This window comes from Peromyscus maniculatus, chromosome 20 (assembly GCF_049852395.1).
Source record: "Peromyscus maniculatus bairdii isolate BWxNUB_F1_BW_parent chromosome 20, HU_Pman_BW_mat_3.1, whole genome shotgun sequence".
NCBI lineage: Eukaryota > Metazoa > Chordata > Mammalia > Rodentia > Cricetidae > Peromyscus > Peromyscus maniculatus.
The window spans coordinates 71,101,831-71,161,820 of NC_134871.1; the positions used below are offsets into that span (position 1 = coordinate 71,101,831).

At 53.9% G+C, this 59,990-nt stretch overlaps 2 protein-coding genes and 1 long non-coding RNA gene across 5 annotated transcripts; 2 read left to right on the top strand and 1 right to left on the bottom strand.

Moving 5' to 3' along the window:
• The first annotated feature begins 3,563 nt into the window (after window positions 1–3,563).
• On the top strand, window positions 3,564–11,516 carry Atg101 (autophagy related 101). Its single transcript, XM_006981893.3, has 3 exons — window positions 3,564–3,719; window positions 6,510–6,823; window positions 10,834–11,516. Exons 2-3 carry the CDS (start codon window positions 6,572–6,574, stop codon window positions 11,236–11,238), a joined length of 657 nt encoding a protein of 218 aa, XP_006981955.1. The 5' UTR covers window positions 3,564–3,719; window positions 6,510–6,571; the 3' UTR covers window positions 11,239–11,516.
• A 2,592-nt stretch (window positions 11,517–14,108) lies between these two features.
• On the top strand, window positions 14,109–27,818 carry Smim41 (small integral membrane protein 41). Of its 3 annotated transcripts, none has more exons than XM_076556882.1 (2): window positions 14,109–14,625; window positions 27,695–27,818. In XM_076556882.1, exon 1 carries the CDS (start codon window positions 14,245–14,247, stop codon window positions 14,515–14,517), a length of 273 nt encoding a protein of 90 aa, XP_076412997.1. In that variant the 5' UTR covers window positions 14,109–14,244; the 3' UTR covers window positions 14,518–14,625; window positions 27,695–27,818. The 3 variants fall into 3 exon arrangements, with proteins under 3 accessions (XP_076412997.1, XP_042120796.2, XP_042120795.2); XM_042264862.2 differs by lacking the exon at window positions 27,695–27,818 and adding an exon at window positions 16,865–17,373 and having other exon boundaries at window positions 14,110–14,625; XM_042264861.2 differs by lacking the exon at window positions 27,695–27,818 and adding an exon at window positions 16,935–17,373 and having other exon boundaries at window positions 14,119–14,625.
• Window positions 27,819–30,404: 2,586 nt separating this feature from the next.
• LOC143269700 (uncharacterized) lies at window positions 30,405–31,765 on the bottom strand. Its single transcript, XR_013046275.1, has 3 exons — window positions 31,379–31,765; window positions 31,200–31,279; window positions 30,405–30,548 (listed from the first exon to the last, which is right to left on the bottom strand). It is a non-coding gene; the product is annotated as an uncharacterized LOC143269700 (long non-coding RNA).
• Window positions 31,766–59,990: the final 28,225 nt, after the last annotated feature.

Here is a 59,990-nt window from a genome sequence, read left to right on the forward strand (position 1 = left end):
TCTTGGCCAGGCTTGTGTCTCCTGGCTCGTCTTTGTTCTAAGCCTTGGAACTCCCATAGAGTTAGAATGGTCAGTTTGTTCTGTATGGTATTACATGGGTCTGATGCTGGGCAAATGCTCTACCACCGAGCTATATTTCCAGAACTCTTTTTTACCCCTTTAAATTTATTTGTTTTTTATTTTCTGTATATAATTGTTTTTGCCTGTTTGTATGTATGTGCACCATGTGCATGCCTGGTACCTAGTGCCCTGGGAGGCCGGGAGAGAGAGAGCACTGGATCCCTGGACCCGAACTTCCATGTGGGTGCTGGGAGTTGAACCCAGGTCCTCTGAAAGAGCAGCAAGTGCTCTTAACCACAGAGCCATCTCTCCAGCCTTTATTATACAACTGGTTTTGAGACAAGCCTCTCTAGTTGCCCAGTCTGTTCCTGAACTCACTTTATATCCCAGGTTGGCTTTGACAGCTGGGATCACAGTCACGGGCCACCAGGCCTGACCAAACAGTTGTGTCTTGATCACAGGGTCAAGGCGTAGGATCGGAGAACTCATGCCACACACACACACACACACACACACACACACACACACACACACACACAACCATTCTTTTTGGCTAAGACTGGAATATTCAGACAACGCTGGGACTCAAGGCCTGGGTCCCCTGGAAGAAGTCAGGAAGGTCTGAGGAGGCGAGGCTTGGCCAGCTTGTGAAACCAGAGAAATGTCATTGACTCGGCGTGAATGACAGGCAGTAAAGGCTCAACAGGGAGGATAGACCGGGGCAGGGAGAAGAGTGATGTAAAGAAGACAGGCACACGCTGGGCGGTGGTGGCCACGCCTTTAATCCCAGCACTCGGGAGGCAGAGGCAGGAGGATCTCTGTGAGTTTGAGGCTAGCTTGTTTTACAGAGTGAGATCCAGGACAGCCAGAGCTACACAGAGAAACCCTGTCTCAAGAAGAAGGAGGAGGAGGAGGAGGAGGAGGAGGAGGAAGAGGAGGAGGAGGAGGAGGAGGAGGAGAGGACAGGCACGCTACAGGCCTGTCATTTCAGTACTGAGTGTGTGTGTGTGTGTGTGTGCGCGTGTGCGCGCGCACATGTGCATGTGCAGAATCAAACCAGCCTTGGAAAGAGGCTCTCTCAAAATCACGAATGCAACAGCAACAATAAAAACAACGGAGTAATAACAGCAACAAAGTGAGCAAAAACATCGGTTGAAAGAGGAAAGAGCAGCTGTGGGCCCTGGCAAGTGTCTTAAAGTTTGCAGGGACACAGAACTCATAAGACACAAGGACACAGTCACACACACACAGGGAGAGAGGTGACGGATGTGAGGGATGGATGTCTATTACAGGGAACAGTTTACATTACAGAGAGGGTCCAGTGATGGCAGACGGCTTAGTTTGAGTCTGAGTGCTGCAGTCTGGAGACTCTGAGGCTCAAGGAAGGGCTGATGTCCCAGCCCTAAAGCAGTCAAGAATGCTTCCTGCAGGAGAGCGAGGCTTTGTGTTCTGTCAGACCCACACCTGACCTGATGATGCCCACCGCACTAGGGAGGACCATCTACTTCATTCAGTCTACCTCTATCAAGTGTTACTCCCAGCAGATACCTTCACTGCCTATCTGACAAGGGTCTGGATGTGTTCCAGTCAGGTTGAAGTTGACACATACAATTAACCATTGCAGCAAACCACTGCACGCCACTGAGCCCCGGTTTCGTTATCTGTAAACTGGGGCTGGTGAGCAGAGTCTTATCTCGATTGAAAGGCACAGTTGTAGGTAAGCCCGCACACTGCAGTGCCTCTGAAGTGCTGGCGTGATGGTTACCAAGGTTGAATGGTGTCCTCAGGAGGGTGCCGGCAAAGAGCTTGAGACAGAGTGCAGGACAGGGTTGTGGTTTAGTGGTAGAGAGATGTACAAGGCCCTGTGTTCGACTTCCAACACACACACACACACACACACACACAGACACACAGACACACACACAGACACACACACACAGACACACACACACACAGACACACACACACACAGACACACACACACACACAGACAGACACACACACACACACAGACACACACACACACAGACACACACACACACACAGACAGACACACACACAGACACACACACACACACACACACACACACACAGACACACACACACACACACACACACACACACACACACACACCCCTAGTTCTAATCCCCAGGAGCCTTACTGCATTCCTCCTGGTCGATCAATAAATAGAGTAATCCTTTATGCATTTTAGACTCCAAATTCATCCATGTCCTGTGGCTTAACACTGACATGGAGGAAAGCTGGCAAAGATACTGTAAATCAAGGCAGTTCCCCGCTAGACAGTAGGTGCTGTACATGTGACACATTCCTCCCTAGTTGGTGAAATGTATTAGCAAGCAGCGGTGTCGGTGGAGGGTTCTGCGGAAGGCAGACAGGTGAGCTTCCGTGTTGGTAAAATGCACGGGTTTGAACTCCAGGGTCTGCTACTTACTGAGTGATCTAAGCAAGTGACTTAACTTCCTATCCACCTTGTAGGAGTGCTAGATACAAAAGTCACTGCTTTGGGAGATGAAATGTGTTTGGAAACCGATCATCTTCAGCCTCACGTTTAAACAACTCAGGAGTGCCCTCTGTTGGAAGTTGGGGGACAGGCACGCTCTCTAGGCGCTCCCAGCAACTGACCAAACCCCGCGGGCTCTGGCTTGCCAACCACAGAGACAACTAAACACGCCCCGAGAAATTGCACAGCGGGAACACTTAATCTGTATTCATAGAACACCTTATGGATCACCAAGGTCTCTCTCGTGTGACCCCTCACAGAAGCTCCCCGTTTCTAAGGGAACTCGGAAAGGATGGGTGGTGTCAGAGAAGCAACCGCGTCATCGTTAAAGGGAAGACCTGCTGGGTCACGGCAGAACACCGGGCGTTGCTTCTGTACGAAGACACCTCTGGGAACTTGAGCTCCTTTTCCCAAATCTTCCTGTGGGTCTAAGCTCGGTGAGCCTGGCTGTCGCGCACTTGGGGGCAGCACCAGTGCGGGCCCCCACTGGGCGTCGCGCAGCTCACCGGCGTGCGCTCGACTCCAGGGAACCCCTGGGAGGTGGGGGCCTGGACCCCGGGCTCCCCGCCTCGGTCGCGGGGACCCCGCCTCTCCGCCGGTGGCTCAGCCCGGCCACCAGAGGCAGCGCAGAGCCACCCGTCCCTTCTTCCCCTCCCGTCTCGATGGCGGAAGTGAGTTGTCCCGGCCCAAACAACAACCTCGCTGGTCCGAGTGAATGGCCTCGTCCAAAGGGGGGCGTGGTTGACTCGCACCGCGTCCCAGGGCCCGAAGGACAAGCGAGGGAAACACGCGCACTTGAGTCACCGAGCATCACGAGCGCGCCGGTGGCTCGTGAGAGCCTCGCGACGCCGCCGCCGCAGCGCGCGCGTAGGGGCCCGGGGCGCGCCGAGCCCGGCCGGCACCCACCGTGGGCGCGGGTGGTTCCTTCCGGCCCCGCCCTCCGGCCGCGCAGGACTTCCGGTGTGCGCGCCGCTCTGGGGAGCGCAGGGGGCGCCGGCCAGGAGGGACCCGAGCTGGTGTCCTGCTCCGGACAGGTGTCCGAGCCCCGTCCTCCTCGTCGTCGTCGTCGTCTGCGCTGCTGCCCCGGGACGGCGCGAGTTCGCGGGCAGCGACCCTGACGTCCGGTCCGGATTCTCGGTACGGGTCCACGCAGCCGCCTGTTTTTGCTTCTAGTCCGTCCTCGAACCCGAGGCTGAGCGACTCCTGCTCCAGTCTCTACACGCAGGGAGGGGGGGGGGTATTGGTGTGTCCCGGGTCAGCCTGATCTTTAGGGGGACCAGAGGGAAATGTAGCCCCCCGTGTAAACAGGCCGGGGCTGGAAGGGAGGGTGGGTCCTGGAATAATGCTGAAAAGGAGGGACCTTGCTGGTTCGAGGGAGAAATGGAAGAAGGCGCTGGCCCAGAGCCGGGAATCTCTAGGTGGGGAATTGCAGGATGGAGTTAAAGAAGGTAATGATAATGAGTAAGAGAGCCGTGGCATCCTTGGTCCAGGAGAAACGAAACTCCTGGAAGAGCCTGGAATTCTGGGTCGGGATGCATCGAGCGGTTAAGAGGAGCCAGTTTGTAGTGACGAATGGGATGTAGTCCCGTTCCTGTAGGAAGTGTCGAGTGGGAGAGAGGAAAACACCCGATGGCACAGGTATGCCCGACCTGCGGCCAGGTGAGAGGGGGAGCCAGCCTGATGCCTTGTGTCTAGAGTAGAGTACTACTATTTAAGAGCAGGAGATAAAGACCAGCACTTGGGAAGTTGAGGCAGAAGGTTGCCAGGAGTTGGAGGCAAGCCTGGATTAGAGGAAGGCCTGTCTAAAAAACAAAAAACAAAAACAAAACAAAAAACCCCAAAACCCCTGCTGAAACACACTGTCAGAGCAGATAGCAAACCGAAGCCAGTGAATCGAAACACCACCAGGCGTAGATCCCTACAGTTAGAAATAGTCTAACTGTTGCTCTCTAGAGGACAGTAAAGATGGGATGGTCTGTGTGCGAGGTGGTGAGAAGTCACCAAGACACTGGCAAACAGAATACCAAACTTAGAAATGTAACTGCTTACATTCCCTCAGTGGGCTCAGTATGTTTATGTTCTAAGTTATTTTTCCCAAGTATTTATTATTATTATTTTTCGAGACAGTGTTTCTCTGTGTAGTTTTGGCGCTTTTTCTGGAACTCACTCTCCCAAGCCTGTGTGTGTGTGTGTGTGTGTGTGTGTGTGTGTGTGTGTATTGGTGTTTTAGACACAGTATCACAGCTTCACAGAGTTAAACAAATGCAACATAAACAAAAGTAACACACCTTAAAATAATAATATTCTACAACAGAGAAAAAAACAAAAAAAAAAAAATCCTGCATTGTTACAGGGTTTTACCCAATGTTGAATGCTTTCTATATTCTTGGAAGAGGTCTGGCTGGCTGGCATGAATTCTCCCTTGAAGTCTGGTTACTGTGTTGTAACTTGGCTTTTTTTTTTTTTTTAATGTCGAATGCCATTTATTGAAGGAGGGAAGAGGTCTTTAAATACAGGCTTACAGCACAATGGGAGAACCCTGGAGGGCAGAAATTCGCTACCGATGTTTTTCAATCTTGCATTTAAGCTGTTAACGCCCAATATGCAGCATACACAGACAAGGAACTTCCCTTAAGCATTCAGGAGGGTGAAACCCGGGAAGGAATTAGCGTAGGGAGGATATCAAGGTCAAGGTCATCGAGCAAGGCAACTAGTCACACGCTTTTAATCCCCGCGTTGAGAGGGAGGCAGAGGCAGGCAGATCTCTGAGTTCCAGGATAGCCTGGGCTACAAGAGAAAACCTGTCTCAAAAAAAAAAAAAAAAAAAAAAAAACCAACCAACCAGACAGATCCAAACCATTGCGCACAGGAAGGCATAGGAGAGCCAGCCTCACCCTGTGGTTCTACCTACCCGGGAGGTGGAGGCTGGAAGGCCATTGGAGTCCAGGAGTTACAGGCCAGTTTGGGAAACAGGCCTTGTCTGTCTGTCTGTGTGTCTGTGTGTGTGTGGTGTGCTTTTAAAGACAGGGTCTCTCTGTTTTGTCCTGGAATCCATTGTGTACTCTAGGCTGCTCTTGAACTCACAGAGATCCACCTGCCTCTGCCTCCTGAGTGCTGGGTTAGAGGTGTGCGCCACTGCTCCCAGCCCAGGCCTTGTCTCTTCAAATGTAAAGACAGAGTAACGTTCTGCCCTTTGGAACTCACGCCGGGACTATGGGACATGAGTTCTCACACTCCATGTCTCACTGCCCCGTTTCTAGCCCCCCTTTTAACTGGTCTTGCTGCCCAACCTTTCTGTATTGAATACATTTTACACAGGGGTCTAGATGGCTCTGGAGATGTGTAGATTTGGAGTGTGTGTATTGTCTGGGTTTTAAAGCCCAACCTTTACCGCTTTCCAGTGACTTGTCAGAGTGGTTTGTGACCCCAAGGGAGTAAAGAGCTGTCAAATGCTCTGCAGCCAGAGCTGACTTTCTGATGTAGGGATCTGGTGTTGACACAAGGGTTCGGGTGACTTTGTCGCCCTGGGGACAGAGTCCAGATGCTTTAACCCGGCCATTAAGGTCCCAGAAGATCGACTTGGCTTTTTCTCTGTGCTACCAACTCTGTGCTCTTGCCACTGTGGGGCCGTCTTCCTTCCGGCCTCTCTGCACATGCAGCTTCCGAGGGCAGAGCTCGCCGCGCTCACGCTGGCTCTGCCTGCCCGAGGCGGCACTGTTGGACTGAATGCCACAAATGGAGTCAAGTCTTGCCCCACCTGGTAGTTGGACTGGGCATCTTGAGGCTCTGCCCCTTCCTGTTCCCAAGGGTCTGTGGGTTGCTCAAAATGTGCTGCCAGAACGCAGAAGGGCCAGTAGAGGCAGGGGCTGAGCCCAGTGGAGCAGGAGGTGGGCAGGGCCTTCCGGATGACCTGACCCGTTCTTACAGGCGGCGCCCACGGTGGGGCGAAGCTTCCTGTCTCCGGCCTCTGCTCCGGGGCTGGCGGCAGGATGAACTGCCGGTCGGAAGTGCTGGAGGTGTCAGTGGAGGGCCGCCAGGTGGAGGAGGCCATGCTGGCGGTACTGCACACCCTGCTCCTGCACCGCAGCACCGGCAAGTTCCACTACAAGAAGGAGGGCACCTACTCCATCGGCACCGTGGGCATCCAGGACGTGGACTGCGACTTCATCGACTTCACGTACGTGCGCGTCTCCTCGGAGGAGCTGGACCGCGCCTTGCGCAAGGTTGTTGGGGAGTTCAAGGTAGGTGAGTGAGTGGCCCAGCCGATGCAGGTGGACCTGGAGTGTGTGCCCCTCCACCCTGGCTGTGCGGTGGACCAGCCTGCCCTCCAGAGAGCAGGAGTCAGTTCTGCAAGGCTTGAAAGAACAGATGTGCTGAGAGCTCCTCTGGGGGAGGTGAGCTCTGTGTCTGAGAGGGTGCTCCTGCTTTCTCAGCAGGAAGGGCGAGCTGAACTACCTCAGCCCCGCTCCCCAGCTTAAACAGTTAGGCCCCTGGAAGGTGGTCATGGCTCCAGTGGTCCTGACCACCCTGGCTCCACAGCCGTCTGTGACAGCTCTCGTCAGTTTCTTCCTCACACAGTTTGGGCCTTTCCCATCTGGTCTGAAGCTCTAAGAGGGAGGGGGAAGTGCTTGGCCGAGTGACTTCTCTCCAGATGTGCAGGCCCTTCGGGCCTTGTGACCTGTGCTGGGGTACACTTGTGTTGGCAGGGAGAGAGGGGTAAGGGACACACCAGGCGGCCCAGGTTGGTCACCCCACTCCCGTGGTGAAATGGCACTGTCGATGTTTTAATATTTTTTTAGATAGTGTAAAACGGCTGGTTTCATCATGATGTCTTCATACATGTACGTCATTATACAGTGCTCTCGATGGTCGCTTTTGCATCACACATGCGTGTGTGTGTGTGTGTGTGTGTGTGTGTGTGTGTGTGTTTAATCTAGATTTTGCATGAGAGACAATTTGTGATATGTTGTCTCTTATTTCTCCCGAAGTGCCCACTCCCCTCCTCAATGACGGTGTGATTTTTGTCTTTGTCTTCATGGAGAAGTCTAGTTTAGAGCATCGAAGGGAATCCTTCCTCTTCTTGCCTTTCTCCTCCCTTCATTCCTTCGTTCCCGGAGCCTGTCCGTTCTCGGGCTGTGTACTTACGCAGGGTTTGCACAGTCAGGTGGATGCTCTCCGAGGCAACAGCGCTCACTCCATCACTTTCCTTGTAAGGCAGGTGAGGCTGTGAGGTTTCCCAGACACCCTTTTAGACGTGAAGTCTTCGTCACTCTGATCTCTTGGTGACCAAGAGGCACAGAGAAGGGACCATCTGCACAATGGTGACCCATGCCTTTCATCCTAGGCAGAGACAGGCAGATCTCTTGAGAGTTCGAGGCCAGCCTGGTCTACATAGTGAGTTCTGGGACAGCCAGGGACACATAGTGAGTGAGAACTAGGACTAGAGCTGTCCCTCCCCCTCAACAAGCCAAGCCTGACGCCACAGACAATGAGCTTGAGTGACAGTGGTCCCTGCCGTGTGGGTTTCTGTACCACAAGGAGTTAATGTTTACCACGTGCCTGGTGTTTGCCTAGAGTCTGGTGCTATTACAGAATTGTTAGCTTGTCGCTACCAATCAGGGTTGTCTGACTGTCTTTGGTGGGTGACTGTGCCCTCTGCAGAGGTATCTTAGCTTTCTGTTGCTCAGGGGCCCAGCTTGGAGCAGGAGCCCACGGGACAGCGTAGGTAGACCTGTTGGATGTTTGGTTCCATGTGCTGCTGGGGAGAGAGGAAATGCCGCTGCCGGATCTCTTGTCCTTCGCTTTCCTGACTCCATCCCTTGACGTCCTCTTTTCTAACCCGGTCCCTAAGGCTTTACCGTTCCTCCTGCTTTTTAAAAAGGGACTGAGTTTGGCTTGTCATGAAGGAGAAAAGCAAGTAGGGTTTATCTGGGGAGGAGAGATTGGTGAGTTTCCAGAAGAGATGGTATTTTGTTTGTGTGTATGTCTGTGTAAGTATGTGCCACACGTGTGTCTGTGTCTGTGCACACGTGTGTGGGTGCCTGTGGGAGCCAGAGGAGGTGTAAGCATCCACACCTTGCCCAACATCTCTTATCTATAAATCCCTATAAAACCAAGAAGCAGATCACATACTTCCAACATACAATGGCACAGAATATACATTACTATTCCAAAAGGAAGGAATAGGAGCACAGTGAGGAAATACTGGACCAAAGCAAGACCGAAAACCCAGCAGGGCCAACTCCAAATCCTGTAACCCCACGTCTGACGTCAGAGGGCTTGGATGGCTGCGCCCTTCCAGCTTTGATGACTGCAGCACACCAGCACACTTCTGTCTCTTGGGTGTCTCATGGCTCTGGCATCTCTGACCTCTTGGGGTCTCCAATATAATCCAGACTTCACTTTCACAGCTTTGCACAGTGGCCCCTCAGGGCCTCCATGCAGGGACCCCTCTGCCACACACTTGGCCTCAGTGGCCCCCCTTAGCCGTGGAGGAAGATTCCACAACCTCGTTACTCGTGTATCCTAAAGCCAGAACCACGTGAGCAGTACTGCCAGTTTGGGAAGAACCTTGGCCTCTGCGAATCACATTCATAGCAGCTTTGTTTTATTACTTTTTAGGAGAGGAAATCCCTCCAGCCTTTCCCTTTTACAGCTTGGGAGCTTAGCTGGGCAGGGTCCTCCCTGAGGCCCTCCCTTCATTCCATTTTGGGTTAGGCCTTTTAAACATCTCATCTCCTTCAGTACAAGGTCAGGCTCCAACATGAAACTTCCTGGTGCTGTTTTCTCCTCAAACTGCACATTTTTTCTTTTGCACCAACTCACTCATTTTCATTGTAGACCTGTGTAAGTGTGGTTACTAACAACCACGTGATGGAGTCGTCTGTTGGGCTGTCTTGAACTCTCCTCTGCTGACAAGATAGTTCGTTACTTTTAAATTTAGCCTCAGGTAGATTCTTAGGACAAGGATAGAAGGCAGCCACATTCCTTTGGTAAATATCACAAGCATGGCCTCTAGCTCAGTTACTAACATTGTTCCCCTCTGAATCGCTTTCAGCACCCACCACTGTCTTCCACACTTCTGCTGGAGAGTCCATAAGCCCTGCTTATGGTATTCAATCACTTCCCTAGGTCAGAGTCCCAGAGTCTTCCACATTCTTCTCCAAAACTGTGGTTAAACCTGTCCCGGCATTACCCCACTCCTGGTACCAACTTCTCTCTTACTTTTTTCCTTCTGTGATAAGACGCTGTGACGTGTTTGGGTTTACAGTTTTAGACCATCATCAGTTTACAGTTTGTGACCATCGGGACGGAGAGCATGGCAGCAGGCAGGCATGGTACTGGAGGAGGAGTTGAGAGCTCACAGGTTGAGACACAACCCTGAGGCAGAGAGAACACAAGTCTCTTGAAACCTCAAAGTCCACCCGCAGTGACACACTTCCAACAGAGCCACACCCCGTAATCTATTTCTACAGTTCTTGTGAGAGGTTGATGAATGCAGAAGAACTGAAACAGGAAACCAGGGTCTTGAGCACAAGTGTGCAAATGCATCCCAAGGCTCGTTTTTATCATTACGGCTCTTGATGACATTTACGAGTTTACCGTTCAGCAGAGAAGCCTGATCCTCAGACCAGCATCTTCAGGGTTATATAAATGTCTGAGTCATGGGAGCAGCTTTTGCCCTATTTTCTAGAAACCGAGGAAGGCCACAAGGCATTCCCATGTTCTTTCTCACATCTGTTGGCATTCCAAGTTCCCTTCTTGAGAAATACAGCATTGGATGTTCCCATATTCATGTCACAAATCCCTTCTTATCCTCACATAACCTTAGTTCAAACCCCGACAGTTCTACCAACCAGGGACCGAGTATTCAGATATGCAAACAATAGCCTGTGGGGGCCGTTCTTGGTCAACCCACAACATGGCCCCTGGTTATAACAGTAATTCATTATGTGTGAGGGTGTACACACGTGTGCATGTGCGTCTGCACGTCAGCTCACGTTTGATACAGGCCACTTCTTAAAGTGGAGCTGGGCAAGGAGAAGGGTGTTAGTTTGCCTGAACCAGCTCTAGGCTTGCAGTTTTATGTCCCTCACACAAGTCCTCGACCTTCTATAGGCTTCACCCCTGCAGCGCTTAGTGGGTAGGGTGAGTAGGAGTGGGAATGGACTCCCCCCGGCGTGGGAATCGGGCCGCACAGGATAAGAACCTTCCACGGCCATGGCCTGCTCACCTGTTGTGTCTTCTCCAGGATGCACTTCGAAACTCCGGTGGTGACGGGCTAGGCCAGATGTCCTTGGAATTCTACCAGAAGAAGAAGTCACGCTGGCCCTTTTCGGACGAGTGTATCCCTTGGGAGGTGTGGACGGTCAAGGTGCACGTGGTCGCCCTGGCCACAGAGCAGGAGCGGCAGATCTGCCGGGAGAAGGTGGGGGAGAAGCTCTGTGAGAAGATCATCAACATCGTGGAGGTGATGAGCCGGCATGAGTACCTGCCCAAGATGCCCACGCAGTCCGAGGTGGACAACGTGTTTGACACGGGCCTGCGGGACGTGCAGCCCTACCTCCACAAGATCTCCTTTCAGATCACCGATGCCCTGGGCACCTCCGTCACCACCACCATGCGCAGGCTCATCAAAGACACCCTTGCCCTGTAGGCCTCTCTGCAGTCTTGGCAACTAACTCCTTCCTTGATGGCCCTGGGAGTCTGTGGTGCTGACGTTTTGGGCTCTGGAACCTGCTCTAGGTCCTTGGTGAGACTTGAAGAGAAGCTCTTGACGTCCTTGTTGTGTGGTTTCCAGCCTCGGTGGCCCTTGTCACCTTTGCAGTGTCCTGTCCTGGATGCAGCCTTTCCACACCCCCCGGTGGGTTCTCTTCCTACACTGTAGAACTACCGTGAGGGTGGCGAATAAAGTTGAGATGTGAGTTTGGCTCAGCTGTCTTGGCCTGTGTCCTGCCCTGAAACGTGAACACTTCCTCATGAGGACTCATGATTGTTGGGGGCATTATTCCAAGCTGGGACGAGTGGGTTGATGCAGTTAAACACAGGTTAAAACTGGGGGAGCACTGGGCGGCGGTGGGCACACCTTTAGTCCCGGCATTCGAGAGGCAGAGTCAGGCGGATCTCTGTGAGTTCGAGGCCAGCCTGGTCTACAGAACAAGATTCAGGACAGGCACCAAAGCTACACAGAGAAACCCTGTCTTGAAAAACCAAAAACAACCAAAAAAAACCCCGTGGCGCTTGTGCTGTTAGACACATACGAAGGTGTCACCCAGCCAGATGTGACCATGGCTGTCATGAATGAGGGCAATGGGGTGTTTTGTCTTTATAGAGTATACACAAAATTATTTAATCCGGGCTATCTAAGGAAGGCGGGTCTTGGGGTTAAGGCTGCCCAGGTTGGCCTGGCTCACTGTTCGGGCAGTACTTGGGGACACATTTTTACACAGGGTTCTCATCTGCACTGCTGCACCTGTTCACTTACTCTGTATTCTGCAATGCTGTTGGCTCCACCCTGGGAGATCTAAGCACAGCGGAGTGAGCTGCCCATAGGGAGGAGCGTTGGAGCTGCCTGGGGTCCTGGTCCTGGGAGGGAGCTAGGACGACTAGAGAACTGTGAGGATTTTCCCAGGCCATGTGTGCACTTTCCCGGCAGGTTGTGGTATTTTAGTCAGTCTCACCCTGGGAGATCTAAGCACAGCGGAGTGAGCTGCCCATAGGGAGGAGCCCCGGAGCTGCTTAGGGTCCTGGTCCTGGTCCTGGGAGGGAGCTAGGACGACCAGAGAACTGTGAGGATTTTCCCAGGCCGTGTGTGCACTTTCCCGGCAGGTTGTGGTATTTTAGTCAGTCTCGGGACACTGGAGGATGGATGTCCGAGGGGGTTGGAGCTAGAGAAGGTGTATTCCCAAGCTTCCCTGGCATGCTGCACTCGGGGTGTTCCCTGTTTGCTTCTGAGGCGTTGACTGGAAGTGACCTTTGGGGATGTTTGAGATAGGGTCTCTACATAGCTGAACATGCCTGACTCATTTTACAGTCCTGCCTGTCCTGGAACTCGCTCTATAGACCAGGCTGGCCTCGAACTCAGAGATCTATCTCCCGAGTGCTGGGATTAAAGGCATGTGCCACCACCGTCCAGTTTCCTGACTCATTCTACATTCCTGGCTGTCCTGGAAATATTTAAGCTCAACCTGGCCTTAGGCTCAGATCCTCCAGCCTCTGCCTGGGATTAAAGTCATAACTCGGCTTTTGCTTTGTTTTGTTTTTGGAGACAAGGTTTCTCTGTGTAGCCCCGGAACTTGCTCTGTAGACCAGGCTGGCCTTGAACTGCCTGCCTCTGCCTCTCAATGCTGGGGTTAAAGGTGTGCACCACTACCGCCCAGCTCTAGTTCTTTTTGAGACAAAGGTAGTCCTAGCTGGCCTGGAACTCATGATGCAATATGACCTTGCATTTCTTCTGTTCCTTGTACAAGAGCTGGGCTTGCAGGTGGGTGCTGTCCCGCCCTCTTTTATACCCTGCTGGGGTTTAAAACCCAAAACCTTCCATTGGGCTCGGCAAGCGCTCTGCCAACCGGTCTGTACCCCAAGGCTCTCCACAGCGACTCTGTCTTTGAAAAGGGAACTTAAGGGGTCGGAGAAATGGCCCAGCCGATAAGAGCACAGGCTGCTCTTCGAGAGGTGCTGAGTTCAATTCCCAGCAACTGCAGGTGTCTCACAACCGTCTGTAATGGGATCTGATGCCCTCTTCTGGCCTTCAGGCGTACATGCAGACAGCATTCATCCAAAAAAAAAGGAAAAGGGAATTTAAAATTCGCTAAAGGATTTCCAGGAGACCTGGGCAGGCTTCTCCACATCCAGATTGTACTGGACTCCCCTACCCTGGCCATATCATGGATATCTACCTGGCAGGGGTCTGTCTTCCAAGACAGTATTGTCCCTATCCTTCTGGAGCATTATGATTCTGGGATGGGGACAGTGGGCTAGATCTATGCTCTTTTTAATTTTTTAAAAAATCATAATTACATCACCCCCCACCCCTTCTCCTTCCGAACCTTCCACATACCCCCTTTGCTCTCTCGGTAAGTAGGACAGGAGAGAAAGTGGAGGTAGGCCTTGTCCTCTGGGTACCGTGCTCCACCCATTCTCTCTGCCCCGGTGTCTGGAGGACTCCTGTGTTCTGCTTGCCTGTCCCAGGGGAAGGGTTTCCACATCTGGATCCATTGGGCTGCCCATTTGACTGTGTCCCTGGGGCCTAGAAGGGCTGAACTTTTAGTTCGTAACAGAAAGCTCAGTGGTCAGCACCTCAGCCAGCACCTGGGAGGGGGGTCTGAGGGTCTCAAAAGCGGAAAAGCCCTGAGAACGCTGAATCTTGGCCTTTTCCAAGGGAGGGAAGCCTTGGGGACAGCTCCTGGGTTTACCTGGAAATTTCAAATTGCAGGCATGGGATGAGAGAACAGACAGGCTCTCCGGCCTGAGAATCCAGCCTGTCGGAGAAGGACCTATAGGCTACCCTGGAGGAGCCTGCCTAGGAGGGGCCTGAGCACTCACTCTTGCACGGAGTTGGGGAGAGCGGGGCGGTCGAGCCCCGGGAGGCCCGCCCCTTGAATACATCGCTCAGGGCCTCCGCTCCCAGGGCAGTGTGCACATCTGGGCAGCTGGCGGGAGCATGAACAGCTCACAGGTGGGGGCTGCGGCCAAGGCTGCCTGGCTGGGCTGCTGTAACCAGTCCGGGTTGCCACTGCAGCCGCCGCCGCCGCAGGGGCCGCGGATGGTTCAGGCGGTGGTGCTGGGTGTGCTGTCCATTCTGGTGCTGTGCGGGATCCTGTTCCTGGGTGGTGGACTCCTCCTCCGAGCCCAGGGCCTGATAGCACCACTGGCTCGGGAGAGGCGTGCATCCCACGAGGCCGAGCCCGGTGCCTGTGGAGGGGATGACTCCTAGGTGTCAGGCTGTTCTTGAGAGAGGGTCAGCCCCTTCTGGGCCTTCCAGAGCCCGTGTCTGTGGAGCACAGTGGAAGGTCCATCCCACAAGCTCTTGTCTCCTGCACAGGTGAGAGCCTTGAGGCACGGGGGGGTGGGGTGGGGTGGGGTGGGGGTGGGGGGGGTGGGCGGGGTGGGCAACAGTGATGGCCGCTGCTCTCACCAAGCTGGACAGCTAGCTGCAAGTCCAGGGTGGGGCTGGAGTTCCCTGTGCCTCTGACTGTCCCTCTCTCCCTGGCTGTCCTCTAGGCACAGGCGGCCTTTGTGCTCCCATGTGGATAAAGGAGGGAGCTGGAGGGGGCCTCCGAATGGGAGTCCGTTTCTGGTACCTATGTGTTTCCACGCCTCTACATCCGCCCAGTCCACCTTGTGGTGTGCCGAGCTCCACAGGGCCCTTTGTACCGGAGCCGACACAGCCAGACCTCGGCTTTCAGCTTGCGGCTCTCTCCTGCGTGAAGCCTTTGTCCGTGCATGCGAGTGGGCAGGCTGGGGCCGGCCGAGGTGGAGGAGGGGGGTGGAAGAGTCTTCACTCCCACTCGAGGTACCCCTGGTTGTTTGGGGTAACCTTACGGGTAGAGAGTTGTGCCGAGTCCCCGTCCCCTGACCCCTGCTCGAGGTAGCTCAGGGCCAGGAGCTTTGTGTGCTGTGTTGGGGGTGGTGATGGCAAGGAGCAGAAGCTGCCGGAAGTAGACATGGGATTGAGGATTCCCAGCTGTGTCTGCCTCTCCTGTATCCATCTCTGTGAGGACAGGCACCATCTGGAGAGAAGGGCCTGGGTGGCCCAAAGGACAGAGCAACCCCAGTCCAAGGCCACCTCAGACTGAGCCGTGAAACGGGGGTGGGTGGTGGGTGCTTCATCGGCATTCAGCTGTGTGTGGGGTCTTCTGGAGGCTTCTGTTTCTGGGCGACTCTCAGTCCTCCTGCTTTCAAGTGACCTCCAAGAAGGCAGTGGTGCAGGATGCCTGTGGAGATGGCCTGGTGAGGGGTGAGGGTGTGGGCAGGTGCAGCTAAGCAGCTGTGAAGCCGACGATGTGTGATCCTTGCTTAGCGGCTAAGGGTTTGGCACCGGTCCTGGACAGCCGTGCCACACCAGCCTTGAGAGCGGCGGATTTCTCACGTCAAAGATGCCTCCCCCACTGCCGTGGAGAGAGGACAGTCCAGGGCAGGGCAGTGCAGTGTGTGTGTGTGTGTGTGTGTGTGTGTGTGTGTGTGTGTGTGTGTGTGTGTATGTGTGTGTGTGTGTGTGTGTGTATGTGTGTGTGTGTGTGTGTGTGTGTGTGTGTGTGTGTGGTAGTGGGCAGGGCCCAGGGAACTGTTGGCACTCACTTTCCTGGTCTTGGGCACCGGGTGTCTTCTCTTGCACCAGGTTCCTCCGAGCTTGCCTCCTGTCTTCCACCATGCACTTTCCTGCTCTCTCCTCCATGGAATGGAGGGTCTCTAAATTCCTGCAGACCCTTCACTGACAGACGGGAAGCTCAGAGAGAGAAACATGTGACCTACTCAGGAGAGTGGCAGAGGCGGAACTGGACCGCAGGCTCCAGGTTCCATGCTCGGTCTCCCGGTCTCCCGGTCTCCCAGGTCTGGTCTCCCTCCTGCATCTCCACTGCTCTGTGAGATGCTGGTCGAAGACATGGCTTCCCTTCCCACCATAAGGCACATTATAGGCAGCGTTCAGCTTGAGTCAAGGACGTGGCCCCTCTTGTCCCTACTTCCTCAGTGGCCTTGTTGGATCCTCTTTTACTCCTAGAACAGTCTTCAGATGCCAGGAGACAGACAGCTCCTCAGCAGCTGGGCCCAGCTTTCCGGCCTTGAACCTGAGGAATGGGGGAGGGGCTCAGAGGCTTGCTGGAGTAAACATGGATGGGAAAGATCCAAGCCATCCGCCCAAAGTCCCTGTGGTGTTAGGGATGCGTGGCGGTTGGATGGCAGGAAAGGCTGTGTCTCCAGCATCATCTTGTCTGCTCACACCCAGGACGGAGACAGAGCTGGGAGAGGGGTGGGCAAAGGCTCTCTTCATCCGACTTCCTGCTTTTGATGTCCCTTGGGCTCAGTGTTTGGAATGGGTATGGCCTGTTCAGAAGTTCGCTACAGATCTCTGGTCAAGGCTGTTGGGCTGGCTGGCTGGGGGAGGGATTGCCGCAGTCACCTCCTTTCAGGGTAGAAATGGTGGAGGCTGGGGGCAGGCCTGAGGGACAGAGAGGTGGCACCGTGGCTCCCAGGGCACTCTGCTAGCCTGAGCCTGTGCCACGCAGGCAACAGATAGACTGGTATCTTGCCCTACATTATCAGTCCGCGTTCATCGTGTACAGGGCCCTGCCTGATCTCCTCAAGTGACTGCCGAGCTCCCTCCAGTCAAGATGGTGGCACCATGTCTTACAGATGCTGGAGCCAGCTGTTCCTCCCGGAGAGCTCTCCCTCTACCCCGTTCATTTGTGCTGCCGAGGAGGACGGACTGAAGATACCTGGACTGTGGTGACGCCTCCCTCACTCTGAGCTGCTCCCTGACACCTGGGGTGGGTCCAGGAGAGCCATGCTCCAGGAACATGTGCATCTGCTTGGTGACTGCTGTGTGCTCTGGGCCCTGAAGCGGCTTCACACCCCAACTGCTAGTGTGTCCTCTGCACACCAGGCCCCCGTGGACACACGTGCAGCTCCTGTCCTGCCTGGTGCTGGACAGTAGTGTCCTACAGCCCAGCAACCTGTTGTAACCTGTTGTTGCTGAGAACCATAGGGTAGTGCCTCCCGCCTGGAGAGCGTCGGCCATCCAGCAATGCGCCACCACTGTCCAGGGCTCGCTATTAAACAGGCCAGCAACGCAGTTCTGGGTGTGTGGTCTGTTTCCATCCTTGACCCCCGGGATTCCTGGTTTGTTTCCTCACTCCCCTTCCATGTGGTCCGCTTCTAGCAGATGATTTATTTATTTATTTTTTAAGATAGGGTTTTACTACGATAGTCCAAGCTGACCTGAGACTCGCTGTGTGGTCTAGGATGGACTTGAACTCACAGTGATCCTCCTACCTTAGCCTCTCAGGAATTACAGATGGGGGCTGCCACAGCTGGTTTAGAACACAGACTTTTTGAGGGTGAGTGTGATGTGGGCTGGGAGTGACTCTAGTGCCCACTCGTGGCTGCCCCCTGACCCCCAGTGGTCAGTGTAGTCAAGAATCTGGCTTTATTCAACCTCTGACAAGAGCTGGGGCGGGGAGCCTCTTCCCTGAGAGTGGATTTTGTAAATGTGTGCTCTGAGTTCCAGTCAGCAAACCTTCCTGGATCACGGCCCCTCATCTATGAAACAGATGTGGCAGTGTGAGGACCTAACGGCACTGTGCTTGTTTTGTGTACCACGCATTATCCATAGAGGGTTTTGTATTCTACCGTTACCAAGGGACACTGTTTCCCCCAGTCTGCCTCTATTAATTATTTCTCTATTGCTGTGATAAAACACCATGGCCAAGTCAACTTATGGAAGGAAGAGTTTATTCTGGACTGAGGGTTCCAGAGGGTGAGATGGCTGGAACGGGTAGGTAGTGGCATGGTGGCTGGAGCCAGAAGCTCAGAAGCTCACATCTTACACCATGAACGGGAGGCCCACCGGAAATGGTGTTTTAAAGGCTTCTAAATGCTCAGAGCCTGACCCTGACATGCTTCCTCCAACAAGGTCACACCTCTTAAATCCCCCAAACTGTGCCACCAACCAGGAACCAACTATTCAAATGTCCAAGACTACGGGGAACTTCCCATTCAAACCACAGCACTCTGACCATTTCCAGAGGAGGAGGAGGAGAGAGAAGAGGAGAGAGTGTTGGTTTGAATGAGAATGTTTGGCTACTTGGTCCCCAGTTGGTGGAACTCTTTGGGAAGGAATAGGAGGCGTGGCCTTGGAGGAGGTGTGTCACTGGGCGTGGGTTTTGAGGTTCACAAGACTTGAGCATTTCCCAGTTAGCTTTCTCTGCCTCATGGTTGTGCCTCAGGATGAAAGCTCTCGGCTACGGCTCCAGCACCGTGCCTGCCTGCCTGCTGCTGTGCTCTGTGTCCTAATGGCCATGGGCTCACCCTCTGAGCTGACGGCCCCAGTAAATGCTTTCCTTTAGTGGTTTCCTTGGTCATGGTGTCCAGTTATAGAAACGGGGACGTAACTAAGACAGAGAGGAAAGAAGGGGAGGGTGGGAAGGGAGAGGAGGGAAGAGAAGGGGAATGATCAACCGGGCTCCTAGGGATGCAGTTGATTTCCTTGTTCCTTCCATAAGGACCTCCTGAGTGCTCTGTGCTGACAGTCAGTGTGCTCTGGAACGGGGCACAAGGAGACAAAGAAGACAGTTCTCACGGAGCTCTCAGTTGCCAGAGGGTGGGGTCCAAAGACTGGAGTTAAAATAGATCACAGAGCATGCCCAGGTGGCAAGAACTGAGAGCAGGCGTCCTCAGCTAGGGAGCTGGTGAAGGCCACCTCAGAGCAGGTGGGGCTTACCCAGCATCCTTCACCTACTGGAGGGAGAAGAGCAGCCTGTGGGGGCAGGGCACAGTCTCCCAGGGGTGAGACCAGGGCAGGGAAGTTGAGTGGCTGGAGCCTTTCACCGCAGATCTGGACCTTAGCGGGCGGGAGCACATTTGAGAGTGGAACCAACGGAAATGCAAAGGCCTGAAGGATGCGATGGTCAAAACCCAGCCAACACGGCCGTCGCTGGAGCCTGGCATGCAGGCAGGCTTTGTCAGTAGCTGCATGTGAGGGGTGAGGGAGAGACGGGAGGTGGATGATGGTTGTGGCCTGATGTCCCTCCCTGAGGCGATGGGTTATTCAGTCAGGGCTTTTCAGGGCCGAATTCATAGAAAACAAACTGCTTGGTTTAGAGAAGAGAATCCACTGACCCGCTTAAGAGACCAGTCTGTGCACTGGTCAGCACTCAGCCCCGAGAGCAAATCCTTCTTTTCCTCTCCTAGCCTCCCTGTCCCTCGGCTTGCTTCGGTCAGCCTCCAGGCCCGCGTTGGGCAGGGTCATCTCGCGGCTGACCCATGCTGCCTGGCGTGCGCTCTGGGTGTGCGTGCGCTGGCTGCAGCCTGAGAAGGTGCCTGACTTCTGCAGTGCATTCCCCTCATCTCAGACCAAGGAAAACAGGACGTGGCTCAGGCTTTTTTTTTTTTGGTTAGGACAAAAGGAAGTTCATAGATAAGATACGAACGCACAGTGTGTGCTGCCTTCACGTGGGGCCGCTTGACTTCAAATCTATCAGGACAAAGGAAATCATCGCCAAGTGATACCATCCAAGTCCTGGGTCTGTTGTGAACGAACCCGGATCACTGTTATCCTGACAGTATAGAATGTTCCAGACCTTGGTCACATGAGCTACCACCAACCACAGGATCCAAAGCTGGGGTATGTCTCCTCACCAAGCCTGGGCCTGTTTAATTCTGGGGTAAACAGAGGCTCTTGGCTGCTGCCGAGGGCACAGGTGGAGAGGTCTGCTCCCAGCTCAGCTCCGAGACACCTCAGGGACAGTTAGCTCCTGGGTCGGAGCTCAGCCGAGAGTTCTGGGCCACGGTGATGCTAGAGCCACACATGAAGCTTGGATGGACCAGGCCGGGGCAAAAGGGCAGGAGAGCCCGGTGTGCCGTCACTTAAACGAAGGCAGGAGAGGAGGCCAGAGAGTTGGGGAAGTCGGGGATGGGCCAGGCTGTGTGCTGGAGAGGAGTGACTGGGGGCTTGGCCTGGAGTATCCGTATCCCCAGATCTGCTGGAGGAGCCCGCACCTTTGGAGGCAGGGAGCGCAGAAGGCTCCAGCCCACCTCAGCTGTTACCTCACAGTCACAGATAAAGGAGCCTGACCTCGGGAGGGGTGGTTATTATTATTTTTTTTTTTTAAATTTTTTTTTGTTTTCAAACAAGCTCTCACTTTATGGCTTGCTGGTTTGTTTGCTGTATAGACCAGACTGGTTGGGACTCTACCTGTCCCCAGTGCTGGAATAAGGTACACATCACCATGCCTGGGCAGCTTGCTTGCTTCCTCTTTCTTTCTTTCTTTCTTTCTTTCTTTCTTTCTTTCTTTCTTTCTTTCTTTCTTTCTTTCTTTCTTTCTTTCTTTCTTTCTTTCTTTCTTTCTCTCTCTCTCTCTCTCTCTCTCTCTCTCTCTCTCTCTCTCTCTCCTTCCTTCCTTCCTTCCTTCCTTCCTTCCTTCCTCCCTTCCTTCCTTCCTTCCTCCTCCTCCCTCCCTCCCTCCCTCCCTCTCTTTCTCTCTCTCTCTCTCTTTCTTTTTTGAGACAAGGTTTCTCTGTGTAGCCCTGGCTGTCTGGATTTCACTCTGTAGACCCGGCTGGCCTTGAACTCAGAGATCTTCCTCCTGAGTGCTGTGATTAAAGATGTGTGCCATTGGGGGGTTGGGGATTTAGCTCAGTGGAAGAGCACTTGCCTTGGGTTCGGTCCTCAGCTCCGGTGGGCGGAGGGAGGGGGAAGACAAAATAAGATGTGTGCCATCATGCCCAGCAAAGTTTTTCAAGAATTACATCTTGATTTTTAATGTGTGCATGCGTGAGTATGTGTGTGTGCATGCATGCGTGTGTGTGTGTGTGTGTGTGTGTGTGTGTGTGTGTGCATGCCACAACACATATGTGGAGGTCTGTCAGAGGACAAGTTTGAGGAGTCAGTTCACTTTTCCACAGTCCTGGGTATTGAGCTCAGGCCATCAGTCTTGGTGGCAGGTGCCCTCACATGGCAAGCTCCCTTGTTGGCCCCATGCCCAGACTTTTTTTGTGGGTTGTGGGGATGTGAACTCTGGTCTTGATGCCTGCACAGTGAGTAGTTTACCCACTGAACCATCTACCCAGCCCCCTGAAGGACATCTCTTTGTGTTATGTGATTGCTCGGCCATGCACCTGCCCCTCCTAGGCTAAACCAAACCTGAAACCAATTCCTCCCATGCTGTGGGCCTCTCACGCAGCTGCAGTCCAAGGGCCCCGTGGGATAGCCGACCTGTGGGTCACATTCCGTGTCTGCCCCTCTTCTGTCCGACAGATATGTCCCCATTCAGAACTCCTCCCTCTGAGCCCATGGTCAGTCACCTTGTCCTTTCAGGGGCTCACATAAAGCATTTTACTTTATTTTATTACATTTAGTGTGTGTGTGTGTGTGTGTGTGTGCAGGCCATGGCACAAACATAGAAGTCAGAAGACAACTAACAGGAGTTGGGTCTCTCTTTGCACCATTAGGTCCCAGGGATTGAACTCAGGTCGTTAGGCTTGGTGGCAGGCGTCTTTACCCACTGAGCCGTCTCGCTGGCCCATCACACAGCCATTTTCATGAGGGTCTCCTGACGTCTGCTCTGTCCCTTAGTCCCTTCCAGTTTAGATGTGATGATCCACTGCCTCGGTCACTCTTGCCGAGTCCTAACTTCCTTCCCTCCACAGAACTATTCCAGAAAATCCCCATCCCCAGGTGACTGCGGCAGTCCATCCTTGGCCTTGAGTGGATGCCGGGTGACCTCTGGCTGCTTCCTGGGTCCTCTGAGTCCTCCTCTCTGCTCCACTGTTCCAGAAGGTTCCCCCCGTCACACCGCCCTCTGAGCCCCCCTCCCGCTCTCCCTCCTTCACCCCTCTCTTCAGTTGCTCCTCATTGGCTCTTGGGTCCCAACACTCAGGTTTCTTCCGCCTTAAAATAGCCCTTGCTCACCCCCACTGCCTCCTCCAGTTACTCTCCTGCGGCCAAGCTTCTCGGAGGACCGACCCCACTCATCACCCCACTCTCTGGGCTTCCCGCTGGTCCTCGGACTTTCCCAGGAGGCCTCACCCTCTCCTCCCGCGGCCACTTCCTCTGTCGCGTACCCCTCCCTCCTCGGGTACCCACCCTCTCTTGCTAACATTTTTGAGGTGACTGGAGACCGTGGGTTTTAGGGTATTGCTGGGGCCCAGCCCATGTCTGCTCCTTAGCCTGTCTCCTGAGTTCTCCACCTTTTTAGAACGCAGGGTGATGGCAGCCGACACTCAGGGACTGTCTTAGTCACTGTTCTATTACTGTGAAGAGACACCGTGATAAAAGAAAGCCTTTAATGAAGAGCTTGCTTACAGTTTCAGAGAGTGCGTCCATGACTGTCGTTGTCGCAGAGAGCATGGCTGCAGACAGACAGGCAGGCGTGGCGCGGGAGCAGTAGCTGAGAGCTTACCTCTGACCCACAAGCAGGAGGCAGAGAAACTGGGTCTGGTGTGGGGGTGCTCTTTGGAACCTCAAAGCACACCCCCAGTGACACACCTCCTCCCACGAAGTCACACCTCCTAATCCTTCTAAAACAGTTCCACCAGCTGCGGGCCGAGCGTCCAGACATAAGAACCTGCGGGAGCCGTCCTCATTACATCACCGCAGCGGCACCGGGGAGGGAGCTGTCCACCGCTGGGGTTGGCACCTGTGGTCTCACGCACCTGTCTGGGCTTCTGACTCTTTCCTTGTGCCCTGGGCATCTTGTGTACCCCCTGCCTGCCTTTCCCTCTTTGAAATGGGCATCTGTTCCTCTCTCATCTTTCTGTCTCTCCGTCTTGCTGTGCTTCCTGCCCAGCTCCTCAGCGTGCGTGAGCCTCCTCCTCCTCGCTCACTCCTTCCCATGCTCCCCTCTCCTGGTGCTGGACTGGCTCACATGATGACCATGACAGTCCAGGGCCATCTGAATCCTGAACCTTTGCACAGCCTTATGGACAGTTGCCTGGGGACCTACCACTCCAGTACTAGAGAACAGAGCTCCCTGCCCAAAGGGCCCCAGGTTTTGGTGTAAGGGACACCCTGTGGACCTATAAAAAGAGGCGTGAGGTATTTGCAGGTGGTGACCGCACCGTGATAGGGGTGACATCGGTGGAGGTGGTCAGGGAAAGCCTCTGTGGGAGGTGATATTTTAGTTGAGACCTGACCCATGGGGAGACCCAGCCAGGGAAGAGCCAGGACATGATGTTCCTGTGAGAGGGACAGCGGGTGAAAAGGTCCATGCTGGGCATGAATCTGAGAGGCCAGTGTGGCAGAGATTTACTGAACAAGAGGGGCAGGAGAGGACATGGGCTCCCGCTGACAGGAGGGTGGTTCCGAGTACAGCCTCTCCCGGAAGCATTGCCCTGGCACGCTTTTGCTGCCTGTGAGTGGTGCCGCCTTGCTCCTCAGCTTCTGTCCCCGGCCTTCCTCCCTCAGCCAGACCATCTCCACAGCCGTCCTTCCTACCTCTTGGAGAATTTTGCTCCATCTCCTGTTACCGGCATTCCGGGAGTCCACCATTCTCCACTGATGTCATGGTGTCTTTTATCTTTCCAAAGATATGTTTCGTGTGTATGAGTGTTTTGTATGGATGTTATGTGTACCGTGTGCGTGCAGTGCCTGTGGAAGCCAGAGCAGGCGTTCGATCCCCTGGAACTGTGGTTATAGACGGCGATGAGCTGCCTGGTGTGGGTGATGCACACTGAACCCAGGTTTTCTGCAAGAGCAGCGAGAACCGTTAACCACCGGGAACCGTTAACCACCGAGAACCGTTAACCAGCGAGAACCGTTAACCAGCGAGAACCGTTAACCACTGAGCCATGTCCCCACCCCACATCATGGTTGCTTCCCTGCAGAACCTGGCCCCGACCCCAGGGAAGCCACTCCTACCAAATGGCTAAAATCTCCAGACCTTCCTGCAGTCCCCGAGCTGTGGCCCTCCTGGGCGCCTGCTCCTCCTGCGTTTTCATTCCTGGGCCTCTAACTTGTTGTGTCCCATGGGCCTTTGAAAATGCTGTTCCCGCCCCAACTGCCCTTTCGTGACAGGCTCAGGTCTCGTCTCAGGCCTGGGGCGTCCCTTCCTTTCTGATGACCTCCCAGACAGCTGGGGTCTCTGTCAGACATTCCTTGCGGGGCCCTTGAGCCCCTTCACATGTTAAGTTGCACACTGTGTCTCCTTTAACGTTATGTAAACCCGGGAAGAACTTGGATTGTGCGCGCTCACAGCTGCGCCTGGCGCCTGTGCCTGGTGTTCATGGTTGTGTGTGGTACCCGATGTTCACAGTCATGCGGTACATCGTAGGTGCTCAGTAAACATGTGCTGGGTGAATGAATGATGTCTGCAGAGAACTCTGGGAGGAGAAGCAGATGGAGACGTGTCCTTAACCTGCCCACGCACTACAGACGGTTTACTCACCTTATTCCCCAACCCTCACCTTTCAAGACGGGGCCCCCCGTTGCCTTTTGTCTTCCTGGCCTCTGCCCTGATCCCACTTCAGCTCAGGGGCCCGTCTCCTACCCAGCTTCCACACCTCAGCCTGGGTGAGGGATTCAGCTCCAGGGCATTAGTCCTGGGTTTTTCCAGACAAATTGAATGCTTGTCTGAAGGCATCTGTGCCCAAGATAACCAGGTCCTAGGTCTAGCCCCAAAACCAACCTCAGTGGGCCAGCTCTAGGCGGTACCAAACAGGGAGTTATGTGGAATTTAGTGGGCACAGTGGTCAAAACAGAGAATGAGGCTAAAAATGAGGTGGCATCGGACCTCTCTTTGTGTCCCGTGAGAGAGGAAGGACGGGGTAGTCAGCCTTCTGAGTTCTGTGCTGGGGTGTATGTCTGTTGGCTGAGGGCCTTTTGTCCAAGAAGACACTTCCAATGGTGGCCCTTTCTCCTCTTTTCTCATTTTTTAAAAAGCAGAACCTTGTTACGGAGCCGTGGCTGGCACTGAACTCAGGTTCCTTGCTCGGTCTCCCGAGAGCTGAGATTACAGGTGTGTGTCGCCATGGCCAGTAAAGCTTCTCCTTGAACACTGATCCCATCCTGCTGCCAGCTGCTCCTTGCTCAGTACACACTGAGCACACCAATGCCCAGGGTGTGTTTCAGGGAAGGATCCAGCAAGGCTTCCAGAACCCCTGGGGTGACCTCACTTAGCGACTTGTTCCCTCTCACCAGCTAAGTTTCCCTGCTGTTCCTGCGCCATGGCTCTGCTCCGTCGCCATGCTCACGGATCATGCTGCCTCTGGGCCCTGAGCCTGGGCCTGGGCCGTTTCCACATGGGACGCTCTGACCCTGGCTCTGTGCCCTCCCCCCCCCACCATACTGTCTCCTACGTCCAGGTCCACTGGTCTTTGAGAGCCACCCACGTAGAGGCTGATGGTCCATGTGGACCCGCACATCTTCACGATTTAAACCCATCCCTTACATAGCAATTAGTCTCAAGTTGTGTGCCTCCTTCTTGGACTGGATTTATGGTAAGAGTCATCTTATTAACTAGAAACTTCTCTGCCTGAGCCATCTGCTCAATGCCAGCTCTATTAGGAAAGGGGCTTTTGCTGTTTTAAAAGATTATTAAAATAGTGTGTGTGTGTGTGTTTTGCCTGCGTGTGTATATGTGTACTATGTGTGTGACTGGCGCCCACGGAGGTCTGAAGAGAAGGTCGGATGTCCTGGAACTGGAGTGGTGAGCCACCATGTGGGTACTGGGAGTGAACCTGGGTCCTCTGCTAAAGCAGCAGGTGCTCTCAGTGCTCTCCACCACTGAGCCAGCTCTCCAGCCCCACGTGTAGGTGTTTTGTTCGCTGCACGTAGACAGCCGTGAGGAGGCAGGTTTCTAAGCAATGGCACTGCCTCCCTAATCCCTCCATCCATCACAGGGCGGTGAGGAGGGAGACTGTGAATGCATCACACTTTCTTAACTTTCTCAAGCAAGCAAGCAAACAAAGCATTACCTCCCAGAATGTGCCAGAACCTACCAGAGGCACACTGGAGTGGATCACATGCTACCTTGCTATCAAGGCTGGAAGACTCATGGCAGAGTTTAGGAGGACATCAGTCAACTTGCGTACTTCACACTCTGTCTTTTGGATTTGGCAATAAGGACGTTTTGTGGGAAAAAAAAATCAAGTTCAGAATGTTTCTAGCACCGTAAGTTCCCAGACTGACAACTCTCAGTGGAGTTTAAAAAAACAAAAAACCAAGCAGCATTTTTTTCCCGTGTGTACACTCTGGGTGCCCCTGTACCTGGGAGAACATCCCAGAGGTTACAGGACCTCGACATGAACTCAGAAGCCTCAAAGGCACAGGTGGGCACAGAACAGTTTGCTGCTTGCTGGTTCCCGAATTTGAATGTATCTTTTTGTTTAAAACGCCTTTATCACTTACCAAATGTTACAGGGATTGTAGGGGAAACGAACTAAATGTAGAAGCATTATTTCATCATTTGTTATTTGAGAGAATTGATGAATATTTCAAAACCATTTGGCAGGAAGCAGAGGATTATGGCCCAACTTCCTCCCCCAGGGCCTAAGGCAGCCTTCCTTCAAATGGGTTCCAAACTCCAGGAGCCCTGAAGGACTCTAGTGAGGATCACACAGGAATAAAAAGGTCCCATTGTCTAATATTTTGGGGACCGTTGGTCTAAGCAGAGTCAAGTCCTGCCACCCACCATGCCTAGCTGCTGTGCCAACAGAGTGGTAAATCTAAGAGCAAGGTTGGGGGGCCAAGGCGGGAGGATCTTTGGAGCCTAGGAGTTGAAGACCAGCCCGGAGAACACAGCCAGACCCCTGTCTTTAAAATACAAGTGGGTGTAGTGTCGTGTGCCTGCAGCCCTGGACCTGGCAAGTGAACACAGGAGAATAATGAGTAACTTGGCCCCACAGTGAGTCCGAGGCCAGCCTGGGCTACACGGGCATTTATGTCATGAAACCACACCAGGGACTGGCGAGGTGGCTCAGTGGTTAAGAGCAGGTGCTGCTCTCAAAGAAGACCTAAGTTTGGTTCCCAGTACCCATGTTGGGCAGCTCAGAACCGCCTGTAACTCCAGCTTGTTATGTAGTTCATTCTGATGGGCCTTGAACTTGCTCTGTAGCTGAGACTGGCCTTGAACTTGCTCTGTAGCTGAGACTGGCCTTGAACCCCTGATCATCTTGCTTACACTTCCCAAGTGCTGGGCAGCATCACCACGCTCGGCTTGAAGGATGGTTTTCCAGGAGCGTCTTCTGAGGTGTCATCTGATGAATATGTTTTGGGAAACATTGTACTAGAACCTTCCTTCTGGAAGAGAAGAAAAACTTCATTAAGAAAAAAAAAAAAACCAGCTCACTCTGCTCCGGAGCGCACGCTCCCCTACTTCTGTCAGAACAGCGGCGAAGACTCACTTTATTTCCGAAGTCTGTAATGTCAAGTTACTAAATTTAAGTCCTCTCCCCCCCAGAGCAATTTAAGAACATATTTCCGAGCTGTGACTTCGACGAGACAGCTTCTGCCGGAGCGATGGCCGATGTGTTCACCGGTTTTATGTGGGATGCACATGTCCTGGAATTAGGTTTCTGCTGCAATGATCTTCCAAGTTCTGTGTGCTCTGTGGTTCCGGTTCTGTTCTGGAAGCTCAGTAGAAGTTGGCTGCTGTTCCTCCACACGGTTGTCACGAACATAGTCCTTCCTCCTGCAGCCACAGCAGCCGGAGAGACACTGTTGGCTCCAGTGAACTGACCCGGACCCTGAGGGCCGGTGCCTGCCTCTTCCCCAGGGCTCGGGCCCAAAGGAGGGAGGAGGAAGGCCCGACCTGCCTGTCTGTGGGGAAGCTGGCTGCATCAGCTGGGGACAGATAATTGTTTGCTGGTCTGGGTTTGCCTTGTTGGAATTACCACGCCTGTTTCTGACTTGTGATGCGGTCCTCTGTGTTAGGGTTGGGCCTGTCCTGCTGGATGCACAGCTGCCTACATGGGGCAGGATCTCATGTAGCCCAGGCTAACCTCAAATTCACTAGGTAGCTAAGGATGACATTGAGCTGAGAATGCAGGTGTGTGCCATGGGGATGGCTGATCTTAGCTGTCACCTTGACTGCGTCTGGAATCAACTAAAATTCAAGCCACTGGTGCTACGGTGAGGGGCTTTTCTTTTCTTTTCTTTATTTTCATTTCTCTTTGTAGCCCTGGCTGTCCTGGAACTCACTCTGTAGACCAGGCTGGCCTTGAACTCAGGGATCTGCCTGCTTCTGCCTCCTGAGTGCTGAGATCACAGGTGTGCATGCGCCACTGCTGCCACCGTCCAACAAGGGTTTTTTCTTGATCAGATTATTTGAAGCTGAAAGATCAACCTGTCCTCATTAGGGTTTCTATTTGTGCTGCTAAAACTCCATGGACAAAAGCAATGTGGGGAGGAAAGGGTTTATTTCACTTATACTTCCGGGTAACAGTGCGTCACTTAGGGACATCAGGGCAGGAACTCCAGCAGGGCTGGAACCTGTAGCACAGGAACTGATGCAGAGGCCATGGAGGATGCTGCTTACTGACTTGCTTCTCATGGCTTGCTCAGCCTGCTTACTTAAAGCTCCCTGGGCCACCAGCCCAGGGGTGGCACCACCCACAGTGAGCTGGGTCCTTCCAGATTAATCACCCTGCAAGAAACTGTACCATGGGCTTGCCCACAGGTCACTCTGGAGGGACCATTTTTCTCAGGTGAGGGTCTCGATTCCAGAATGACTTGGACTTGAATCAAGTTGATGGCAGATCCCGAGTCTGGGTGGTACCTTTCCAGTGGCTGCCACACAAAAGGAAGAAAGAAACTTTGCCTGCCTGCCTCTACTCTGGAGAGCAAATCCTGCTGATCCTTCACCACTATCAGAAGTTGGTTCTCTGGGCTTCCAATGTAGACTGAAGACCAGCAGCTCTCCAGGAATCCCCCAGGACTCTAGCACCAGATTCAGACTACAGAGACATCCAGGTTTATGGACTGAGTAAATATTAGATTCACTTCTATCCTCTCCAGTGTGAGATGGCCACTGTTGGACTACCTGGACCACAGCTTGTGAGCCAATCTAATAAATCCCATAAATACATCTTTATTCTCTCAGTTCCATTCCTGTAGAAAACCCTGCCTAATACAGCCACCAGGCCTGGCTTGACCTCCTTTAGCTGCCTGTTAGTGTGGGTGGTCTCTAGCTTCAGGGTGTGGTCACCTCCCTAGAGCCGGGACAAGGGAGAAGCAAGGAAACCAGTTTCCCTGAACATAAGAATACTTTCATGTCATATTTGAAAAAAAAAAAATGATGTAAAAATGCCCCGTTGTGGATGCCTACCAATAGATGTCGATGCGGACTTGAAGCCCTGTGTTTGGACCACCTGCCTCCCTGGGCAGGCCCTGCATGGGCGTTACTGTCTTCTTCCTTGAAGATCCGGTCCATCTGTGACCCTGGCTCCTGTTGCTGTTCCCACAATTGCACTAACAGATCACCACTGCACGGTTGATTAACTCCCAGTTCTTCACTATGCTGCCGGGCAGGGCCCTGAGACCCATGGGCAGCACCCTGGGGCTGGAGGAGCGTGGAGACTTAGCTGTGTGGTGTCCGAGGCATGGCAGAATTTAAAGTGTCTCAGTGATGTCGCTGGACAACAGGACTTGGAAGAGGTCGCGGGGACTCCACCCTCAGGAGTGGATTATGGCTGTAGTTGTCTCAGGAGTGGCTTTGTTCCAAGGCCAGCTCTCTGCCTCGTGCACCTCTGACTTACTGCAGGGTGAGGCTCCTGGCAGGTCTGTGCTGGGCTCTCAGGTGACCCAGCCTCCAGAGAAGAGAGAAATCAGTTTCTTTATAAGTATCCAGTTTGTGGTGTTCTGTTACAGCAGCAGAGACTAGACCAAGGGTTTGGTGCTGAGCGGTACCTAAGCCGTCTGCACCAGGGTCCTGGGAGGAGATTCAGCAACGCCGCCAGACCTTCCTCACGAGGAGATGAAAACCCAGAGCTTTACATGCATTCTACTAGCTCTGTTTGCATTTAATTTTCCTACTAATAAAACAAAAGTGATTCCAATAGGAGAAAAAGAAAGAAAGAAAAGATGTGAGCCCCTCTACAATTCCATCTGACTTTAAGCTGCACTGCTCCCCCCCCCCCCCCCCCCCCCCCCCCCCGCCCCAGTTCAGGCGAGTGACCTCTGGTGTCTGGCAGGCCAGTCTTCAGGTTTCATTCCTTCCCGCACGTTAATGCCAGGGACAGAGCGGCCTTCCAGAGCTGTCTCAGTTTCCACTCAGCATCTCCTCCACACCTGCTGCTCCTTCCTGCTCCTGTTCTCTGTGATGAGACCGTAAGCTATTCCAGAGACCAGATCTGTGGTCCTTCAGACCCCCAGTACATCAGCCATCACAGCCACCCGCAGCTATTCAAATCCGAATATGTAAAATAGAATAGCAATGATAGTTCTTCAGTCTTTTTATTCTATGAGTATGGGCGGGTGACCTGTATGGACATCTGTGCCTGGTGCTCTCGGAAGCCAGAAGAGGGTGTTGGATCCCCTAGAACTGGAGTTACAGATGGTTGTGAGCTGCCGTGTGGGGGCTGGGAATGGAACCCTGGTAGGTCCATCTGGAAGAGCAGCCAGTGCTCTTAACCACTGAGCCATCTCTCCAGTTCTGTCTCTTTATTCTTTTTTTGGAGTCACATTCTGAGCCTCAAAAGTTCCACATCACCAAGAGCCTCCATACTGGACATGAGGCTGCTTCCCCGCGGCAGAGACCTGCCTTTGTGGTGTCCCCAGAACCCCCCCTCTTCATCTCTGCTGCCTCCTCCTGTCAGGTCCCCACACCATTCTCCTTTCAGACAACAGCTGTAGAGGCATCCTGGCAGCTCCCCATCTCTGCCTCAGCAGTCGGTCACCAGCTGGTTGGTGGCCGGGCATTGCCTTACCCCAGGCACACACACTGCTGTCCTCACCCCGCACAGTACCTGGGCAGACCTGTGGTGGGTCATTTGCCTCTCTGGCAGGTCCAGTGGTGTCCCCTTCCATCTGTATCTCCAGATCTAGCCTGCAAGTGCCCCCAGGATAGGAGTGTGGGGAGACATCAGGGACACATCTTGAAAAATGGCCCAGGGTTAGGAGCAGGAAAGGGTTTATTTCATCTCACACTTCCATACTGCAGTCCATCACTGAGGGAAGTCAGGGCAGGAACTCAAACAAGGCCGGAACCTGGAGGCCGGAGCTGGTGCTGAGGCCACAGAGGAACACTGCTTACTGGCTTGCTGCCCATGGCTTGCTCAAGATTCCCAGGCCCACTAGCCCAGGGGTGGCACTGTCCAAGTGAGCTGGGCCCTTCCATTCACTTGCAAAGAAAAGCATTTCTCACACTGGGTTAAACAGTCGCCTGGTGGCAGGGTGGTAGCTCACGACTTTAATTCCGACACTTGGGAGGCAGAAGCAGGCAGATCTCTGTGAGTTTAAAGGGAGCCTGGTCTACAAAGCAAGTTTCAGGACAGCCAAGACTACACAGAGAAGCCCTGTCCCCCAAAACTAAAACCAAACCAAACCAAATCAAACCAAACCAACCAACCAACCAAACAAACAAACAAAACCAGTCTCCTGGTGTACCGGCTGGTTTGTGTGTCCACTTGACACAATCTGGAGTCATCAGAGAGGAAGGTGTCTCAGCTGAGGAAATGCCTCCGTGAGCTCCTGCTGTAAGGCATTTTCTCAATTAGTGATTAATGGGGGAGGGCCAGCCCATGTGGGCGGGGCCGTCCTTGGGCTGCTGGTCCTGGGTTCTATAAGGAAGCAGGCTGAGCAAGCCATGAAGAGCAAGCCAGTAAGCAGCACCCCTCCATGGCCTCTGCATCAGCTCCTGCCTCCAGGATCCTGCCCTGTTTGAGCTCCTGTCCTGACTTCCTCCACTGATGGACTATAATCTGGAAGTGAAAGTCGTATTAACCCTTCCCTCCCCAGCTTGCTTTTTGGTCCCAGTGTTTGGTCGCAGCAATAGAAACCCTAACTAAGACCCCATGTTACATCAGTTTAGCTGTCTGGTCAGTGTGGTGGAGAGGCCCCAGGGTTGGTTGGACTCTACTTAGGAGTCTGTGGTCCCTGTCCCACCCCACCGCCATCGGCATACACCCGAGACTGGTGCCCCCATTGGTATAAATGGTACAGTGCCTCCCAGGGCTACTGCTTCCTGGTGTCTAGAGGATGGGAGGGGGCTTCTGGAGGCTTCTCTAGGAGAGCCTTGAAGTGGCTAAGAAACCCACAGCAAAACTCTAGGACCCAGATGGAATCTGCTCACCCACAGCGGCATAGCTGAAGCAGGATAAAATAGGGATAATCTTGCCTGTACAGCCAAGAATAGGCAAAGTCCTCAGCAAAACACACAGGCTGCAAGTGTGTGTGTGCGTGTTTGCATGTGTGCGTGCCTGCAATGAAACATGTTACATCCCCCTCAAGGAGGAACCCCTAGGGAACAGTTGCTGGGGAGGCATCTGAGGGCTAGTGCTGCCCTCTAGTGGGCACCCTGGCTGTCTGGCTGGGACAATCTCTGCCCAGGTGTTGCCTAGGAGACAGATCAAAGACACAGCCCTGTCCCTTTCTCCAGACACACTGACCTGAGTCCTTGCCAGCTGCAGGCTTTGTGAGGGAGCTGGCCAGCCATCAGTGGGCCTGGAGGCCATCGAGGAAGCCCGCCTCCTCAATTAGCTCTGGACCTTCTTGTGCTCCTGGTAACAAACTAACATTTAATGAAGAGACAACATGATAATTGCCATTAAACTACTACGTGAGAGGGAGGAGCCGGAGAGAGGAGGGTTTTGTTAGGGGCTGTTAAAGGAAAACCGTTTCCTCCATTGTTGTTTTATAGATTTATCTATTTTTAAAAATTTTTCTTTAATGCCTTCTTTAAAATTGCAGTGCGTGCGCGCTCGCTTGTGATCCATGGTCCATGTGTCAGAAGATCATCGGAGGCAGTAGGTTCTCTCCTTCTACCATATAGTTTCTCAGGTTGTCAAGCTTGGCAGCTGGCATACCTTTTGTTTGTTTTGTTTTGTTTTTTTTCGAGACAGGGTTTCTCTGTGTAGCTTTGCGCCTCTCCTGAATCTCACTCTGTAGACCAGGCTGGCCTCAAACTTACAGAGATCCTCCTGCCTCTGCCTCCCAAGTGCTGGGATTAAAGGCGTACACCACCGCCCGGTGCTGTCATACCTTTTATCTACTGAGCTAGGGCAGCACAGGGTCTCATTATGTAGACCAGGCTGTCCTTGAACTCAGAGGTCCATCTGCCTCTTGCTCTGGTGGGCCGGGATTAAAGCCATGTTCTGTCACGCCCACCTGCAGGATCTATACTTACAGACCCCAGAGCCCTTCCCTTGACACAGCTCCTGACATCCCCACTCAGTCCCCCCACTTTCTGAGTGAAGTGCTGTGGAATAATCTTTTTGTACCCTGTGAAGATGTGTCTTTTGCCAAGGCGCCTTCTGATTGGTTTAATAAAAAGCTAAATGGCCATTAGCAAGGCAGGAGAGATAGATGAGAGAGCCAGACAAAGAGAACTCTGGGAGGGAGCAGGGTGGGGTCACAGGGAGATGCAGGAGAAGCCAGACAGACTCGGAAGGAGATGGACGCACAGAATGGGATGGAGGTAAAAGCCACATCGTAGAACATAGGTCAGTAAGAATATGGGTTAACGTAAGTTATACGAGCTAGTTAGTAACAAGCTTAAGCTATCGCAACTGAGATTTCATAATTAGTAATGAGTCTCCATGTCGTGATTTGGGAGCTGGCAGGTGGGACAGAAAAATCCACCTATAGTAATGTTTTTTCTCTTCTCACTAGCTCCCTGGCCCTTACCTGTAGCTAGAGTTTTCCTGTCTTGCCCACAGTCAGGACAAATCTCTGTCACCCGCCAGTCCCACAGCCGCTCAGACCCAACCAAGTAAACACAGAGACTTATATTGCTTACAAACTGTATGGCCATGGCAGGCTTCTTGCTAACTGTTCTTATAGCTTAAATTAATCCATTTCCATAAATCTATACCTTGCCACATGGCTCGTGGCTTACCGGTATCTTCACATTCTGCTTGTCCTGGCGGTGGCTGGCAGTGACTCCTTCTGCCTTCCTGTTCTTTCTTTTCTCCTCTCTGTTAGTCCCGCCTATACTTCCTGCCTAGCCACTGGCCAATCAGTGTTTTATTTATTGACCAATCAGAACAACACAGTTGACATACAGAGCATCCCACAGCACTTACCCTCTGTACAATACTGCCATGTCGTCTTAGGGTTTCTATTGCTGTGAAAAGACACCATGACCACAGTAATTCTTACAAAGAAAACCTTAAATTGAGGTGGCTCACTTACAGTTCAGAGGTTCAGACCGTCATCACCGTGGTGGGACATGGTGGCCTGCAGACAGACATGGTGCTGGAGAAGGAGCTGAGTGTCCTGTACCTTGCAGGCAACAGGAAGTGGTCTTTCTGTCTGGGCGGTATCTTGAGCACATATGAGACCTCAAAGCCCACCTCCACAGTGACACACTTCCTCCAAAAGGCCACACCTCCTAATAGTGCCACTTCCTCTGGGGGCCATTTTCTTTCAAACCACCTTGCATGTGCTGGCAGGCCGTGGTGGAGATAAGGCCTCTTCAGAGCCACAAAAACCCATGTATGTCAGGTGAGCTCTGCCACCAGATAGCCAGCACTGACGGCCCTGGCGACATAGCGGGTCCAGCCTTGTACTGGGTGTGCCAGCTCCACAGGCTGCCGGGGCTCCGGCACAGGGCACAGAGTCTTCACCTGATCCCACAATAACAACGCAAGGCCTGTCTTAGGGATCTATGGTTGTGAAGAGACACCGTGACCAAGGCAACTTATAGAAGAAAGCGTTGAATTAGGGGCTGGCTTATGGTTTCAGAGGGTGGGTCCATGACTGCTGCGGCAGAGAACATGGCAGCAGGCAGGCAAGCATGGCTCTGGAGAAGTAGCTGAGGGCTTACATCGTGGTCCTTGGGCAGGAGACAGAGAGATGTGGCTGGGCCTGGTGTGAACTTTTGGAAACTTCAGCGCCCACCCCCAGGGACACACCTCCTCCAGCAAAGGCCACACCTCCTAACCTTCCCTGAACAGTTCCAGCAACTGGGAACCAAATATTCGAATATATGAACCTATGCAGGCCGTTCTCATTCAAACCGTCACAAGGATTCCCGTGTGCTAGGGTCCGGGGAAGAACTTGCTGAATGGTAGCAACACCACTGCTCTCGGTTGCCCAAGATCCCTTCCATCTCTGTTCCCTCCCACCCCCAGGGTCGCCCCACCATCAGGCTGATGAGGTGGGGTGGGCTCAGGTCAGTCACACTCTGGGCCTCAGTTTCCCCACCTGTGAAATCCTTGGCAGGGGCGCTGTCCTCCTTATTAGGCAGAAGGTCAGGAACAACCTCAGAAGTCTGTTTAGTGCATGCAGAACCCAGTGCCCAGGTGGATCCTGGGAGGGAGGGCGATGACATTCCCCAGGTGGTTCCTAAGGGAGACACTGGTCCGTGGGTTTTCCTGCTGCGTTACCTCACAAGAACAACGGCTTAGACACGACGGAGCCTAGTTTTCCTTCCCTGGCAGGAAGGGGCTGTGCCAGCCAGGATCTTTGACGGCAGCTCTCTCACCCCACAGGCGGATGGTTGAGTTTGAGCCAAGCTGGCCGGCTACCTTCACCTCCATGTCCTATTCAGAGAGGGACAAGACCCCTGACCCCTGTTCTCACCTCTGTTCTGTCTGTTAGCATCCTAATGTCCAGCGCTCAGCCAGGTGACTGCCCCTGATGCAAGGGTTGCCGGGAAACATCATACATGCCCCCTCTACCTTAAGACAAAGTCTAACGTAGCCAGGGAAGGCCTCAAATTCCTGGTTCTCCTGCATCCACCTACCTCCCAAGTCCAGGTGTGTGCCGCCTGGCCTGGCGAGGGCTCGTTACTTCTACAGAAGCGAAGAACAAGTTAGGCTTGGCGGTTCACATTTGTAATCCTAGCACCTGGGAGACAGAAACAGGAAGATCATAGTCCAAGGTCATCCTTAGCTACCTAGTGAATTTGAGGCTAGCCTAGGCTACATATGACCCTGTCTCAACAAACAAACAAACAAACAAAAAAAAAAAAAAAGAAAAGAAAAGAGAGGAGGAGGAGACAGAGAAGAGGGAGAGGAGAACAGAAGGGTAAGAAGAAGAGAGCTGGCTACACCAGGCAGGATGTGAGGCCCCTTGGGCAGGCGAGGCATTAGGGAGCCGGGAGAGGAGGCAGAGAACTTTCAATGTAAGCGGTCCTCAAGCCACTTGTTCCTGCTCGGTTAAAGATAAACCAGAAGCAGGCTAGGAGCACAGCTCAGTGGTAGGGAGCTCGCCTAGCAAGGCCCCGGGTTCAATTCCTAGTGCTGCAAAAACAAAACAAAAATCCTGACGCATTCAAGAGCAACGGCATGCTCAAATGCTCACTTTCGGCCCTCACCTGGGCACAGAGCTAAAGGGGGAGCTGAGGACAGTGGCCTGTGACTTCCTGGTTTAAAGCTAAGGCTGACGGGGTAAACCCATAGCCATAGATCGGGTTGGCAGCCCTCTCTCCAACACCTATCCATGCTCTTGGGACACACATACCAGCCTCCAGCTGCAAAGGCAAGCCAGCAGCAATGGGATGTGGTTAGGTGTTGTTTCCTCAGTTGGCCTAGGAAGGCAGTTTTCATGTCTGAGGTTCATGCCATCCCAGGCAGACTGAGGTTCCCATGCCTACTTAAAAAAAAAAAAAAAAGCCTTAGGTGACAAAGACTGCATGGGACAGGTTGTTCTTTCCCAATCATCCCTCCTGGAGCGTTCCTGAGAGAGGCTGCCATCCTTTCCCTGAACAACTTCATTAAAAACTCCTTTTAAAGGCCTGCCCTTTAAAGACGCTTCCTCCTTCTCCTGTTCACTTTGGTTCTCGGTCTGATAAGAGGCTGTAGGAGAGATCCGCACCAGAGGACCCATGTGGTTCTCCGGGTCTCTGATAACAGGGCTTTGTTCCAGCATCCTAGCTGTCCAGGTGCAGAACAGGGGCCAGAGTCAGAGAGCTGGAGAGCTGGCCCTCTCTCAAGGGCCGGTGGTGTGTCAGCAGCCTAGTGTCCCAGCGTGCGTTGTCTGGCTGAGTTACCCAGCCAGTCTCTGGGCACTCTGAGTCCCGACCCTGACCTCACCACCCTGCCCCGAGAGTCTGTTTTGAACAACGTGGTCGTCTCTCCGTACTCAGTGTCCTTGGGCGTTGCTAGCGCTGTGTCCTCAGCATTGGTCAACATTCCCATAAAACATGGTTTCCTTTAGCTCAAAAATGTTTTTCTTAGGGCACAGCCAATCCAATCCACCCACCCCTAGCATTCCTCCAAGCAAGGACCTTGTAAGCAATTTTTATTACAATGAGATAAAGACTCTGTGGCCGCAGAGCAAACAGCCTGCTTCCTGCAGATAGTCAGGGGTCAGATTTCTTCTTCCCACCCAGCTGCCTTGAGACTTAATCACACAGCATCTTGCCACCTCTGTTTCCGGGGGCCAAGCACTTCAGTTCTGTGTGATGGTTGGGACCTTGGAACAATGGCTTCCCACTTTGACTTTGGAAAGGAGCAAGCTATCATTAATAATAAATTAAGGATGAGACCCCCCCCTAATTGGAATGAAAACAAAACCACCTGTGACCGTGTGGGAGGGGGCACCTCTGCTGTGCTTGAACATCAGCTGGCCAGAGTTTCCTAGAGGTGGGACAGAGGAGCTAGGAAAGTATCTTAGGAGGCAGGAGATGGCAACATTGCAAGAGATGCAAAGCTTCGAGGTCCAAGCTGGCCAGAGGGGCCCTGCAGCAGTTCACTCGCAGGCTGATGGGAAACAGGGCCCTGACTCCATTTCTATCACTCAGGAGCTGTGTGACCCTGGGTGAGTCACTTAGCCTTTCTCGTAACCGTAACTGCAACATGGGAGGACTAGATGTTTAAATTACTATATGTGAAGGGTGAGAATATAGCCTGGCATTTTAATGGCGACAGGAGCGTGTGCTGTGGCTGAATGTATAGAGGGAGGACGGAGGAGGGCTGGCTGTGAGCACTGGGAGCTGTGGCTGAATGGATGGAGGGAGGACGGAGGAGGGCTGGCAGTGAGCACTGATACAGCTGTGGTCCAGAGCACAGGTGGGTAAGCCCTGGTGTAAAGCTTCATGAGGGCTCTGGAAGGACTGAAGTGGGGGCCACCAAGATAATAGCTTTTCTGTACCCCGATAATAGGTTTCTCCGCAGACCCAGTAAGCCAGATCAATCCAAATTAAAAAAGTAAAAGGCCAGGTTTATTTTGGACAAAGCAACTCTGGGGTGAGTCCTCCAGCCCTCTGAGATCGAGGCAGGAGAACATCACATGGCCGATCTAAGGCAGGTGCTTTGTGTGGGTTGTTTAGGGCCTGTGATGATATACTGTATATCCTAATAAACTTGCCCGAGGATCAAAGGACAGAGCCAGCCACTAGATTAGACATAGAAGTCAGGCATGGTGGCACACACCTTTAATCCCAGCACTTGAGATCTCATGCCTTTGCTTGGGAAGCACACACACCTTTAACCCCAGGAAGTAAGACAGCAGGGCAGAGAAAGGTATATAAGGCGTGAGGAAACAGGAACTCACTCTCTTTAGGCTGAGGGTTTTGTAGAGGTAAGAACTAGTGGCTGGCTGCTCTGCTTCTCTGATCTTTCAGCTTTCACCTGATATCTGGCTCTGTTTTTTTTTTTTAATTTTATTATAAGACCATTCTAGATTTGAACAACAAGGGCCAGCTTCTTTGTGGGCTTGTGTGTGTCCTAGCCTCCTTTTGGTGCCTGAGAGGCCTTAATTTGGGTTGTTGGTATGAGGCATGAAGCTGGTTAGGGAATCGATGGAGGAGGGCATGAAGAGAAAGGAATGATTCTGATCTCCTTCTCTCTTTAGCTGGCACCCAGGAAATTCAACACAACCAGGCCACCTGTAAAAGACCAGGGCTGCCCTGTTTAGGAAACATCACTAGTGAGGCTGTTAGCAATGGCTCCTGAACACACCGTACATCCAACCTCCCTGTGACACAAGCTTGTTATCTCAAGCTCAGGGTGGCGGCAAAGAGGATCCGATAACTTGTAGAGATCTGAAGATGGTCGAGACTGCCATGTCTCCAAGTAAGCGGATGAGCAGCAGGTGCAGGAACTCCTCTGTGTGTATCGTTGGGGAGACCAAGAATGATGCCCAAAAGTCCAGGCAGTTTCACCAGGTTCCAAACTGAATGGAGAATGAGTGGAGGGGTGGTGGTGGTCAGTGAGAGTCACCTGACACATGGCAGCACCCACGGTCACACTCCACAAACGTCTGCCGTCAAAGAGACATCTGCCACCCGGGGGACGGGAGCACCCAGACACTCTAGTCCTGTTGGACATGAAGTGACACTGACCCTGGGGACCTGAGGCATCACCTGCACCCAGCCTGCTGGTATGTGCGGTTCTCTGAAACAGCTCAGGAAGGGGAGCTGCAGCGAGTGGGGGCACCCCAGGGCTCACTTCCAGTGAGCAGGAGGGCAGAGGTGTGGCTTCCACGTCTGGATGAGGAGTCAAGTCAGCAAACTTCCGGGGACAATCTGAAGTCAACATTCTTGGCTCTGCTGTCGGCCTCTGCTGTGACGATGCAGCTGTACCAGTGCCGTGGAGAGCAGAGACAGTGTGAGGGGAGGGGGACCAGGGGCACCAGGCTCCTGCCTGTGCTCATACAAGGCACCACCCTCCTCCAGGCTCTCCTCTTCACCGTGGCCAACTGTCACAACACAGGGACACGTGGGCAGTGGCAAGGTCCACTTTGGGGAGGCCACGTGGAGAGCCCTCTCAGCAGTGTGCCCCTGTCAGGCCTTCAGCTGACAGCTGCCTGGCCGGCACTTTGACCGTGGCCTCTAGAGAGCTGGAGCCCAAAGCCAAGTAGCTGGGATGTTCCAAGTTCCAAGTTCCTGCCACAGAAGCTGAGAAGTGTCTATTGTGGTGGTGGTGGCTGAGTTTTGGGATTATTGGTGACATGGTCAAGGATAATGTACGGGGACAAGCAGGAACCAGGTGCCGTGGAATAATCCTCCTGAACACTGTGCAAATTATGCTCTGATTGGTTTATTAAAGAAGTGGACTGACTGACCAATAGCCAGGCAGGATAAATTTAGGCAGAAAAACCAAACTAAGGAGGGAAAGAAGAAGGATGGAGCTGGGGGAACAGTTAGGGAGCTGCCCAAGAAGCAAGATGCCGGAGGACCGGAAAAGCCATGGACCATGTGGCAACACATAGATTAATAGAAATGGGTTAATTTAAATGTAAGGGCTGGTTAGTAAGAAGCCTGAGCTATCAACTGAGCATTCTGTAGTTAATATAAGCTTTTGTGTGTTTATTTGGGTCTGGGCAGTCAGGACAGAAAATCTCCGCCTCCGTTTACAGCCAGGTCAGAGGATGTCCTAGCCAAGGTCCAGCTTAAAGTGTTTTATACTTTACTGCACATACCTAGCAGTTGTTCATTGATCTCCAAATATAAACCTGGTTTTGACAGTCTTTTTCTTTTTAGTTAATTTAGGCAGAATTTCACTATGTAGCCCTGGCTGGCTTGGAACTCTCTATGTAGACCAGACTGGCCTCAAACTCACAGAGATCCACCTGCCTCTGCCTCTCAAGTGCTGAGATGGGTCTGACATTCCTAGAGTAAGTACAACCCCTCACGGAGTGAGCCAGGACTCAGCAGGGCTGCCAGGGTGGGAAAGGCAGATGAGAATCTCTGCTCCTTTTATAGGGAAAAAGGCCCAGCCAAAGAAACCACCCTGGTCCTGAAACCAGAACCAGTAAAAGAAACACAGTTTGGCCCTGAAACCAGAGCCAACTCTGCCCCTGACCAACTGACCAACAAAACCAACCAATCCCTGAGCAGGAAATCAACCAATTCCTGAGCAGGAATACCAACCAATCCCTAAGCAGGAAGCCAACCAATCCCTGAGCATAAATTCTAGCACTCTGACCCTAAACCCAGAGCCAGTGAAAGAAACACTTTAGCCCTGAACCCAGAACCTAAGAGACATACCCTTGTGGGAGCCTGCCAGAGTCCAGCTGGAGGAGAGAGGAATGAGGAAATATTAGATAGAAAGTCAAGAGGAGACAAGAAGAAAGACGGAGACACAGGATAGCTTTGGGAGGACCCCGGGTCAATACCCAATTGCCTCGAGGTTTATTCAAAAGGGCTTTTTATAATATGGCAAAGGGAAAGGCAAAAGACCTCCTGCTGTGGGATGTTCTGTATGTCCTATGGGAGCCCGTTCTTGGGTTCCTCGTGGCTTTACCCAGCAGGTCCGCATAGAGGATGATCAGGACCATGGGCCTGAGTGCAGGTGTCTGAGATGATCTGCACTTGGCTGTGCTGGGGGATGGTCTGTATGTCAAGTTGTTCTGATTGATCAATAAATAAAACCTGATCAGCTGTGGCTAGGCAGGAAGGATAGGCGGGACTAACAGAGAGGAGAAATAAAAGAACAGGAAGGCAGAAGGACTCACTGCCAGATGCCACCAGGACAAGAAGCATGTGAAAATGCCGGTAAGCCAGGAGCCGCGTGGCAAGGTATAGATTTATGGAAATGGATTAATTTAAGATATAAGAACAGTTAGCAAGAAGCCTGCCACGGCCATACAGTTTGTAACCAATAGAAGTCTCTGTGTTTACTTGGTTGGGTCTGAGTGGCTGTGGGACTGGTGGGTGACAAAGATTTGTTCTGACTGTGGGCAAGGCAGGAAAACTCTAGCTACAACCTCCTCTTGCTAGATCAAAGCACACCACACAGCCAAGTGTAGACCCTTCCAAACACCTGGTAACCACACCCGTGGCCAAACCATCCTATTATATGGCCCTGCTGGGTAAAGCAAGCTCAGATTCTCTCACTAGGAAACCTCTGTGGGCCACCACACACCCTGACTCTGAAACCAGAGCCAAAGCCACTTTGGCCCTAGAACCAGAGCCAGTGAAGGAAATACGCCCTGGCCCTGAAATTAGAGACAAAAGCTAAAAAGGGCCAGTGAAAAAAAGACAGTTTGGTTCTGAAACCAAAGCCAACTCTGCCCTTGACCAATGAATCCAATCAATCCCTGAGCAGGAAAACTAACCAATCCCTGAGCAGGAAATCTTCTCCCTGGAGAAACTCTACCCCTAAGAAGCCCTATATAAGCCCCTCTGCCTGTTCAGTCATGGGCTGCGCTTTCCCACTCTGGCTGAGGCAGCCACTCTCCTGGACTCCTCCTTCCCAAATACATTTTTTCTAAGAGACTCTTGGGTGAAGATCTTTCTCTGGCACAGAACAGAAGAACCTTTGCTGAGATGTTCCCGTAGGGCGCTGAGCAGAAAAAAGTAACAGCTTTTCATTGGAGCTGGAGGAGATTGCTACATTTTTGCAGGTGGAGGAGATTGCTACATTTCTGCAGGTGGAGGAGATTGCTACATTTCTTCCGGGGTTTCCCCTTTAGCAGTGTGAAGCAGAAGAAGCAACATCCTGGACTGGAGAGAAGAAATGGTGTTCTGCAAGGAAGCCCCATTAAGGGGGTGGGCTGAGCAAAGCTCAGCTGTAGGGATTCTCTCAAGGAGAGGAGCAGGACTGCTACATCCTGAGGGGCGGGGCGGGGGGAGGACGGGGGGGGGGAGAAGAACACCATCCCCCACTGCACCCCAGCTTCAGGCATAGCCTGACTTCCTGACAAGTCAGGATACCCTTCCCTCCAGAGCTGTAACACTCATGCCTTTCACCACCTCCTAGTCAAGAGGGTCAGCTTATGTCTGGAGAGATGGCTCAGTGGCTAAGAGAATATACTTGCTGAACACTCACATGGGACAACTCACAACTAGCTATAACTCCAGCTCCAGGGGATCTGGTGCCCTCTTCCGGCCTCCACAGGCACGTGTACTCACACCCTGAATCTCTTCCCAGACACAGGTGCATACACATAATTAAACGAAAACAAACCTTTTCTTAAAAAAGAGTGTTAGCTCATGCTGGTGCATGTCTGCAATCCCAGCACTTGCCAGCAGGAGGTAGGGGATTGTAAATTTAAAGCTGGATTGGACTGCATAGAAAGATACTGTTTCCCCAAAACCTAAAGTCAGCCAATCAGAAACTAGAGCCCGGGGAGGCCAGGGTTCAGTAGGTAAAGCACGTGCCATGCAAACCTGGTGACCTGGGTTTTGTCCCTGGAACACATATGAAGGTGGAAGAGAACCCAGTCCACAAAGCTGTCTTCTGACCTCACTCATACCAAGGCCTATGTATGTCCCCCCAAACACACGCACACATGCATGCATGCACGCACTCTTATAAATAGAACTTTCAGCTTTTTCTAGAACTCAGCTATTCAAGATTATATATCATCTTTGTTTTCCTAATAAAGCTGTTCTTAGTTTTTAAAATATAATAAATGAAATTTAAAAAGTCTTTAAAAACAGTACAAATCTAAACCAATATTTTGTCCCACAAGGACAGACATCAGTGCCATCCTTGAACATTGGAAATATGCATGGGTCATGGTCCCTAGGACATCTCCATTAAACTCATCAGCCTGATTGACAGGGAGCTGGCAGAGCCTGACAAGTGGGTACAGACCACACATCTGTGACCAAGGAGGAACCCCAGCTACTACTGTCCTGACATCTGGAAGATTCATCCAGCCTCACAGACTTAGCATAGGAACATCGATTGGCAGCAGCCAGGAGGATGGTTCTCATGGGGTTCTCATGGTGGCTCTGTCCCTGTGGTGGTTTCAATGAGAATGTCTCCCATAGGTTCATACATTTGACAACTTGGTCCACAGTTGGTGGAACTGTTTGGGAAGGATTAGGAGGTGTGGCCTTGTTGGAGGAGGTGTGTCATGGGGCCAGGGTGGGTTGAGAGGTTTCAACAGCCTGTGTCAGTCCAGTGCTCTCCCTCCACCCCCTGGATGAAGCATTATCCTAATAAGTCTTATCAATAAAAACCCAGAGTCGGATATTGAGGGTGAAAGCTGAAAGATCAGAGAAGCAGAGCAGCAGCCACTAAAAACTTATGTCTACAAATCCTCAGACTGAAGCGGCCGAGATCCTGTCTCCACCTGCCTTATATTCCTTTCTCCCCATCCCTAGTGTTGGGATCAAAGGCATGATCCTCCCAAGGGCTGGGATCAAAGGCATGATCCTCCCAAGTGCTGGGATCAAGGGCTTGCATCACCACTGACTGGCTCTATTTCTCTTTTAGATTGGATCAATCTTGTGTAGCCCAGGGTGGCCTTGAACTCCTGATCTTCCTGCTTCCTCCTCCCAGCTGCTGGGATTAAAGGTGTGTGCCACCACTGCCTGGCCTCTATGGTTAACTAGTGGCTAGCTCTGCCTTCTGATCTCCAAGCAAGCTTTATTTGTCAGAACCACAAACAAATATTATACAACACCTGCTCATGGCTCAAGATGTAAGCTCTCAGCTACTGTTCAAATACCATGCTGGCCTGTTTGCTGCCATGTTGCCTGCCATGATGGTCATGGACTCTAACCCTCTGGAACTGTGAGCCCCAAATTAAATGCTTGATTTTCTAAGCTGGCCTGGTCATGGTGTCTTAGCCCAGCCTAGAAAAGTTACTAGAAAGGGCCCTGAGGTGATGTCAAATCTGTAGCCCTCTGTCATGCCATGATTTGAGGAGAGCTGGACTCTCAGGACATCTGTAAAGTGAAGGTGATCCATCACATGATGATATTGTCTAATAGGCGCTTGCCAGGTGAGCAAGACATGGCTTGGCAAGGTCATGGAACAGGGTTTAGCGCTCAACTTTTTCTCTTGTGGTGTATGACGTAGGGACTTTGGGGCAGGGTTTCCTGTAGGCCGAGTGGGCCAGGAGCTGGTAGAGGCCCAGGATGACCCTGACCTTCCTGCTGCCATCTCTGGAGGGTCTGGGATTCCAGAACAGTGTGCTACCACTTTGGACAAGAAGGGTCTGAAGAATTGAATGCAGGGTCTTTGGTGTGCTGGGTGGACCCTCTACCCTCTGAGCTACACCTCCTGACTATTCACCCCTTCCTTGGTGTTGAAGATGGAACACAGGTCTCTGCATTCCTCTGCTGAGCTGTACCCTAGGGCCGAGCCTCACGGTGCTGCCCCACATGGCTCTACATTTTGCCCCTGGGAAGGCTAAGCCTGTAGTCATTGATCCTTTTTGCAGAGGTGATCTCATTTTCACAAGTGTCTTGGTTCCCTGAGATTGTCTTCAGGAATCACCAACTTGGTGGCTTAAAATGCCAGATATCGATTTTCTCACAGGCCTGCGAGTCCATGTTTAAAGAGGTCTGTGCTCCTGGTGAAGGCTTCAGGCAGATACTTCCTTTGCCTCTGCTGGCTTCTAGCAGCTTTAAGGATTCCATGGTGCATGTGGCTTTGTTGTTTTCTTAGTGGCCGAATCTGAATCTACTGATATTTTAACTACCGTCTGCATCTGAAAATTAGGGCCCTGCCGCTCAGACTGCACCTGGCGGGATTTCTGGACCTGCCAGGATTTCTGGACCTGTCAGCACCAGCTTGACCGTGGCCACCAAATGTAGGTTTTAACTAAGTCTGTATTGTTCTACTTACCAATAAAGACTCAGGATGTCAGATGTTGGGGTGAAAGCCTGCTAGATCATAGAAGCCAAGAAGCAACCAGCTGACCTTGCTTTATGGCTAGTGACCCAGCAAGAGAGTGTCCATTGGTCCCAAACCAAACAGAGATCTCAAATCTCTAAGTCTCTCCCTACTCCTTCCTGTGCGTCTCTATCCATATTCCTGGCTCCTCCGTCCTCGTCCTCTCTATGGTTAATTCCTATCAACTAGTTGCTGGCTCTGCCCCCAATTCCAAGGTTAATTTTATTAACACAGTCTCGGAGTTTCACCGTGTGACCAAATATCCCATAACAGGGCTTTGCTCTGAGCTCCCCAGTCCTCATCTCTGCCCCTCTTTGTGCCTGTACATTTTCCTTGTCAGTTTCTCACAAGGACCCCTGTCATTGGATTTAGGGTTCACTTGGGAACCCGGGGTGATCTCACTTCGATTCTACCTGCATACACCATATGAAGTCATCCTCCTGGGTTCGGGACTCTTGGTAGATTTTTCTGGGGCCATTGGTCAACCCACTCCAGGGTCTAGGTTTTGGATCTAAGCTATGTGTCTCTCACGGGAGAAAGGAGAGTTTGCTGTGGGCCCCTAACGACCCCGTGTGCTTTGGCCCATTCCTGTGCAAGCTCCTCGATTTCTCTTGTGTTTTGCACACTGGTGTCAGTGTGGTGCGGGGCTGAATGGCTGCCTCTCCCTGAGTGGCTCACAGGGCTGCGGGCAGCTCCTCCAGAGGGCAGCTCCTCCAGAGAGGGCAGCTCCCCCAGAGAGGGCAGCTCCTCCAGAGAGGGCAGCTCCCCCAGAGAGGGCAGCTCCTCCAGAGGGCAGCTCCTCCAGAGAGGGCAGCTCCTCCAGAGAGGGCAGCTCCTCCCGAGGGCAGCTCCTCCAGAGAGGGCAGCTCCTCCAGAGAGGGCAGCTCCCCCAGAGAGGGCAGCTCCTCCAGAGGGCAGCTCCTCCAGAGAGGGCAGCTCCTCCAGAAGGCAGCTCCTCCAGAAGGCTGCTTAGAGGAGACTGAGTAACTGGGCAATGTGGAGCCCATCAGGAAAGGGAAGGGCTGGCTTACTCCCACTTCCTCTGGCTGGAGGGGGGTCTCTCAGGTTAGATCATCATTCTGGACAGACTCACTGACAGGGAGAACCCTTTCCTCTTCGCTCAAGCTCCTGCAAGCCCCGGTCCGTATCACAACCTCACTCACCCACTTTAGGGTGATATTCTTCTTTTCTAGCTCCAATCCAACCATCACTGAGTTGAAGATGAGACTCCCAACCATAGCACCATGTGCCTCTGTCTCCCAGCTCCACCCTGGCCAGCTGCCCAGCAGTGCCCAGGCCTGCTTTGCCAACTCTGGTTAGGCTGCAGGATCCTAAGGTCTGGTCCCTTGTTGTCAGCTGGGGGCGCTCCTGCCCCATGGAACCTGCCGGCTCCCATGGGGGGCAGGGCTGCTGCCACAGCTTTCCGGCGGGGCCTGTGCAGCCTGCCTGGCAGGTCTGGGCGTGGCGCGAGGAAGCCCCAGGCCTGGGAGAGCAGGGTTATACATACATGGTTTGAAAGGTGTGTGTGTGTGTGTGTGTGTGTGTGTGTGTGTGTGTGTGTGTGCACATGAAGAGGGTAATCAGTGGTGGTGTGAGTTGTATAGAAGTGCCCTGGTTCCTTTGGCTCTCTCAGGCCTGGGATCCCCACTGTTGTGTTATAAGAACTCAGGTGAAGGACTGGGCTTGGCCTCACCCACCCCTAGACCCTGCCCCAGGATGCCACCTTGTCACTCCAGCAGGGCGGTGGGGTCTTAGGTCACTCCGCCATTTGGACCATCACTTCTTGTAGGCAAAGTTCGAGCCATGCTACTCCTGCCACAGGAGCATCATGGGGACGAGCTGGGTGTGCGGGGATCTAACTCTGAGCCCTCGTGATGTCAGGAAGGCAGGAGGGGTCCGATGGAGAGTCTGGGGGAGTCATAGACCATTCCTAGGAGCTGCTCAGTGAGCTGGACTCTGAGGGCCTGCTCTTCCAAAGAGGGAAACTGGTTGGGAGTCTGCCTGGGAGGAAGAGGGCCTTTGGAGCTGGAGTTGGGGGCCTGGCTTAGGGCTACAGGGAGGCCTAAGCTGGCCTGGGAGGAAGGATGGCTTTCATGGGGAAGAAGGCCTGGGCACCATGGTGTTCAGCATGGGGTGGGTCCTGCAGTGTTGAGCCAGCGTGTGTGGCTGGCAATGGATTCTTGTTTGCTGGGCTGGGTTGAGGGTTCTGACTGAGTGGTCAGTCTGCAGTGAAGGCTGCAGGCTGAAGACTGAAGTGTTTGGAGGGGGGCGTGATGTCAGCCTCCACCTCTGGAAGACCCACAGGCCGCTGGGGCAGGGAGAGCCATCCCTCTGATCGCCGTGGGGTGGTTGAGGGAAGGGCTGAGGCAAGAAGAGTTCTGAAGATGGAGGCAGGAGGCGCAGGGGCCTAGGCCATGATAGCAGCTGGAGGGCAGGGCAGGTTTCATTGGGGGAAAAAACCTCTTCTTCATTGAACTGAACTGTGAGGAATCCATGTTAGAGGGCAGCAGAAACTTCCTGCATCTCAGCTTGGGACACCCTGGCCTGGAACCTGGCCTTACCTGTCCCTGAATCTGTTTCCCCTACTGCCCACAAGTGGCTGTGACTCCTGGCTAGGCTTCTGCGGTGAGCCCTGGCTATGTGGAGACCTGGGACTGGGCAAAGAGCTTAAGCCTGAACTCCACTGAATGACATGGGACATGAGCCCTGTGGGTCTCGTGTGTGTGTGTGTGTGTGTGTGTGTGTGTGTGTGTGTGTGTGTGTGCTCCTGACTCACCCACTCTGTAAGTCAGGGCTCTTGACACGATGGTGTCAGGCCAAGAAGAGGCACCTGCGATGGTCCTGCCTCCTAAGGGCTGAAGGTGAGGGGAGGCCGTGTAGGACTTGAGAGCCTCTGCCTGAGAGAGGAGTGATGTCAAGGATTGTGGGGTGTGGCTTCAGGCTAGGGATCAGCAGCCTCCAAGGCAGCGGCCTTGGAAGTGGTGGAGGGTGCAGAGGCTAGACCAGCGAGCTAGCCCTGTGCCTCTCTCTAGATAGCAGATGGCAGGGGCCTCCAGCCCAGCCTGTGAGGCCTCTAGGGTGGACAGTGGGCATTCTGTAGCGGGGAAGAGCTGGGGTTCTGGGAAGAAATCTTGACCTTTGTTCCAGGAGTCTGGACTTGACCCACCGCTGAGGCGTGGGCTGTGGGAAGGCATCGCTGCAGAAGGCTCACAGCTGCTTAGGCACGGTGCTCTAACTGTCAGAAGGGTGTAGTGGAAGAGTAGGTCCAGGGTCTACATGACCCCCAGGAGTCCTGGAATGGAGCTGCTGGGAGCCCTAGGGGAAAGAAAGTCTTGTCCCAAGCCCATGCTCCTCTGCGGACCCACAGCCATGGCATGTGGGCAGCTATCCGTTCCACTACTCATTCCAGGGACAGCTTTCTGAAGAAGGTTCCAGAGAGTGGTCATGGGTGGGCTCAGGTGGGCAGTCAGGGTAGAAGTAAGGTCTATGGGAAGCTTGGGGCTTAGGGCGGGGCTGGTGGTAATGGTGGAGGCTTCTGGGGGTGAGGACTAGGGAGCAGGGTGGAGGGGCCATGGAGTCAGGTCAAGGTTGGGCTAACCTTGGAATTTGGGGTGTGAATGTGGCAGTCCGAGGGTCAGGGTTTGGGATGGGATGGGTTTATATCTGAGATGTGCAGAGGGGTTGTCTTGAGGTACAGTTGGGGCATGGTTCAGACGAGGCTGAGGCTGGCACTGTGCTAGGTGGGTGAGGGACCGCAGGCAGGGCTGGGCTGGCATCCCTACTAGACGCTTCTTTTCCCTCTGGTTGGGCCTTTTTCAGCTCTGGCCTTGGCTGGGGACTCTGAGGGAAGCAGGGCACCTCCCTGGGGCACCTTGCCATGGCCCTGGACACCAGGTCTAATGTCATGTGGAACAAGGTCTGTGATGGACCTGGGGCCTGGGGCTCCTTTCGAAGGAGAGGTATGCTGTCTGCCCTTCTGTCCTGGCCTCTTCTTTCGCTCTGGACCTAGTCTGGGAATGTTGGCTCCTTTGGGCTGTCATTGTGGTAGGCTCAGCAGAGTGAGGCTGATCTTTCCTGGCAGGCCTCGCTCCCAGGTACAGATGGTGAAGCTGGGCCTGCACCTCACCTGACCTTAACCAGACGGGCTGCCTGCACACCAGGCTGTCCCCTCTGGTCATGGCTCCCACATTCCGAGGGCCTGGCTGAGGGGCTAGGGTCAGGGCTATGTCCTCCCGGTCTGGCCTGGGGCTGGGTCATTCCTTCAAGGGGGAGTTTCTCTCTTGTCCCTATTATCCTCCAGGTTTAGCCACTGCAGAAGCCAGGCACTGGATTCTGATGCCCAGGCTGGGTTGCATCTGGGGGTCCTGGTGGGCTGGGATCTCAGCCTGAGCCCGAACTGTCCAGGCTCCTCTGGGCTAGCTCCTAGTCCCCAGTCAGACTTGGTCAGGGAGGGGATGTCTCCCTGTTGTTGCCTCTGCTGCACCCACTGAAGGAGGACGGGGGTGGGGTAGGGGTTTGGAGGCCTGTGAGCCCTTGGAGTGAGACCATTAGGGAGGGTGGGGGCAGGTGTGTCTCTGAGTGATTCAGGCTGGATGCCGAGGCCCTGAGTTGGTGGCGTTTTTCTCCCACTGGCCTGGCAGGTTCGTGCCCCAGCCCTGAGTCACCGGGGTGTGGTCGAGCCACCTGGCGGGACAGTAGAGACGCATGGCTACACACCTGGATTAGGGCATTGTGTCCTGGGTACAGAGGGGCCTAGCTGGTGGGGTGGTACTGTTGTTGGTAGTGCTGAGTGTTCCTTAGGTGTCCCTTAGTGACTAAGGCCCCTATTCCTGGGGCAGCATCAGCTGCCTCAGCCTTCTCTCTACTCCCTACCTGAGAAGCAGGGGGGCTTATGGCAGGGGAGGGAGAAATTGGAGGGGGTTTGGTACCTACCGGTGCAGCAGGGACCCAAACAGCACACAGGTCTTCCTAGGCACCCTGCAAAGTGCACCCATGGGTTACTAAGATGATGGCTTTGGTGCCAACTCTGGGTGCTTCCTAACTCTGTGATGGCCCCGTGTTTCCACGCCACAGAGGAGGGTTTGAGCTGTTGCTGTCCACTCAGATGGCCAGTGAGTGTCCAGCTGGAGCCTCTTCACTGTGGAGGGCCTGAGCCAGATGTGGGGACACCTGTGCTGCCCTGTGAGGGCCTGAGCCAGATGTGAGGACCCCTGTGCTGCTGCCCGGAGAGGGCCTGAGCCAGATGTGAGGACCCCTATGCTGCTGCCCAGAGAGGGCCTGAGCCAGATGTGAGGACCCCTGTGCTGCTGCCCTGCGAGGGGCCTGAGCCAGATGTGGGGACACCTGTGCTGCTGCTGCCCCTCGAGGGCCTGAGCCAGATGTGAGGACATCTGTGCTGCTGCCCAGAGAGGGGCCTGAGCCAGATGTGAGGACACCTGTGCTGCTGCTGCCCCTCGAGGGCCTGAGCCAGATGTGGGGACATCTGTGCTGCTGCCCAGAGAGGGGCCTGAGCCAGATGTGAGGACACCTGTGCTGCTGCCCTGCGAGGGGCCTGAGCCAGATGTGAGGACCCCTGTGCTGCTGCCCTGCGAGGGGCCTGAGCCAGAGGTGAGGACATCTGTGCTGCTGCCCTGCGAGGGCCTGAGCCAGATGTGGGGACACCTGTGCTGCTGCCCCACAAGGGGCCTGAGCCAGATGTGAGGACATCTGTGCTGCTGCCCCACGAGGGCCTGAGCCAGATGTGAGGACACCTGTGCTGCTGCCCCGCGAGGGCCTGAGCCAGATGTGGGGACACCTGTGCTGCTGCCCTGCCCCTGCCCTCTCACCAATCCACCTCACTGCTAGGACCCCCGCCATCCTGGACCTGGGGTCTGAGGCTGGTTTTCCCTGAGGAATGTTGGGGTCAACAGAACTGTCCCCGACTCCACACACTGGGAAAGGCTGTACCGTCCCGAGGCAGCAAGCACTGGCCATGGCTGGTGTGGCCCTGGGCTCTGAGTGTCAGGAAGTGAATGGACCGGGGTCTATTTTCACTATCTCGATGCATCTTGGGTAGGAGAGGTCACTTGGTTAAGGTGGCACTGTCACCAAGCTGACTGTCTGGCCCTGGCTCCCTCTTTTGCCTCCCAGGTCCGCCCTGGGATCTGGATAGGCACAGCCTGCCATTACTCTCCTGGAGGTGCCTTCTGGGGAGTTTCCCTCCTTGGACAGGGGTGAGGCATAAAATGTGGGGTCCCTAGATCACTCCCTTCTTCACAGGTAGTGTGTGCCTGGGTCGGTGGTAGGTGTCAGGAGGGACAGCGGGGCTGTAAATGAGGTATGAAGAGAGGCATGCAGGTTAAGGGGCTGTTGGGATAAAGTCCATCTCACTCACAGGGCTCTTGGTGGCCAGGGCGGGCTTGGGGCCTCAGAGGTTGCCTAGACTGGCTGATTTTCTCTGACAGGGTCCCTGGCGGGAGGGAGGCAGGTGGGGCTCCTGCTCTAGCCCTGGCCCCACCCCCTCCACCCACCCACTCCAGGGTCTGTCAGAAGCTGTTCCAGCGCAGGAGAAAGTACCTTATTAGGTAATATGTGCCTTCTGCCAGGTGGGGTGAGGACAGGCTGCCAGCCAGGCCCAGGCAGAACCTAGCTTCTGTGGCGTCTCAGAGCTCGCACTGGCTCGGAGCCCAGCTATCCCAACACCTATCTATCTGCCTGTACAGCCCCTGATGTCTTACCCGAAACCCCAGGGGCACACGGGAAGCAGGCATGGTGGCTATGTTACCCTGGCCCCTGAGATATGAATGGGCAACCAGGGCACCTTCATTTCTCCCCCACAGGCCCAGGTCACAGCAGCCAGGCTGGTGCTCCCTCCCTGGGGGTGCTCCCTCCCTGCTGGTGCTCCCTCCCTGCTGATGCTCCCTTCTGGTGCTCCCTCCCTGGGGGTGCTCCCTCCCTGCTGGTGCCCCCTATGCCCAGGCCACCACCTGCTCTCCCAGCCCCTGGTGCACCGAGTTCTGCCTCATCCCATGCGCTGTCCTGTGTGTGCCAGGCGCACCATCTCAGGCTGGGCCCAAGAGATTAAAAAGCGCCACCCCGTAATATCAGGGGCTTTTGGAGCAGGGCAGTCTCACCACAGGACTCTCTGGAAGGACTTTAACAGCTCTCACGGCTCTGCCGACAGACAGACAGGCCCTGCACAGTCTGTGGGAAAGCGAGGGTGGGTGTAATTTCCCAGGAGCTGGAGACAGCTGGGAACTCAGGTCATGCCTCCCTCGAGCCTTTGCCCTGGAGTCCAGAGTGCTGTACCCTCACTGTACCCCCCACGAGGCATCTTCCCAGGCCCCTTCTCCCCTGCCTCAGCCCCCCCTGGCCTCTTGAATTTCCAATCCCAGTGCCTCGGTTACTGAGGTTTTTCCGGGATGGCTTTTGTGTGGAGACAAGCCAAGTCTGTGAGCGTCTCCTTTAACGCAGAGACACCGTCTCCCTTCGCAGTCTCCCTGCACAGGCAGAAGGGACCAAGTTCCTGTGCTCCTAGCTTCTCCCTTAAGCTTTGGGGCTCAGGGACCCCACCCTAGATAATTCAAACAGGCAGTCTCGCCCACTGCCTGGCTCTAGCCTCTCCATTTCAAGCCCCAGCCTCTGGAGCGGCGGCTCTCAACCTTCCTAACGCTGTGACCCTTTCGTACAGTTCCTCATGTTGTGGTCACTCCCAACCATAACATTATTTTGTTGCTATTTCATAACTGCAATTTTACTATAGTTATGAATCGTAATGTAAATATCTATGCTTTCTGATGGTCTTGGGCGACCCCTGTGAAAGGGTCATTCTGTGGCAAAGGGGTTGTGACCCACAGGTTGAGAACGACTACTCTAGCGGATGGGCTGCCTGGTGTTCAGGCCATGGCACGCTGGAGGTCAGCTTACAGGTGTGGTGCCTTCTCCCCCTTCCCCAGGTCCTATTCTGAGCTCACTGGGCCACCCTTCCCCAGCCCGCTGGACCATGAGCTTTCTGCCCTCACGGCTGTGCTCTTCAGGGAGGGCTGCCTGCTGCCCACACTCTGGTCTGAACTCAGCATCTCTGTTGACACCGAGCATCCCATCTGTATCTCCTGCTAGCCTGATGCCAGTGCCTAACACTAACTGATACTCAACACACATCTGTTAAAAGCTTGAGTGGTCCCCACCACTGGGAGCTCACTTCCTCATCGTGGCCACGTAGGTGGGAGGCCTGATGTGTGAACAAAGCCGTGGTGGCCTGGCGTGGGCTCCATTCACTTCCCAGTCTCCGGTCTCCTGACCATGTAGCCCTTGACACACACACACACTAACACTCATGACCAGTTGACTCTTTCTGGACTTCTACATTCCAAAGCAGACACTGTAGCTGCAACCCACTGGGACTTCTGGGTCCCACTCTTGTAAATGGGGCACCTGGCCACATGAGAGCTTGGCCTACCTTTCTCTCCTGGTCCATAGGTTCCTATGGGCCTTGGAGAATTAGAAGGAAGAGGAGAACTCACGGTGTGTCCACAGGTTACCAACCCCTCAAGGTCATTAATGAGGCTTTTTGCCTGCACAAGGTACACTTAGAAGGTTCTAGAAGCCAAGAGTACCAAGACATGAAAGGGAGATGGTGTGGCTTCTCTTAGGGTCTGGGTTCAGAAGAGGATTGAGAGCAGGTCATAGTTGGTGACATCCTGTGAACAATGATCAGTTCCTACAGTTCGTGAGTACTCACTGTATACTAACACAGTGGAAGGTGGGTGCGTGTGTGACCTGAAGAAGTCCAGGTTCATCCCAAGTCCTAGACAAGTATGTCTGACATGGCTCTTGGCAACGGCATCCTGTCAGCCACATCTGGTTAGGGGCAGAGACGGATGCCTGCCGACACATGCTGCCCTGGGTCGCACAGCAGTGCCCTGTGCCTGGCACTGGGGTCTGCGTCTGTTGCCCGAGGGGCATCTGTTCTCCGTCTGCTGCCCCGAGCACAGTGCACAGGGTTGGCAGAGGAGAGGCTTTTGCCAAGGACTAGTACAGTGACTTAAAAATGATTTAGTTTATGTGTATGTGTGCTTTACCTGCAGCATGTATGTGCATCGTGTGTGACTGGTGCCCACGGAAGTCACAAGAAGGCATGGATCCCCTGGAGCTGGAGTTACAGATAACTGTGAGCCATCATGTGAGTGCTGGGAGCCAAACAGGGGTCTTCTGCAAGAGTAACAAATGTTTTTAGCCACTGAGGCATCTCTTTAGCCCCTCCTTTTTTTTTTTTTTTAAAAAAAAGATGTTTATTTTAACTATTATTATTATTATTATTATTATTATTTTTGTTTTTCGAGACAGGGTTTCTCTGTGTAGCTTTGCGCCTTTCCTGGAACTCACTTGGTAGCCCAGACTGGCCTCGAACTCACAGAGATCCACCTGGCTCTGCCTCCCGAGTGCTGAGATTAAAGGCGTGCGCCACCACCGCCCGGCTTATTATTATTATTATTATTATTATTATTATTTGATTATTATTTGTGTGTGTGTGTGTGTGTGTGTGTGTGTGTCTGTGCGTTCACATGCGGAGATCATAGCATAATTTTTGGGAGTTGGTTCTTTCCTTGCACCGTGGGCTCTGGGATACCTGCTGTGACATCTTGCTGACCTCGACTGCTCAGTGTTCGGAAGCACAGTTGCCAGATGAAAGGGACCAGAAAAGAAATCCACGAGGAACAAGGCCGTTGGACCGGGAGGTGTCAAGGGTGTATGTGTGGGGGGGGTGCGTGTGTCCATGCACACACACGGGGGGATATGTAGACCTGTGTGAGTGGGAGGCAGGGGAGAGCCAGGGTTGAGGTGCTGGCCCACACACATGTGAAAGTTTACAAAGTCCTATGTTCGTTCGCAGCAGCAAGTTTGGCCTTTTTTTTGTGAGACGTGTTGGAGGGTTTAGGTCAAGGGCCCGAGGGACCTGTGGGGAAGACCTGTTGGGGTTGTGGGTGGGAGGAGGAGCGGCATTCGGGTGGCCCGATCGGTGGGCTTGAAGGGAGTGAGGATCAGGGGTCGGTACCGGCCGCCTCCGGGGCAACCGCAGTGAGGCAGGCAATGCAGACGTCGGGCTGGTGTGATCCGGGGGCAGAGGTCAACAAACGCCTCTGTAAGTCCCTGGCTTCCTCCTTCTCCAGAACCCCTCCGCGGCTCCCACCCAGCAGGAAGTGTCTGCTGAGGGTGGTGGGACCGCAGGGGGGTGCTCCCTGGGGCTGGGGTACCGGAGGGTCCCCCAGGCCTGCAGCGGGCGCGCAGCTGCCGGCAGGGGGCGGTTCCATCTCAGCTTTGGGAGGCTCCTTCCTGGGCCCCGGGGGCGGGCGCAGCGCCCTGGAATGCTCAGATGTGGCGGCGCCGCCCGCGTCGCGTCCCGTCCTGTCCCGTCGTGTCCTGTCCGGTCTGGGCCGCCCTGAGCAGCCTCCCTGCCCAGGCACGCCAGCCGCGGGCGGACACCAGGTGTCTGCGGGAACAGCGGCTGCCAGCCCCGCCCCACGACCTGCCCTCTGCCCCGCCCCCACGGGGGCACCCGGGGCGCCGCACCCCAACCCTGTCAGGGTCTCGCCTGGGTTGGGGGCTTCTCGATGGGAAGGCGAGGAGCCACACCTGGTCCTTACTGCTCCGGAAGCTTCCTTCCCAGAGTCCTGCCTCAGTCTCCCCCTGTTGAGAGGGTGATGATCCTGGCCGCGTTGTTGTGCTGACCAGTAGAGAAAGCTTGCCTGTGCTTACCTCCCCCGTCAGACTACCAGCTAACGCCAACGCTCAGCTCCTTACAGAGGGTCCTTTCTTAGTGTCAACCCTCCTTCCTTCCGTGGGCTGTGGTTCTCAGGCTGTGGTGGAGAGCGGGGGCTGCGGGGAAACAAACTTCGTCTGTGCGGGCAAGCTGACCGGGCCTCTCCTATCTGGTTGGCCCTAAGGGGAAGCTGGGAGCAGGGTGGAGGGGCCTGGAGAGTGCTCGCCGCCCTCCCAGGCTGTCCTGCCCTTGCTCTGCAGAGGGCAGAGACTCAAACCAAAGAGAGATTGCTGGCCACGAAGTGTGGTGGGGCAGGAGGGGAGCGCAAAGCTCGTCTCCATTTGACAGCTGGGTAAACTGAGGCTGGAACTCCTCTCCTCCTTAGTGGCAGGAGCATAACTGGACTAAGGCTGCTGAACTAGATCCCAGTCCGGTGCTCTTTCCCAGCTGTCTCACACTGGTAGGCAGGTGGAGGTGTATTCAACACCATCATTCCCAGGTCCACACCTGGCTGCGACAGCGATCCCCTGACCTGCCGGGAAGTTTCAGAAGGGACTCTGCCATTTCTCAGGCTGGCCCCGGGGACAGGCTGTCTGCAGCTGCTCCTCCCAGCAGAGGGACTTCCATGGGTTTAGGGCACATGGCCCCCCTCCCCCTTTCTCCCCACCAGCTGGGCAGTGTACTGGACAAAGCTCCGAGGGGATGGTCCATTCTGCCAAAGGGGTCCGTCAGAGGCCCTTCTGCAGGCCCGTGAGCTGTGGGCCTTAGTGCAGCAAGGCCCTTTCTCAGCCTGGCCTTCAGATCCTCGTGTAAGATGAGGTCACAGGTTACATTCACGGTTCTGGGATGTCACCTCCTGGAGGAGGTCTGTGGCCCAAAGTTAAGGTGAGGTGGCCCTGACCATTTTCAGAGGGAGATGGGAGGGGATGGGCCCAATTAGGGTGACACTGGCCACACTGTGGCCAGTTTACCTCAGAGGACAAACGAAAGGGTGTTAGGCATGCCATGTCTGCTAGACATGGCATCGGTTCCTGTCGCTGCCTGTCAGAGTGTCAGGAGACATCCCTGACCAGTCATTGGAGCCTCCTGGGTCGGGAGCGTTGCGACTGAAGTATAAGGGTGGCCTTGAAACCTTGTGGGCCTGGTGGCTGGCCTGGTGGCCTTGAGACTTTGTTAGTGCATGAACTGTGGCTCTTTCCCCTCGACACAGGACATAGAATTCCTTTCCCTGGGGCTGGTCCAGTGTGGGGGGGTGGGGTGGGGGTGCAGGGTTGTCAGGGGATTTTAGAGTCCCAGAGAGAGACTCCTTCCAACCGAGTGTGGGGAGGACATTGTGGACAGGACCCCAGAGGTCACCTGCCTTGCCAGGGCTATGGTCTTAGCAGAGGTGGCTTGTGCAGACATGGAATGGGGGGACAGGCTCTCCAAGTCTCAGGGAAAGCCCCCCAAAATACCAAAGTAAAGCTTCTGTAGCCCAGAGGTTAAATGGTCCCTAGGCTGTTTAGTTTGCACCCAGTGTCTGTGACCAAGAGGAAGTGGAAGGCATCTGGAATGCAGGAATCCAGCCAGGCCTTGTCCCAACAGGCAGTGGAGGGTTCGGCTCCACAGGTCCAGGCTCAGCCGTCGCTAAGCAGCCTCTGTAAACAGTAGAAACACACAAGTGCTCCCCGAGTGTGTGCATGCTCCCGCTCACGTGCGTGCCTGTGCCGAGACCACAGTGTCTCCCATCATAGACGGGGACCTTTCACGATCCTTTCCAACCCCCGTCACACACGGGCCTGGGGTGTGTTCTGTCAGCGGACACCACGGAACACTTGCTCTGTGGCTGGCCTCCCACACGCATGCTCTCCTTCAGCCCTGACATCCAGGAACCCCGAGTACCCGCTCTCACAGGTGGGGAAGCTGAGTCTCTGAAAATGGCGTGACCCCAGAGCACAGGGCAAGGCCAGAGTTAGGCCAGCTCAGGCTTCACACTGAGGTCTGCCTCACAGTGGAGTCATTTCACCCCAGGGCTTTTGGGGTGCATGCACGTGAGAGCAGTGACCAAAGACATGTGTGTGTGCACATGTCATTGAGATGGGCGCCTGGGTGGTGGTCTGTGTCTGTAAGGGGCCTCCATAAGATGTGTGCACTTCCATGACCCACAGAGTCCAGATGTGTGTGTTTGCATATGCATGTGTAGCCACGTATAAGAACACGTGTCATGTGCACTGCAGACCTGCATTCACTAGTGCAAGTGTGTGACGTGTGTATCTGTGCCATGGGGTTCTCTCAAAGTGCTGACATCCTTGTCAGCCCATGTAACCTCTCTCCCTTCTTGGCCTTGTAACAAGTGGAATATGTTAATACGTTTTCATGCCAGGGCTACCAGGCTGGTGCCACACGGGATGTGCTCTCACGGATGAGCAGCTGGGCAGGAATGGGGTTGGGTAAGGAAGGGCAGATGAGAGGGATAAAGGGATAGGAGGAGTGGGGTTTCTCAGCCTCTAACCAGGGGCAGAGATCCATTGTGGATTCCATCAAGGAGCCCTGAGCCTGCTTTCTCTCCTTCCAGAACCTGGGACAATCCTCCAGGGACCCTGCAAGGGGACCCAGGGTCAGGACACCTGTGGGCTCTGCCAGGCAATCCTCCTCTGTCCTGGGGGCACTGAAGGAGGGAAGGGGACCCCAAATGGTGCAAAGCCTCTGCCGTGGCTCACAGACGTGGGGGAGAAGGCCTGAGATTAGTGACCCAGTCCCTAGGCAGCAAATACGGACTCTGCCGATTGTGCTGGTGCAGATGGGACAATGGTCAGCAGGGGGCGCTCAGAGCCCACAGATTGTGGATACAGCCGCACAGGCTGGCAATAGAGGGCAGGACTCAAGTGCAGGGTCATATCTCCCTCGCCTCTGTGGTGTGTGTGTGTGTGTGTGTGTGTGTGTGTGTGTGTGTGTGTGTGTGTGTGTGTGTGATATGGAGGAGCATGCACTTTGCTACTAGCTCCCCAACATGCCAAGGCCCAGACCTTCCTGCCCTGAGAGGGCTGTGAGTCGGTGATTTGGGGCCCTGGGTAAGCTCTCTGGGGGCAAGAGTGACTGACTTGCCAGTCCCTCGATGAGGCGGACTGAGCTGAACCCCTGTGACAATGAGGGGGTGCAGTGGTAAGACAAGGATCCCAGTCAGAGAGACCTGAGGTCTGAACCTGCCTCAGCCTCAGGGTGGCCCTTGGACCCCAGTCAGAGAGACCTGAGGTCTGAACCTGCCTCAGGGTGGCCCTTGGACCCCAGTCAGAGAGACCTGAGGTCTGAACCTGCCTCAGCCTCAGGGTGGCCCTCGGCAAAGCACTCTGGAAATG

Excerpts from the sequence above, each read along its gene's own strand:
- Atg101 (XM_006981893.3), top strand. The coding sequence starts at position 6,572 with ATGAACTGCCGGTCGGAAGTGCTGGAGGTGTCAGTGGAGGGCCGCCAG. Across the intron at positions 6,824-10,833 it reads AGGTTGTTGGGGAGTTCAAG|GATGCACTTCGAAACTCCGG; the intron begins GTAGGTGAGTGA and ends TGTCTTCTCCAG.
- Smim41 (XM_076556882.1), top strand. The coding sequence starts at position 14,245 with ATGAACAGCTCACAGGTGGGGGCTGCGGCCAAGGCTGCCTGGCTGGGC.